The sequence below is a fragment of the Lissotriton helveticus genome, chromosome 6, assembly GCF_964261635.1.
Source record: "Lissotriton helveticus chromosome 6, aLisHel1.1, whole genome shotgun sequence".
Lineage (NCBI taxonomy): Eukaryota > Metazoa > Chordata > Amphibia > Caudata > Salamandridae > Lissotriton > Lissotriton helveticus.
Window position 1 is genome coordinate 57,947,738 of NC_136067.1, and position 72,089 is coordinate 58,019,826.

General features: G+C 47.4%; 1 long non-coding RNA gene across 1 annotated transcript; it reads right to left on the reverse strand.

The window, feature by feature from the left end:
* Nucleotides 1-21,343: 21,343 nt before the first annotated feature.
* Nucleotides 21,344-32,152, reverse strand: LOC144761207 (uncharacterized). The gene is made up of 3 exons (XR_013595627.1): nucleotides 31,956-32,152; nucleotides 22,186-22,320; nucleotides 21,344-22,105 (listed from the first exon to the last, which is right to left on the reverse strand). It is a non-coding gene; the product is annotated as an uncharacterized LOC144761207 (long non-coding RNA).
* Nucleotides 32,153-72,089: the final 39,937 nt, after the last annotated feature.

Below are 72,089 nucleotides of genomic sequence, written 5' to 3' on the forward strand. Positions count from 1 at the left end.
CAAGATTTAATGACGGCAACCAAGCCTCGTTCGCAATTCAGACCCAGCTCTCCGGGGTGGGCGGGTGCGTCCCAAGCCTCGACCTGGCGGGACACGCCCACCCGGAAGAACGACGCACACGCGACTCATTCCTTTAAGAACCATGCTACCGGCCCCGGTTTTCCATCTTCGGGGTCCGGCATTGAGGCCATAACCAGGTTTACGGCGGGTCGAGAGCACTGAGGGCGTGAGTAGATCCTGCAATCGAGGTCGCTGAAATTCCTGCAAATGAAGCTAAGTGTCCACTCGTGCACATGCAACTGCAATTGTACCTCTTTTTCTTGTAGGATGTGCCAGGTTCGCTCCGATCCCCTCCCGAGACCCATGGTGCTAGTAGCGCCCTATTTTAAAGTGAGAGTTCTACCTTGAAATACCAGCTTGAGGGGCACAGACCTTTTAGGTCCATTGATCCCTTCATAAGGAGTACACGCATTTGTCTTTTAAAAAAAAAAAACCTTTTTAGAACGTTTCTTGTAAATAGACACCTTTAGCACGTCACTTCCCAGAGTTATCCGCTATCATCCTCTAGGGGCTATCTGGATGGTGTTTAAAATCAGTGTTTACTTTGGGTACACAATTCAAGCCACATATTATGGAGCACTATGATTATTCAGAAAGGCTCATATTAATAATATATATGTTTGTCTTCTGTTTGTCTATGTCTTTCACTTTACAGGTGCTGTAACACTCCAAAATTTATGGAGTATTTTTGGAATGAGTAATTCACTCTTCCCCCCCTTTTTAAAGCACTTTTTTCACCTTTATAATTTTCACTTTCACGTCCCCAGGTCAGGGTGGGTGATTAGAGAGCCCATACCGCCGGGGTTTAGTCCTGACGAATGCCTTGGTAAATAAAACCACCCATATGGCAGAAACATGTTGACTAAGATTAATTTGAGTATATTCTGAATTTAACCAACCCTAAACCTTGGCAACTAAATCCAGACACATAATACTCTTTGTTCTGTGCCTTAGGGATCACTCATTAAAATTTATTTTTGATACCTTTTTAAGGCACTATTAAACTTCACTATAATTTAGAGCACGCCCTCCCCACACAACCAGCTCCGCAGTCTTTCTGGCGTCGTAGCACACCGAAGAGGCACTCGGCCTCTTTGGTGGGGCCCGATGATGAAGCATGACACTGACTAGGTCGGTGTGTGAGGGCTTTCTTTACCACCCAAATCGGGTGTGGTAATCTTGTTTTGACTCCATTATTTGTGGTCTTTAGAGATTTCTCAGAGATTAATCTGACCTCTCTTTTCTTGTTTATGAGCATTTGACTGGGGACTGAGAGAGTGTCTCCTTTTTCCCTATCTCTCCCTTTGTTGTCGAGCCTCTCCATCCCAGCCAGGTGTGGGGCACTAACCCTTGGCGACCCTCAATCCCAGCCAGGTGTGGGGTGCTAACCTTCAGCACTCCTCCATCCCAGCCAGGTATGGGGCGCTAACCTTCAGAGCCCCTCCATCCCAGTCAGGTGTGGGGCCCTAACCTTCAGCACCCCTCCATCCCAGCCAGGTGTGAGCCGCTAACCTTCGGCGACCCTCCATCCCAGCCAGGTGTGGGGCTCTAATCCTTGGCTCCCTGCCATCCCAGCCAGGTGTGGGATGCTAACCCTCAGCGCCCCTCCATCCCAGCCGGGTGTGGGGTTCTAACCCTCGGCACCCCTCCATCCCAGCCAGGTGTGGGGCTCTAACCCTGGGCGCCCCTCCATCCCTGCCAGGTGTGGGACTCTAACCCTTGGTGCCCCTCCATCTCAGCCAGGTGTGGGGTGCTAACCCTCAGTGCCCCTCCATCCCAGCCAGGTGTGGGGCTCTAATCCTTGGCTCCCTGTCATCCCAGCCAGGTGTGGGGTGCTAACCCTCAGCGCCCCTCCTTCCCGGCCAGGTGTGGGGCTCTAACCCTCGGCACCCCTCCATTCCAGCCAGGTGTGGGGCTCTAACCCTGGATGCCCCTCCATCCCTGCCAGGTGTGGGACTCTAACCCTTGGTGCCCCTTCATCCTAGCCTGGTGTGGGGCGCTAACCCTCAGCACCTCTCCATCCCAGCCTGGTGTGGGGCGCTAACCTTCAGCACCTCTCCAGTCCAACTAGGTGTGGGGCTCTAACCCTTGGCGCCCCTGCATCCCAGCCAGGTGTGGGGTGCTAACCCTCAGCGCCCCTCCATCCCAGTCAGGTGTGGGGCTCTAACCCTCAGCGCCCCTCCATCCCAGCCAGGTGTGGGGAGCTAACCCTCGGCGCCCCTCCATCCCAGCCAGATGTGGGTGCTAACCTTTGGTGCCCCTCCATCCCAGCCAGATGTGGGTGCTAACCTTTGGCAGCCCTCCATTCCAGACAGGTGTGGGGCCCTAACCTTCAGCACCCCTCCATCCCAGCCAGGTGTGAGCCGCTAACCTTCGGCGGCCCTCCATCCCAGCCAGGTGTGGGGCTCTAATCCTTGGCTCCCTGCCATCCCAGCCAGGTGTGGGGTGCTAACCCTCAGAGCCCCTCCATCCCGGCCAGGTGTGGGGCTCTAACCCTCGGCACCCCTCCATCCCAGCCAGGTGTGGGGCTCTAACCCTGGACGCCCCTCCATCCCTGCCAGGTGTGGGACTCTAACCCTTGGTGCCCCTTCATCCTAGCCTGGTGTGGGGCGCTAACCCTCATCACCTCTCCATCCCAGCCTGGTGTGGGGCGCTAACCTTCAGCACCTCTCCAGTCCAACTAGGTGTGGGGCTCTAACCCTTGGCGCCCCTGCATCCCAGCCAGGTGTGGGGTGCTAACCCTCAGCGCCCCTCCATCCCAGTCAGGTGTGGGGCTCTAACCCTCAGCGCCCCTCCATCCCAGCCAGGTGTGGGGAGCTAACCCTCGGCGCCCCTCCATCCCAGCCAGATGTGGGTGCTAACCTTTGGTGCCCCTCCATCCCAGCCAGATGTGGGTGCTAACCTTTGGCAGCCCTCCATCCCAGACAGGTGTGGGGCGCTAACCTATGACGCCTCTCCATCCCAGCCAGGTGCAGGGCACTAACCCTTGGCGACCCTCAATCCCAGCCAGGTGTGGGGTGCTAACCTTCAGCACTCCTCCATCCCAGCCAGGTATGGGGTGCTAACCTTCAGAGCCCCTCCATCCCAGTCAAGTGTGGGGCCCAAACCTTCAGCACCCCTCCATCCCAGCCAGGTGTGAGCCGCTAACCTTCGGCGCCTCTCCATCCCAGCCAGGTGTGGGGCTCTAATCTTTGGCTCCCTGCCATCCCAGCCAGGTGTGGGGTGCTAACCCTCAGCGCCCCTCCATCCCGGCCAGGTGTGGGGCTCTAACCCTCGGCACCCCTCCATCCCAGCCAGGTGTGGGGCTCTAACCCTGGGCGCCCCTCCATCCCTGCCAGGTGTGGGACTCTAACCCTTGGTGCCCCTTCATCCTAGCCTGGTGTGGGGCGCTACCCCTCAGCACCTCTCCATCCCAGCCTGGTGTGGGGCGCTAACCCTCAACACCACTCCATTCCAACTAGGTGTGGGGCTCTAACCCTTGGCGCCCCTGCATCCCAGCCAGGTATGGGGTGCTAACCCTCAGCGCCCCTCCATCCCAGTCAGGTGTGGGGCTCTAACCCTTAGCGCCCCTCCATCCCAGCCAGGTGTGGGGAGCTAACCCTCGGCGCCCCTCCATCCCAGCCAGATGTGGGTGCTAACCTTTGGTGCCCCTCCATCCCAGCCAGATGTGGTTGCTAACCTTTGGCGGCCCTCCATCCCAGACAGGTGTGGGGCGCTAACCTATGGCGCCTCTCCATCCCAGCCAGGTGTGGGGCACTAACCCTTGGCCACCCTCAATCCCAGCCAGGTGTGGGGTGCTAACCTTCAGCACTCCTCCATCCCAGCCAGGTATGGGGCGCTAACCATCGGAGCCCCTCCATCCCAGTCAGGTGTGGGGCCCTAACCTTCAGCACCCCTCCATCCCAGCCAGGTGTGAGCCGCTAACCTTCGGCGCCCCTCCATCCCAGCCAGGTGTGGGCCTCTAACCTTCAGCGCCTCTCCATCACAGCCAGGTGAGGGGTGCTAGCCCTCGGCACCCCGCAATCCCAGTCAGGTGTGGGGCGCTAACCTTCAGCGCCCCTCCATCCCAGCCAGGTGTGGGGCGCTAACCTTCAGCGCCCCTCCATCCCAGCTAGGTGTGGAATGCAAACCCTCAGCACCCCGCCATCCCAGCTGGTGTGCGCCATCCAAGAGCCGCTAGAATTCATATATACATACGTCTATCCATACAAAAATATATGCAAACATACATACACACTTCCATGGTAAATGAAGAACTGTAACACTTACTAGAAGTACATCTCTTGCTGTGAATGGTAACGCAACCGAAGTATGACATGCAACGTTAGTGCAGCATGACACCCAAAGCGAGTACTACCAGATATGCACCTATCGTACCCATGTTGCAAGTTACACCCAAACTGAACACCACATTCATTCGGACAATAGCTGCACAAAACTCCAAGAACACACCGAAGGCATACACCATCACACATGCTGACCACAATCATACATTAGATATGAGACATGCTTATTGCTAACCCAACTATAAACATCCTGTGAGTGCCACATTACACCAGTCAAAAATACCAACATCACATGCTGACCATCTCAACACATCGTGCAAGTACCACTTATACCCAGAGCTAATAGCATCGATCATGCTCACCCCATGCATACACATCTTGCAAGTGCAACATGGCACCCAAACTGAATACCATTGGACACGCAGACCAACAGTACATATCCTGAGAGTACTTCTTTACACTCAAACCGAATACCATCAGAAATGCTGGCCCAACCATACAGAGCACTGAGCAGAGGGTGACATAGCCAACAAGCGTGAGTAGAAATAGCCACAGCGGAGGAGGCAGATATACCATCAGGATCAAAAACAGCAGCAGAAACTGATGCAACAGCATCAAATTCAGAAGGAACTTTGTGGTTGTGGAACAAATTCAGTCAATGGACATACAGATGTGGGATGCAACCATAATGATCTGTATGGGTTAATCCACCTGAGAAAACATGACTTTTTTACTTGGAGTCACAGACAAGCAACATAACTACTAAATCCACCCAGATGACCAGGGCACCAGGCATGATAGCAGGAGAACAGCCAACATACCAGCATTGGGGATGTCTGGTGAGCCTGATGTATGTGATCGGTGCCCTGTGACTTGAACTCGTCACACCGAGCTGGCTCATCAGACCCCCTGACCTACTGAGATGTGTCTTGCTTGTAACAGCACTAGAGTCTCGGTGCTTTTTCTTTGCAAGGCAGTGCTTGACTGATGGTTTTGCAGATTGCTGCTGGTATGCATACTGATAATGCTGGCTACATTGGCGAACACCATCAGGGACCATATCTGGATCCGCGTTACCAAGTCTTGTTGACAGAGTAGCAAGCTGTTCATAGAAGAAAGAACCAGTAATCAGCCCCTGCTAATAGAGCCCCTCAGGAGAGGATGAAGAAGAAGATGGCGAGGATGATGAAGCACCGGCACCAAGTCAGAAGGTGTCACTGACTGTATGATCAGCAGGACCTGTGATGCTGCTGTGTCTAAACAGACTGCAACAACAACAAGATGATGGGTGAAATGATTGAATTACTCACAGCCACTGGCAAGCGCTCTGGCCGCATTCCAGTCTATATTTTTCGACAACCATACCACTCTAGACAAAGGCCAGCCTTATGAAAATCAATACCGAGCCGCTCCTCCTGGGAGCAGCCTGTCCAAACTGCCAGGCGAGGCCCCCTCCAGAAGGTACTACAAGCATCCCCACAGTGGTTTCAATCTACTTAGGTCTCATCAGTGAGTTACTGCTTGAGTCTTATGGCACAGTGACCATGCCGGACCCAGTGTGGGCATACCCGCCGCACGTATTTATTTATTTATTTTGAGAGTTTTCTATAGCGCGAACCAGACCCAAGGTAGGGTAACAGAGCACTTTACATAGTGAGCAAGGTATGAGTAGCACATTTAGTAAAACATAGCACACTTAGTAAAACATAGCATATAAGAACAACGCATAGAAAGTAATAACATAGCAGAACAGAGTTCGGGGGATAACCATAGAGTAGAGAACTGTTCTGAGCCCAAAGAGTCAATTCGAGATTGTGCACGTCTTAGTTTCGAAAAGTCAATGTACGGAGAGTTTAGACAAGTTTGAGGTTGTAAGCTGGTTTGTGTGGAATTTAAGGGAGAAATGTATTCATCAAGAATGATTTTGTTTCCTTTTTGAAGAGGGGTGTAGAGGCAATTTTTCTGATGGATGGCGGAAGTGAGTTCCAAATTCTTGGCGCTGCTCCAGAAAAAGCTCTGTTGGAGGTTTTAGTCTTGTTGAACCGTGAGGGCTTCAGGAGTAGATTATCTGCGCTCCTAGAATGTCTGTTTCCTCCAGATAGTGTATGTTTTTGGGCTAGGTACTGGGGGTGTTGTGATGTAGCACCTTGTGAGTGATGCACGCCATCTTTAGGTGAATACGAGCTTCATAGGGTAGCCAGTTGAGTGCCTTCAGGTTAGGCGATATGTGGTCAAATTTCCTAGATCCAGTTATGAGTCTTGCTGCGGCGTCAAGACAGGCTTTTAGAGGGGCGGTAGAGATTTTGGGAAGCCCTGAGAGGGTAGAACATCCGTACTCCAGCTTTGATGTGACTAAGGACTGAACTGCAGTTTTGAGGTCTGGGTTCTCGATGATTGGCTTCATTTTTCTGAGATAGCTTAGGTGAAAAAGGGCATTTTTAGCCATCAAGTTAATGTGAGCTTGCATGTTAAGATTCTCATCCAGTGTGATTCCAAGTGATATTGTGGAGTACACCAACGTTGGTGTGCAGGTCAGAGCAGTGATCAGTTTGGTCCATTCCTTTATTTCCTGGGAGTTGTTGGGGGGGGTGATTGAGAGAAATTCAGTTCTTTGTGAGTTTAGATTGAGGAAGTTGGTTGTTAACCAGTGGACGTTTTTTTCGAGGGCTAGATTCATTGTCTGTATCTCCTCAATGGAGGTGATCTTAATGTACAGTTGGGTGTCGTCTGCATACATGTGGTATGAGATGTTTGCCTGCTGTATTAGATCGGTAAGTGGTTCGACATATAAGTTGAATAGTGTGGGGGATAGGGTGGAGCCTTGTGATACTCCTAGTAGGTTAGGTGAGGAGAGAGAAAGGATCTTGTAGGTCATGAACGCTTGCGTTCTGTTTTCCAGAAAGGATTTGAACCAAAGAAGGATTGTGCCAGATAAGCCCTTCCTGTTTTCTAGTCTTCTTAGAAGTTTGTCGTGATTGACCGTATCGAAGGCTGATGAGAGGTCGAGCAGGACTAGTAGGCAGGTTTCTTTGCATGCAAGAGCTAAGAGGGTGTTGTCTACTATCTGTAGGATGGCTGTTTCTGTGCTATGGCCAGGTCTGAAACCCGATTGGAGGATGTTAAATAAATTGAAGTTTCTGATGTGTTGATTCAGTTGTTGCTGAACACATTTTTCCAAAACCTTTGCTTGCATGGGAATGTTGGTTATTGGTCGGAAGTTGTTGGGGTTGGAGGAGTTAGCTGTCGGTTTTTTTAGGATAGGGGTGACTTGGCCAGTTTTTAGGCAGTCCGGAATGTGACCTTGTGTTAGCGAGGCATTAATGATTTTGGTCTAGAGAGGGGAGATGGTATGATAGATATGGGGTAGGCAATTTGCTGGGACGGGGTTATTGAAGTGGTTGTTGAGTTTGGTAGTCGCTAGAATTTTGGCGATGTCATTGAGATTGTAGAGTTTAAAAGTAGACTAGTGAGAGTTATTTTTGGGCAGAGTTAGCTTATGTTGAACCAGGTTGGTGGCTTGAGTGATCTTTGAGGTGGCTAATTTTTTTGCTGCCGTTCTAAGTTCAAGTTGGAGGGAATTTGTTTTTGCTGTGAAGAATGAGGAACATTCTTCACTATTTAGCTGTGAGGTCGAAGTTAAGAGTGAGGATATGGACAATTTGTTTCATTGTTGTTTCAGAATTTCGAAGAGTTATTTTGGTCTATTTTTGGCATTCTCAAGTTCTGATTTGAAGAAGTCTTTTTTTGATTGAAGAATACTTTTATTAAATGATTTTCTGGCTTTCCGGAGTAATTTGAGATGGAGGGGAGGAGGGATGTTGCCTCCATTTCCGTTCCGTTGATCTGAGTTTGCGTCTCTCATCATTCAGGGCTCCGATGAACCATGGGTTTTTTAAATTGTCAGGAATTCTTCTGAGTTTTGGAGGAGCGACTTGGTCGAAAACTTTGGTCATCGTAGAGTTATAGTGAGCAGTGAGGGCATTGACGTCTGCCATGTTATTGGAGGGGGTAAGAGCCTTCTCACATTGGGAGGCAAGGTTGTTCCAGTTGATGTTCTTTGTTTCTTTTATCCATTGTTTCAGCTTGATTTGTTGCGAGAAAGTTTTCTTCTTAGCGGATGGGATTTGGAAGGTGATAATGTGATGGTCTGACCAGTCACAGGGGGTAGTCAAAATTGATTGAATTGTATTTTGTTTAGAAATGAGCCAGTCGAGAGTAGCACCCTTTGTGTGAGCAGGCTTTGAGATGGCTTGGATCAGGGAATGGTCTGCAAGGAAGGTTTTGAGGGTGTTAACCTGTTTGTCCAGTGGGTTCTCCCAGTGGAGATTGAAATCGCCAAGGAATATATCATTGGAATGCGGGGAAGAGTTAGCAGTGATGATTTCCAGAAGTTGTTCTGTGAAAATTGTGTTTTGGGCTGGAGGATGGTAGAGTATATGTAGTTTGTAGGAGTGGTTACTTGATGATTTTACAGAAATCCCAGGGTATTCGCAGGAGTCCAGGGGTTCCGAGTGAAATTTTGCAATGGAGATGTCAGATCGATGTATGCAGGCTAAGCCTCCGCCTATTTTGTGTGTTCTGTGTAATCTGATGATGTTGTAGTCTGGAGGGACAAGAAGGTCTAGGCATGGTGAGGATGATTCCTTGAGCCAAGTTTCTGTGAGGATGATTATATCAATTTCCATGCTAAGGATGAGGTCGGCAATGTCAGAGGTGTGTTTAGGGGCAGAACGGCAGTTTAGTAGAAGGCAAGAGATCTGGTTTGAGGAATTCATTGAAGTAGGCTCCTGGTTGTCGTGGTTCAGGGTTAAAGAGTGAAGATTATTCAGGTTTATTCCTCTATGAATTGGATGGGATGTTCTGCAGGGGTTAAGGGTTAAGGTGTACACTGCAGCAATGATAAGGTAATGGATGGACAGCCTGCATTTTTTTCATCTGTTATAAATTGTCATCTTCAGTGCACTTTTTTTCTAATTCAGATTATTTCTATGGAAGGCATATATAGAGCAGTTTGAATTATAGCCTAGAGTTTAAAGTCAATTTTAATGATGTTCTTATTTTGAATTTATTATCAGGAACTACCTACATGCAACTTTTGTTTCAGCTCCATAAGTCTTACACACTTCTTTGGATGTATATATGACTATCTATTTTGAGAAAATAATTTGCAGCCTCTTGCTTAGCGTGCTAATACCGCTGGTGATAAAAATCAAGTGCGTTTCATTTTATTGAGATCCTTATTTGTTATATTTACTAAGTTCATATATAGTCAACCCTCCTGGGCTACACTCCTGGCCCAGATGGAACAACTACGATGGACAGCAACACTTGCACTCTCATGACTCCATGCTTTCATCCTCGAACTCCTAGACAAAGGAGGGTCAATGCTGCTCACAAGCAAACAAGGAGAATTATTGCACGAACGTTTAGTTAACTTAAAGGCAGAGTCTGATATCTGCACAAAAATGGGGGGGGGGAGTGAGACAGTATGATCGAGCAATGTGCTGCAAGATAATAGCCACCTGTGTTATGCTGCACAGCCTGCCCGTACGTAAAATACTACTAGTTAACCCAGAAAGTCACTCTGATGACGTAGAGAATCCCCCTCCCTTGCCACCCCCAGGACCTAATGCAGCAAGAGCTGCAGAGGCTCGTGCACACAGGGATGATGTCATAAAAACCATCATTTAAAAGTACATATCATATTTCCAAATAACTACCAAATTGAGTATGAAAACACGTGTTTCTGGAGATTCACAGATTAATTTGAAAAAAATAGAAGAACAATTCAATTTTCAACAAATTACTCATGAATAGAGATTATATTTAAGGTTGAACAAACAACTAAACAGTATTTTCTTTAACTTCTTGAAAATAGTGCCATGGTATATTTTACTATTCTTGCCTTTGATGTCCAGTAGTTGGTCCTTCTGTTGAACACTTTGGAGCCATTTCTTCTCCACTCCGGCTTCCATGGCTGCTTGATGAAGCTGGTTCACCCATGGAAAGACTGCTCAGACTTGAACTCTCCTCAGTTTCCCCAATCGACCTTGCTGCCCTTATTCCTGCATTAGCAGCTTACATTTACTCTAAGGTGTTTGTTTGTGGGCTAGGCTCCTGGCTGCATCACCACTGTGATGCAGTAACTCCACCTGCATGTTCGCACATCTACCACACACAGTTGGGTTGGCTGTTGCTAATCTTTCAATAGAATGCTTGAATGTTTGAAGGCGATTGTTCCTGTGTTACTAGTGATGCCTGTGCTCCGCTGAGTCCCTTCCATGGCACACTGCTCGTGTGCTGATGACGAGCTGAGCTCGTCATGACCACACCCATTTCTATTGACCTTCAGCACAGCAGGCAAATATCTCAAGCAGTCAAGGTCTTAAAAACTATTTATTGAATTTTAATCGTCTAACACACCCAGATTTTGTACAAAGAAAGCAGTAAAATAAAACCAAACCTCCACAATTCACTGTTCAGCTCCACTGTGAAAGCCCCACGGGTTCCCACCTTTGGAGGCTAAGCAGGGGCAACAAGTTAGTAAACATTTTCTCACAAAGTCAATCGAGGCCGCTCCAAGTATTGTGCCTCCCTCTCCAAGGACCATGGGCGGGATGGGCATGGCTCCTGGTGTATCCCTCTGTGCCTGGCCCAGTCTTGCTAGACTTTCTGATGTTTCTGTGGGCAACCCCTGTGCAGGTATACTGGGCATTCCAGGCCCATGCAGAGGTCCATCCCTGTGGCCCAGGGGCCATGGAATCTTTCCATGCAGTTGCAATGTCATGCTTGGCTATCAACAGACCCAACCAGAGCAGGGCCCTTTTGCATCTGCCCCCCCCTACCTCTTCTGTAATGTATAGAAGGACCAGTTTGCAGTCTCTAGGGATTGTCCAACCCAATACAGTCTCCCTTCTGTAGAGTCTTGAGCCATGCGTAAGGCCATATCTTTAATAGCCATAGTGAACTCTACAAAGCCTTATCTGATGGCTGCATCACCATCAGTTCAGATTCAGCGCTGTGCCGCTTTCTTTGAATGTTCAACATTGATCGCTCCTTTGCATGGGATTGTACTGGAGAAGAGGTGCTTTGCCTGACTTCTCAAATTCTGGACCTTACAATGTGCCTCGAAGCCATTCTTTCTCTTTATAACACCAGAAGGGACAGTGTTGCATCGCTGCAGCAGAGGAAACATTAGTTGGCTCTCCCAATGCAGAGGTGGTGTGCTGGCCGCTTGGTGGACTTTCAGTCTCTGTAAGAATGGTGATCATAGTTCCAGCAGGTTTAGCTTCTGTGTGAACATCCTCTGTTTGTGGTGGGGTTATCTGAGTAGGTTGAGCTGTTGTAGGTCAAAACAGTGAAAATATGTCATATAAATTATGAGCATGTTTTTTAAATTACTTATAGGAAAACAATATCAACGTTTCATTAACTCCTTGGCCGCGGCGGTAATTCCGCCGTGGCCCACTCCGTCACGAGCCGCGGTGGCGCTGTGCTTGTGACGGAATGGTTCCGTCACGGCCCCGCCCGCTCAATGGAACGCTCAGCGCAGGCGCAGAATCAGCGCCGCGCAGGCGCGGCGGCCGGGCCGTGACGGAACCATTCCGTCACCAGCACAGCCCCACCGTGGCTCATGACGGAATGGTTCCGTCACGAGCATGCAAGGGTTTAATGAGATTTTTTATGTAGGCTATGAAAGTAGAAATGCAAAGATAGAAGCGTTGTTTGTAAGTCTTGGTTTTATGCATATGGTCTACATTACCCACAATGCTTTATTCTAAACACTATGGAAACCTGAAATTTAACAATTTCTCAATTTCAAGCACATATTTTTTTTCTTTTTAAAACTTTTTTGCGCTGCTTTGAGTCATTTCTAAATAGATAATATTTTATCAGCACATCTGGTGTTATGTTTTTCCAAGTTTTACAACTAGTGTTCAATGTAGGTTGTACTATTTTAGGCACATTCTAAATAATCAACCAAGAGCATCATCTACAGAGGGTGATGTGTCTTTATTTGATACTCCAGAGATAGCTTTAGGCTGGAAGGTTGTCTCAATGAATTCTTCTTAGGGGTGGGTGCTGGCTCTGTGCTTGGTTCCTCACCCCTATCTGCAGCCCCCTTTCTTTTTGTTTCTACCTTCTCCTTGGTCCGAGAACGCTTTTCATCCAAGCACCTTTTGATTTCTTTCAACGACCTCCTTGTGACACCCACAGCATTAAACCTTTGCTGGCTCTTTGTCCAAATGTCTTTTTGGTTGTCCCTAGACCAGACATGGCTGTTTTGCAGAGAGCTTGTCATGTCCCCTCCTCCACCATTATTTCCAGCTCTATCAGCCTGATTCATGAAGCGAAAGAGCGCCCGCAATCGCAGCGAAAATGCAATTGCGGGTGCAATTTACGTAATTGGCATTCAAGAACAAAATAGCGAATTCGCTAACACATAATAGCGAATACGCTAACACATAATAGCGATTACGCTATAATAGTCGCAGATTCCCGGTAGTTGAGCATTAGCGATACGGAAAAAGCGACCAACCACGGAATCTGCGAAATAAATAGCGAAACGCAATATATTCTCAATCGGCATTCATGAAAAATCTACAATTGCGAAAACCCCCAAAATCGCAGTTTGCGCGGCGCAAATTAAGGACAACTCAAAGCAGGTGGTAACCATAAAAGCCATGAATAAGTAAAATTTGAAAAACCGTTGGCCAATCACCAACAGGTTCAGGCCTGACCAATCACACATAAGGACATTCAGCAGCAGCATTAGGCGTTCCACAATGCCAGGAATGTACATGGTGGTGAGGCGGCGAAGGCTACAGCGAGCAGCACGGAGGAGACGCATGAGGCAGGAAAGGATTTACCGCCAGCGGGTCACCTTGCTGGGCCAAACCAGAGAACAGATATTTGCTAAATACAGGCTGAATGGGGAAATGATCATCTGGCTGATACATGAACTTGACCCCCTCATGCAGCACCCAACAAGGCGAAACAATTCGGTGCCTACACATGTGCAGGTATTGTGTAGCCTGCACCTCCTGGCCTCCGGGAGTTTCCAGGGCATAGTAGCGGCTGCTGGGGGGATATCCCAGCCCACCATGTCACGCTGCCTCCACACTTTCGTTGACGCCATGCTCACCCAGCTCCACCGTCACATCACATTTCCCACGAGCCAACAGGAATTGGACTTGACAAAACTACAATTTTACAATGTAGCCCATTTTCCCCATGTCCTCGGCTGCATAGACTGTACCCACGTCGCCATCTGCCCACCAGCTGCCACGGAGTATATGTTCCGCAACAGAAAGTCCTAACACTCCCTCAACATACAGATGGTCTGCAATGCCAAGACCATCATCACTGACATTGTCGCCCAGTACCCAGGGAGTACCCATGACTCCTTTATCTTCAGGCACAGCGGACTCCACACACGACTGCTCAGGGGAGAGTTTGGAGAAGGACACCTACTTGGTAAGTACACTTTGTCGACAATGTCACATTGCTATGAAGTAACTGCGCTGCACAGGCAATCAACATCTGCTCCTCTCATTCAGGTGACAGTGGCTACGCCCTACGGGAATACCTCCTGACCCCTTACCTCAACCCTGCCACACCTCAGCAACGGCGCTACAATGTTGCGCACATCCGGACAAGGAACTGTATAGAAAGGACATTTGGCCTGCTCAAGAGCAGGTTCCGTATACTGCACAAGACAGGTGGGGCCATGTATTACAGTCCTGCTGTGTGCTGCCGCATTGTGGCTGTCTGTGCAATGCTTCATAACATTGCAACCAAGCGCCGGATACCTGTTGACATCTCAGGCAGTGAATCAGAAAGGGACGACCGGCCACCAGCACATGCGCACCATGCACGCGGGGAGAACCCAGCTGAAGGCCACAGACGTCGCAACCACATCACAGAGAACAATTTCTAGCCCACCCTCTTCCCTCACCCCACAAATCACAATTGCATGCAAAATGTAATGATTACACAACGCTAATGTGTGCTGCAAAATAAATATATTTGTTTCATTCACAAAAAATGTAATCAGTACAACCATTTACTACTAACAGTATTCCTTCATACTGCAGTGTCAAATGACAGGGCAGGCTTATAGTCAGCCTGTGCCAGTGATTGTCTGAAAGAGTCAATTGCGCCTCCTGCGCGTTATGCCCAAGCGCCTCTGAGGCTCTTCCTCTTCCGGGGCACCTGTACCTGGCGTTGCCCTGGTGCTGCGCCTAAGTGGCGGGACTAGTGTGGCAGATTGGCTGCTGATGCTGGATGCCCCCTCACTGCCATCGTCACCCCCTACAGTGGCAAGTAGAGCAGGAGGGTGTAGTGCCGTAACCGCCGTGGTGAGGTGCTCCAGGACCCTGGTGATGTCCTCACAGCACTGTACAAGTTGGTGCTGCTGTGTTAGTGACCGCCGCGACAACTGTGAAGTGGCATTTGCAGCCACATAATTGGACCTGCTGTAGGAGGCCAGCCGGCTCATGAGCTGGTGGTGGCGCCGGCTTGCTGCACTGCGCTGCTTAATCATCGCAGCAGTGTTGGCCTCCATGGCTGCAGTCATGCGGCCCATGGCCGCCGTCATGTGGTCCATGCGGTCTCCCACTCCGGCCACATTGCGCCCAATCTTGTGTAGCTGGAGCTGAATGGCACCTTGCTGCTGTGACTGGCGCTGATGAATCCTCAACATGCGTCTTTCGACGCTCAAACAGGCATGTCTCTGTCCATTGCCCCTCCTGCTGATTGCAGCAGTGGTGTGATGGCGAGACCTCCCACGCCTGCTCTGCTGGCCTGTCACTGTGGCTGGCCGCTGTGTTGGCGCTGTCGCAGGCCCAGATGTTGTAGCACCAGCTGCAGGTGATGTCACAGCAGGCGTTGCTGGTGCGGCAGGGACTGGAGGCACATTAGTGGCGTGCCTGGCTTTGGCTGTGGGCGGTCCGCCAGATGCAGGGGGCACAACGGTGGGGGTCCTGGCTTTGGCTGTGGGTGGTCCGCCAGATGCAGGGGGCACAACGGTGGGGGTCCTGGCTTTGGCTGTGGGTGGTCCGCCAGATGCAGTGGGCACAACGGTGGGGGTCCTGGCTTTGGCTGTGGGTGGTACGCCAGATGCAGGGGGCACAACGGTGGGGGGCCTGGCTGCTGGTGTTGTTGCAGCGGCAGGGGCTGGTGCCTGGGTTTGCGGTGGATAATCCTCCTCCTGGGCCTCCTCATATATTTGCAGCCTTTCACTGTCGCTGCTTTCTGCGCCACCTGTGAGGGTAAGTGGATACTCATTAGTTGCATGTGACTGTCAGACGTGCTGATGTTTCATGCATGCTGGGTGACATTCCCTGGATGGCTGTGGATTTGCGTACTTTGGAACCTGTCTGGCTGCATTGTGGTACTACTACATTGTGGACAAACTACATCTCCCACAATGCTTCAGGGCATTTCCTGATGCGCAACAAAGGCATGACTAAGGGACATTATGTGAGCCTATTTGGTCAGGGACGGTCATAGGGGACAGGGTCGCAGTCGCATGCCACTTACCTTGGGTGTCTTGGGTGGGGCGGGAGGAGTCCAGAAGTGTGACGCCAACGCACGCCTCCCTCTCCAGGGTGTTCTCCACCTGGTCCTCCAAGGGTGTGTTCGGAGGGACTGTAGGTCCGCCACCTCCAGTGCCCGATGACTCTCCAAGGCGCTCCGCCACCCTCTCCTTGGCACGACCTCGGAGGTCATACCATCGTTTCTTGAGCTCCTCCAGTGACCTATCGGCCACACCCACGGAGTTCACACTGGAGGCTATTCCCAGCCAGATCCTCATTTTGTCTTGCTCCGGGACCTTCCGGGAGTCTTTCCCAAAGAGTTTGTCGTGGTTGGCCACCACCCCTTCTATCAAATTTTCGAGCTCCTGCTCAGAAAACTTTAGCTTCCTCTTCCGCCCTGTGCTGTTGCTGGGGCCAGGAACAGGTTCCTCTGACATGGCAGCAGAGTAGTAGGAATTTCGCAATCACCAGAATAGCTGCTGCTTTCCAACTTGCTCCCTCGAGGTCTGCCTCACTGTGGTGAATGGGGGTGGGAACTGCCTGCTTCCTGGTTGTTATGTCATCACTGAGCTCGAAAAGCGACTTCCCGTTTTCCCGATCGCGCGAGATTGCGATTCGCATTCCCGATCGCACGAGATTGCGATTCGCATTCCCGATCGCACGAGATTGCGATTCGCATTCCCGACGCAGGTAGCCGGAAATAGCGATTATTCTGCGATTATCGTTAGTCGCTAACGGATTTTGCGCCCGCGTGCGAGTCGCTTTTTTTTTCCGGTAATCTTCATGAATTCTGATTTGCGAGTTCTCAATAGCGGTTCGCATTTTATCGCTATTTGAGACTCGCAAATCCCGTTTTTCATGAATCAGGCTGTTGGTCGCTGAATTTGCGCTTTCTCTTCCTGCCCACCCCCTCCTGTGGCTCCTGGCTGGACATGGAAGTCCCCTACTGGGAGAGAAGCCCTGTTTCTGCTCTGAAGCTGAAAGTAAGAGACGTTCCTGAAATAGGTGTGGCCATCACTCAGTGCTAGTGTATTCTACGACTCTTACCCATTCGCAGTTTATGATCTGATATTTATATCGAATGCTTGCGAATTGCTATATGCATTTAGGAAAGGTACCTGAATTATGTTTAGCGATTCCTAATTTGTAATTGGGAATTTTGTCGCACGGAAATGCTAAATACACTTCTCGTATATCAGGCCCACAGTATAGTAATTTGAAATGTGTGTAATCTTATGTGGCTGATTCTTTCTAAAAGAAAAAAAACGGAATGACTCTCAAGCATGGGGAATGTTATCCATACACGAGAGGGCAACTCTGACTTTTATTGCTGGGACGTCCGCCTCAGAATAATTCCCCATGACCCAGTTGTTTGCAATATCTTGAAACGTAATTGTAAAGATGGTGTCAAGTGTTTTGGAGGAAGATCTAACAGGGAACTGGTAAATGGAATTCATGTGAACATTCCTTTTCATTGAGCACTGATGTAGGCTATGCAGTAAATGCAGTTTTATGTAGGCTAATGCAAGGGATATACTGAAAAAAGTGAGAGATTTTTGTCACTGTTGCCTGTGTCTAGTTATGCCCTATTGCCTTGTTGCTCTGAGACACCCACTGCACCATGGCAATATTTATATCACTCATGATGCATTTTTTTCTCCGTTGCAGACTGCTACAGTGTCCATAATATTTCCCTGCAAGGCCTGAAACTGTTGCCTCAATGGCTCTTGCAAGAGACCATCATCTCTTTGTTTTGGATGGATAAGGTGCTGATGATCCTGATCCTCGCCTGCACATCTCGTGTGACTGCCTGCCACTCCTCATTGGATGTCACATGTATGCAATCATCTGTACAGGAAGGTGTGGATCCTAAACATCGAACAGGGAGCATTGTCAGACCCTAATACCATAGCTAAAACATCCAGGACAAAAGTATGGACAGGTAAGTGTGTATAGGTTTTGTATATCTCACTTTACATATATGTACCTTGATGGTGTATATATATCTTCAAGGTACTTAGTTGTAGAGCCAAGATTTGTAAATCTATAGTTACCTTAATAATCTTGCCTATGGATTTTAGTCCTTCATATTGTGGGTACGATATGAAGGTGTCACAATATTCCTATGCTCCATATTCAAGACTACAACCTGTATGAGCAAGCACGTTGTTGGATGTGTGTGTGGGAGTGCATGTACTTGGGTGCATACGAGTGCGAAGTGTTTAATTTGAGCCAGTACCTTCTGGTGCTCGGCTCCCACACTTAATTGTCAACATCTGCACTTTTGACGGACTGCCAAATGGTGGCGCTGCTTGTCTATTTTAAAGATGAGTGAAACAACAATTTTATTAGCAATTCAAAATACATTAATATGGCGAATACCTTCAAGCCAAACCATTCTTGTAGGAGTGTGATGGTTAGTAGTTGTATTGGTGCTGTCATTGTCAGCACTGACAGGGGCAATGGGTGGTGGAATCTGCTGTGGCCTCCTGACAAGGGCCCTAGCACTTATTTAAAAAAAAAAAATATTTATAAGATCTTTTTATTGGCATTTCCATAAAAACATGTACAAAACCAAAACTGCACTGCAAAAGTCATTGATATTGTGATCATTTCAGCATCAAATGTATTTTATTTTTTTACAAATTAAGCGCTGTGAATGTGTGAGTCTGCTGATATTCCTTTTTTATTAGAAAACACATAGGCTTCGTTAAGATGTTCCTGATTTAGAAAGCAGTGGTATCTTATTGAAGTTTGCAACACATTTAGTGGAAAAGCGTCAGAGTAGGTGGCGTGCTCCATGAGCTGCAAATTTGAAAAAGTTATAGATAGAATTAAGAACACTGAAGGAATATATGTGTCAGTGAAAGCTGAGACAGAGGGGACTCATAATTAGCTGTATTCAATATACTTAAATAAAATCAGGTCCAAGAAGGTTTATTATGAGGCCACGTGGTGTGGTATTGTCTTCTAATATTACCAATGTATTCTTAGATTAAGGGCCTGATAATGAATTTGGTGGTCCGACCACCATATTATGACTTTGGCTTCTGGGACCACCATAGAATCGCTGCTACCGCCAGGGATCCATGATCCTTTGTGGTCTTGAGGCAACAGTATGCTTGCGGTGCAGCCCCTGCACAGCCTAGCACATTAATAGTTTCCTCACTGCCCTCCTTTTCAGGGCAGTGAGCCCAGCATTAAAAGGGTGGTGGTGAGGAAACTAAGGGGCCCTACAGGGCTCCCTGGTGCCTCAGTGAATGGGGGTGCATGCACCGGGGCACATGGTGTGCTCCCCTGTCTTTCTGCACCCCCAGTTCATGCACCATATGGACTTTACAGTCCATGCCGTGCTGGAACCCGCTGCATTTCTAAGGCTCTTCTATGAGCCTTTGAAAGGCAGCGCCGTGGGCCAGCCGCCGCAGGACCTCCCGTCTGGATTACAACTTTTAATCTGCTGGGCGGTGGACTTTGGCGGTGTGAGAGCAATGCGGTAGCGTGCCGCCCCGTTCCCACAACGCCAAAATCATAATCAGGCCCTAAGGCTCTAGTCTGATGCAAGAACCACAACTACGTAGATCAGACAGCTGCACAAGAGAAGATAGAAATTATAGCAACGTTTTTGCAGGAATGAGGCTGAATATACAGTCAGAATTTGTTCAGGGAAGAAAGCACATTAGAAACAGGGAATATAGTTTCTTCCCTTTTCTCCACAATACATTTTCTAACATATATGCTACTGTTCAAAAACAACTTTATCTATCTCAGTAGACTAAGGTTTGAGGTATGGTAATTTAGTGTCACGCTCCTTTTTTTTTTTAATGTCCCTGTCCCTTTACATAAGGAACTTCACAATCATCTTAAACTGTGATGAACGAAGACATCTCAGTTGCGGGATGAATAAAAACCTACAACAGAGAGCTAGAGAGAGAGAGTAGTTGCAAAGGTCTTTTTGAGGTAAAGGTAGAATGTTCTAATTCCTAACCATCCTCAAACAGTGGCCTTTATCGTGGCCGGTTGTATGTGATGACACCTCATATAGGAAAGGCCACATGTGATTGTCAATGTACAATCTAGTGTGAGGGGTTTCACCAAGAGTTCTGGTCAGACCCTGCAATTAGTGTTTTTAACAGAACTTGCTCCTGGAAGTTTACTATAATTTGTTGTGAAAAAAACAAAACAGAAACCGAGGATAGGGCTTTAGTCATTGGAAGAGCAGAAACTTGCAGATCCAGCAGTTCTTTGGACAGAAGTAGAGTTCTTCTCTTTGGGGAAGCTACTGATCTTGGATCAAAGAGAAGAGTTTAACGTGACAGAGAAAATCCCCCTTGTCTTGTTAACTGAATTAAAGCAACCTGTCTAGGGGTTGAGAAGCATAACAAGAACTAGGGGTTGAGAAGCATAACAAGAACCCTCAGAAATATTGGAGTCAATTATTGTAAGATGGGGCAGGTAGGCTCACCCTTAGGTTTTAGTTCCCCACAGTCCCATAATCATTATAATCTTCATGGATCATTTTGGAGTGGCTCAGACTCCACATGTATTGGAATTTAATGTACATACGTCATAAGAACACTTGTACATTATACTGCAACCACACAGCAGATGCATTGGCAATGAAGGTGCAGAATCTACAAACATGCCTGGTTAAGAAAGGATGAGGACAACATGAAAAAGGTAGCCTCCAATTGGGTCTGGGCGGGAAACAATCTTTACTGCGCGGTTTTGACACCGCAATACAATCACAACGCAGTTGTTGCATCGACTGCGTTGTTACCATTGCATTGTTACCACTCAGTGTCTTTACGACGCACGTCATTACAACAATAGATGGCGCTCTAGACTAAGGAATAGTATGATTTACTATTCCAACACCTTCCCTAGTGTTTCACACATTGGAGTTGGAATAGTAAATCATACTATTCCTAAATCCAGCGCACCATCTAGCGCAAGTCGTTGTAACGACTTGCGTTGTAAAGGCACTGCGTGGTAACAACCGCATTGTGATGGTATATATTCGATATGGGTCAGTGGTGGGCAAGGTCCAGGAGAGGGGACAGAGGACCTGGCATGGTCCAAAAGGACATGATCGGTGGGCAAGGCATGATTCAAGATGGGAATGATCAGCAAATGCAACATAAATATGTTGCATTTGTTGATCATATGTTGCATTTGCTGGGGGTGCAGACAAGGCAAAAGCTTTCCAAGTCACCTGCCACTCTTATGGTCGGATGTCATTTGATGGATTATATAGGTTTCAGCTGCCAACATCCATTCAGGATAAACAACCGCATCAACTATATGGGAAATTTCCCCTTCCATATGTTTTTTCACGAAGATTGAGCACAATGGAACTTCTAAACCTCTTGAAATTGCTCCATAATCACATCAATATGTACAATGTGAAGAAAAAGTTATCATCCAACCAGTTGATTGTTTATTGTGCCATATACTTGTCTTAACATTATCCAAAAGTTATCAATAAAAGAGCAATATAATCCAAACAGTGGTTCTCGAGCAATATAATCAAAAAAGGGGGGAAACGAACCCACCCAAAAAGTGAAAAAAGAAAGAGAAGCCTGTGAGTGTCACAATGTCACAAAAAACATTACATAAGTCAGTGCATAACATTTTTTTAATATGATCAAATGTAAACAGGGATGCTCAAAACAATTACACGCACAATTACTACACAAAAAAAATAAAGACATATGAAATCAAAAAACAGCGGCAGAAAATAATAAACAAATCACAATATACACAATAAACAATAGACAAATAATGTGGTCTCTGATTTGTGCCATGTAAAGTGCGTCAACGGCGTTTCAACCCAAGATTTCTTTGAAGGTCATCATCAGGACAAAAATATTTTCAGGAGTGGAAGCGACCACTTGTCAGACTTTCTAAAAAATAACAATATACATATAAATATAATTTGTGACATTTTCAATGACACAGCAGTTAACATGAGTAGGCTTCACACCGATTAAGTGCAAGAAAAGATATAGGAAGCAGTATGGCAAAAAAGATCCTGAAGAATTGAAAAAGGGACAAGAAAGCAGACCCCAATGTGAAAGAAATAAAGAAAACTGGGTAAACCAGATGGAAAAATAAGAAGAAAAGTTTAAAAAAGGAAGAAAAGTTAAAAAAACCTTGGCAGTCTTTCTACACGCATAAGAAATCTTCTCTTGTTGTACCAATAATATTCCAACAGGGAACCTATAAATCAATAAAGTCAATTTTACTAAAAAGGTAGGTTAAAAATACTGTTAGGTTAAATACCAAGGGATTCTCCATACCTGGCAGAATACAAGGTTGCCTTAAATTTGGCAAAACCTTCCAAATAAGTATTTTCAAAACGGTGTCCAACCCGGTCATCCAATGATTGCGTGGACAAACCCCAAAGAGCAAAGAATTTTAAAGAATTTCCAGAACTGAAAGAGAAATTAATAAACCAACTGAGAGGAGAGATTGTCATCTCCTAGCTCGAGGCATCTCTGTAAATTACTGACAATGCAACCCATGTGGCTAAAGATCTACATAGACCATCATTTTTTTTCACAACCGTGTTTATTAGGAGTTTAAGCAGATTATATGTACAGTCCTCCAACATCAGGAGAACATGTCAGTGGTCAACATACAATAGAGTATATGCATAGCTTAAACGTTTAACTGGCCCCACCCACCCTTCCGTCCCCCCCAACAACCTTAATAGTCCCCACTACCCACCCCTTATCCCGCCCTAACCCGATGCACGTGATCACAATCAGCTGCATTATATACATTGAAGCAAAAACAGGAGTCATGGAGCCACCTAGGCCCCGAGGTCTCTATCAGTAGACAGTCCATCATCCATGTCAATGGGAGGTTCCAAGGGCAGGTCTCTGTAGTCTGCCCACCGCTTCCAGATCTTATAATGTTTCCGAGGGCAGCCCCTGGCCTCAAACACTGGCAATTCCAACCCCATGAGGAAGTCTAAGCCCGCCCTCCATGCGCCAAGCGGGGGAGCACGATCACTCTTCCAGGCTCTCGCCAGATCCCTTTTGGCCACGACGAGGCCCAGCAGAAGGAGATGACGCTTATAGATGTTACCACCCACTTGATCCAGGATATGAAGAAGACCCAATCTGGGTGTACGGGGAAGATCCCACCCCAGCACCTCCGATAAGCAGTCCCACAATCCATTCCAGAACCGAACCAGGCCCACACACGACCATACAGTATGCACCAATGTGCCTCTCTCAGTCCCGCAGCGCAGGCAGTCTGGGGAAGCAATAAGGCCCGCCTTCCACAGTCTCTCTCTGGTGTAATAGGCCCGATGCAGATACTTATATTGTATGAACCGTAATCTCATTGCAATTGCCGCACCTCAGGGGGACTCTAGTGCCTCCCGCCAGTCATCCTCATCTAACGGACCGACATCCACCTCCCAGGAGGCCTTCAACGACATAAGGGAAGAGGAGCAGTGAGTGACCAGCGTCTGGTAAATTTTGGAGACTTTTTTATCCCCCAGGTCTCCCATGAAAAGCTTAGCTTCCACGGGGCTAAACTCCGGGAGCCGGTCCAGCCCTACCAGACTCGGCGCTAGAGCATGTCGAAACTGTAGATATTTGAAAAATTGGGTCTTAGGCATGTCAAATTCAGTGTTGAGTGTCTGGAAGGATTTGAGGGTGGTTCCGGTAAGGACATGGCCAAGGGACGAGATCCCTATGGAGTCCCAGCCACCAAACCCTTGCAGCGAGGCCAGCGCAGGGAGCTGTCCGTTATTCCAAAGTGGAGTTTCGGCCGTCAGCCGTCCCCACCAGCCCATGCGACGCAGTGCTTGTCTCCAAATCAGGAAGACTACTTGAGTAGCCCGCGGTAGTTTCTTCCGCTGCCCGGCCGAATACAAGAGGGTATGAAGCGTGGCATCCCCCATCAGAAAATGTTCCAGGGCGTACGCCGGATCGCTATGTCCACCGTACCACCACTCATTTAAAACCAACAAATGGGAGGCTTGGTAGTAGGACAAGATGTCAGACGTTGCGAGACCCCCACAGTATGTGGACAAAAAACAAGTCCGCAGTGCCACTCTGGAAGCACCCCCAGCCCATAAAAAACGGCCCAGCAATGAATTCACACGACGGAACCACTGCGGGTCCACCCTGTGTGGATGGTTTTGCAGTTGGTATAGTAGTCTAGGAAGGGCCACCATCTTGAAAATTGCAGACCTGCCATAGATATTAAGGGGCATGCGCGACCATGTTTTGACGTCTGATTGGACCTTGTCCCATACCGGCTGTATGTTACGCTCCCATGCAATGGCAGCTGACTCCGACAGGAAGACTCCCAGATATTTCAGTCCACCAATCGCTACTTGCAGATCCGACGCCCAAGAAGACGCCTCGGACCGTCCCCCTAGCACCCAGAGAGTCGACTTTCGCGGGTTGAGGTAGAGTCCCGAGACGTCACCAAAAATGCGCAGTATCTCCAAAATTCGAGGGCCCGAACGATCAAGGTCTGTTAAAAAGAAAAGGACGTCATCCGCATAGAGCGCGATCCTATCTGAGAATCCCGCCCCCCATACAAAGCCACGAAGCTGCGCATCGATGTGCACCCATGCAGCTAGTGGCTCCATGACCAGTGCAAAGAGATACGGGGACAGGGGGCACCCCTGCCGGGTCCCCCTAGCAACCGGAAACCTCTCCGATATGGCTCCTGAAACACGTACCGAGGCGGTGATGTCCGTGTATAGCAGTTTGACGTATGAAACAAAAACCGGACCCAGATTGAGGCGCGGCAATAAAGCAAAAAGGTAAGTCCAGCTGACAGAGTCAAACGCTCTGTCGATGTCCGCGAGCAGGAGCGCCGCCTGCTCTTCTGTCGCCCCCATCGCATCCACCGCCACCTGCGCACGTCTGATATTGTGCCTTGTCGCTCTGCCTGGCATAAAGCCCGCCTGATCTGGGTGGACCAAATCCACTATATACGGGAGGAGACGATTCGCTAACGCTTTAGCCAACAATTTGGCTTCAAAATTGATTAGAGATATTGGGCGATACGACTCGTGCCTATCGGGAGACCTGCCCGGTTTCTGGAATACCACAATCTCAGCCTGACGCCAGTCCACCGGCAAGCTACCACATTCCCGCGCAGCTTCCAACGCCCGTCGATAGTGCGGTCCTAGCTGCAAGTGAAATTTCTTGTAGAATTCACTGGGAAAGCCACTCGGTCCGGGCGCCTTACCAGCGTTGAGTTGTCCCAGTGCATCGCCCAATTCCTCCGCAGTCAGGGGAAGGTCCAGAGCCGTCCTGGCCTCATCCGATATCGCCCGGGGGGGAAGGTCAGCTATGAATTTGTCAATTGCCTCCGGCAGGAGACTGTCCCGTGGGGCGTATTGTACCGCATAGTTGGCAGCAAAACTCGCCGCAAGGGCAGCAGGATCTGTCATGGCAATCCCCTCCCCGTCCGTGAGACCCGGTAGAGTGATCGGTTGCAGAGTTTGTTGACACAACCGGTGGAGCATGGTGCAGGACTTGTCGCCCCACTGGTAGACCCTGCTCCTTGTGGCTAGCCAGGCTTGTCGAGCCTCGTCTAATAGGACCGAGGCATAGGATTGCTGTGCCTGCAAGAGCAGTCTTAACGCGACATCGCCATTGTCTTCCCTACACCGGTCTTCCAATGCTCTCACCTTAGCTGCAGCTGCCACTGTGACTTCCCGGTGCTTTCGACGGGCGGCAGCACACCAGGCGATGTCCACGCCTCTCAGCACTGGTTTCATGGCCTCCCAGACCGTCACACTATCTACACCCTCAGTCAAATTCTCCTGCCAGTATCGGGCTATCACACCGTGGAGGCACGTCGTATACTCTGGCTGTTGGAGATGCCACGAAGACATCCGCCACCGAAACGGCCGGCGTGACTTGCGCAGCTCGATCCGCACCATGACCGGGGAGTGGTCCGACAGCCCTCGAGGTTGTATCGCGGCCTGCTTCACCCTATCGAGGAAGGCCCCTGGCACAAACACACAGTCTAGCCGGGAGAAGGAGCCATGTACTGCTGACACATACGTGTATTCACGCGTCCTGACATGCAAATGTCTCCAAGCGTCCACCCAGCCCAATCCATCCACCATTGCCCTCAGACGTGTAGGGGAGGTTGCCACTGCGGCCCCCTGTATTCTCTGCCTGTCCAGACCCACATCCAGCACATCATTCCAGTCGCCACCTATCACAGCCAAGCAGTCCGGAATCTCAGCCCACAATTCAAACAGGCGCTCCGCCAGGGCCCATTGCAGAGGTGGGGGAGCATATACACTACCAAACACCACAGGTTCCATACAAAGCATGCCCTTAACAAACACATAACGACCCTGGGGGTCGATCCAATGGCGTTCGTGAGTATAAGACAGTCGTCTATGAATAAGGATGGCTACTCCCCTCGACCCCCTGGCAAAACCTGCATGGAATACCTGGGTATATCCAAACCGTTGTAAGCTTAGAACCTTCGTTCCCAACATATGCGTCTCCTGCAACATCATGACATCAGCTGAATCCCTCTTACCCCAGCGCAGCACTGCCCCTCTCTTGATTTTGTCCAGCATTCCCCTGACATTCCAACTAAGGATTCGCATGGAGCCACTAGTAGGCGCCGTCCCCGGGGAATCACCCATAGTCTCGATAGAAAAGTCTCTGAAGGTCCCAGGACCCAGTCCAAGCTCCCCGTACCACTGACATCTTGGCAGCAAAAATCACGTGCATCCCCATCCCATCACCACATCCCCCCCTCCCCTGCCCACCAACACAACCCCCCCCAACTACCCAACCTCCGCCCTTCCCCCCACCCCCACCCCTATACCTCACGGAACTTTGAAGTATCTGTCGCGGCATGGGGAGCTCCAGGCCCAAAACAGAGCGCCTAAAGCCACCCATACCAATGGATCCCACTACTCTCCCCAACTAACAGTACCTCCCCTTAGGGCCCCCCCTCGAACGTGAGAGGACTAGGCCGCCCATGGGTCAGTACCCCGAGCCCTATTGAACCACATGTGACCTACCACTGAAACGGCGTGGGATAGCTCAACAACACTCATAACGCCAAGCCATGTCCCAGATCTCACCACCCCAGGCGCCAGGTAATTGATCAGTGAGGCAACCACTCAGGGCCACTAGCATAGACCAGTGACGAAGTGTCGCTTGGGAAGCAAGAAAGGGGCTTCCCGGCCCTCAGGTCCCAGGCTCGGATTGCGTAGTGTCAGACTGTGCACCATCCAACGGGCCGCCCCCGGATTGGGAGCGTCGCCGTGAACGAGACTTCCTGTGTCTTTTGCCCTTGTTGGAAGATTCGCCCCTCTCCTGCGACGACCCACGCGATGCTCCAGGGTTCAAGCCCGGCTGGGCATTCGGTCGGATCCTGACCGTCTCATCAGTCCAGCTAAACACTGCCTCCGGGGTGTCAAAATAATGGGTCTTGGATTGGAAGACAACTCGAAGACGAGCCGGGTACAACAGCGAATATTGGATTTTCAGACCCCGCAATTTGGCCTTCGCATCTTGGAAGGATCGACGCTGCTGCTGCACCAGCCTAGTATAGTCCGGGAAAATCATAATCCTGTGGCCCTCGAACAACAGATCTTCCTTGGCCCTCGCTTCACGAAGTATGGTGTCTCTGTCGTGGAAGTTGAGGATTTTAGCGATGACCGGACGTGGCCGCTCTCCCACCGGCGGTTTCTGCATCAGGGCCCTATGGGCGCGCTCCACTACAAAGCAACGCGACAGGACGTCCGGGGGAAGCCAACTCTCCAGCCAGTGCGTCAGGAACGCATCCATGGACCCCTTCTCACAATCCTCTGGAAAGCCCACGAATCGCAGATTATTTCGGCGCGCACGCCCTTCCGCATCCTCGACGCGTAGTGCCAGCCCCTTCTGGATCTTGGCCATGTCTTCCACCTTCTTTTTTAGGGCCACTACATCATCTTCCACCCCTGTGATCCGAGTTTCCGTTTCTGTGATGCGAGCAACAGCGTTGCGGAGGTCTTGGCGCAGCAGCATGACATCAGCTCCAACCGCACCTATTTTGGCATCAAGCATGTCCCTGGATTGAGTTATGGCGGCCATCAAGGCCGCATTATCAGGACCCGTGCCCTGGCTGCCCCCAGAGGCCCCGGATCCCCCACTGGGTCCAGTGAATTTATCAATCGTTCCTTGTTTGGAGGAACCAGTGCCGCCCCCACCTCTCGTCACGGTGAGCGATAATTGAAAGGTCCGCCCTGCACCTGCGGTGTGGCCTTCCCGAACAGCTATCCAACAGCAGAGTCCACACGGGGGACCAAGAAGATACTGTCGAAGCCTGGACGCCGTCTCCAGCGAGCACCCCCAGATAACGTGTGCCGCAGCCAAGTTCCGGGCGGTAAGGCCCAGTGGAAAACAATCGTCCCCACCAGACGTGCTGAATAAGGCAGTCTCCTTACTTGTTCAGGGCCTCCAAGTGCTAGGTCCGGACCTCCACCAGGGCCTATGAGCCAGGGCACGTACAGTGTAGTCTCAGTTCACCAGGACGCCCAGTCGCGTCGGACCTCCTGGCTCCCCCACACCCCACTCGGGTCTCAGATCAGCAGATGTAGGAAAGGCACCGGGGCCCCCAAACCGAATAGTATAGATCACCCCCGGGCCACAATCCTCCGCACTGCGCCACAGAAGCAGGCTCTCCAGGGAGGGTGAGGGGGTGGGCACTCACAGTTTGTCGCGGGCTATCTGCGGACCACTCCCGGTCCCCACCAGGGCAGCAGGCGCGTACCTCCAGGCGCGTATGTAGGTTCCACTGGACGGCACTACACAGCGTCACTCCACCGCTCCATCCAGCACTGCGAAATCAGTCCCAGCCCTCCAAATCGGACGTGGCGCTCGACCCTCCAGCGCCCCGGCTGCACAGTGCTTGTACCCTCGTCCAGGAGCCAGTGAGGATACTGTCCGGCGGGGGGTCGCCAAAGTCCAGGCCCCGGCATCCCCAGGGCCAGGCAGGCCGCAGTCGTACTCTGATGCCCCAAGTGCCCGAAACAGGATCCAGCAGGGACTCCCTCCGACGCGCCGCCGGTTCCAAGCAGCCCCGGGCCAGGCCAGGGGAAGCGCGCCTCAGGGCTTACTTCATAAGCAAAGTCCAGGCCACCGGGCAGCCGGGCCCCAGCTGCAATCTACCCCTTCGTGCTCCTCCTGTGTGTGCCCCGCGGTCTTCGGGCGCTGCAACCGCCCCACCAACACCAGGGGTGAGCCTCGGCAACCCACTGTCATCCGGGCCCGGGCCGGCCTGGGGTCTCGAAACTCGAGGCCCCGGCTGCTCGGGGTCCGTATAGGCCGCTGCACCTCCCCGCCGTCTCAGAGTCGCCTCAAGGAATGAGGCCGCTCCACAGGGCCCCACAGTGGCGTCCACAAGCTCCGGCGTTGCTGTCTCCGAGTGGGGAATCGCCTGACCGGCCCGACCACCGGCCGTCGGCGTCCGACCCCGAAAATCGAGGTCCCGGCTCCGCCCGTGAATTCCAGGCCGCACCTCGCTGCTGGCAATCTCGGGTCACTGGGACTGCAGAGGGAGTGGGTCGGCACACCGGAGAGATCCGGACACCACCAGGAACACTCTCCACACCGGTAAGGCAGTTAGCGGGCTCGGGGGCCAGGATAAAAGGACAGATTATGACTGGGCCGGCGGGAGCTCCTCTAAGCTGCGACCGCCATCTTCGCCCTCCAAGCCACGCCCCTACATAGACCATCATTTAATCAAGAGAAAGCATAACGGGCTGGTGTCATAATCAATGCATTCCCCTCAGTACTAAAGGACTATCGGGTCAAGGGGTGAGATGTAATCCATAGTATGTACCAATCCCTTGAGCGATCCAAATAAACAGGACAGGGCGTCCAACATGCATTACTTTAAAAGTTAGAAAACAGGGAGGGAGCACACTCCTGACCTCTCAGCCGGGTCGCCCCTTCGCATTCTGGTAAATGCAGTTCATAAGATTCAGGACAAAGTTCGTAAGTATTACACCAAGGTTGGTGCAAGCAGGTGCTTAGTAGAAGGTGTCTCTAGACACGAGACATGGCTCGTGTTTCTGGATAGTATCCGTCATCAGTTGAGATCAGATTGGGGTGGCTAAGAGGCTGCCAAACAATCCAGGCTTCGTTGCCTCTCGGGCGCGGAGGTGCTTCGCCTATAGCTCGTCAGCTAACGAAGGCTCACGGGAGCCCTAAACAGGAAACAGGGAGGGAGCACACTCCTGACCTCAGCCGGGTCGCCCCTTTGCATTCTGGTAAATGCAGTTCATAAGAGTCAGGACAGAGATGGCCAGCACAACTGTGTAATTACTCGAGACTTTTCGAAAAGCACACACGCTTGTGAACTACATTGACCATGATGCTCAGGGGCGAACCCGCTGGGAGGTGAAGCAGTGTGCTCCCACATTGATTTCCTGTTTATAATGGCTCCCTCAAGCCGGTCGAGCTGACGAGCTCGTGGAGATGCACCTGCGCGCCTTGAAAGGTACTGAGACCCGAGAACACTTTGGCAGCCTGCTCAGCAACCCCGAATACTTGATGCCTAATCTCTGCTGATGACGGATAAAGATCCAGAAACACGTGTCCAGAGATGGCCAGCACAACTGTGTAATTACTCGAGACTTTCCGAAAAGCACACACGCTTGTGAACTACATTGACCATGATGCTCAGGGGCGAACCCGCTGGGAGGTGAAGCAGTGTGCTCCCATATTGGCTTCCTGTTTATAAAGGCTCCCTCGAGCCGGTCGAGCTGACGATCTCATGGAGATGCACCTGCCCGCCTTGAGAGGTACCGAGACCCGAGAACACTTTGGCAGCCTGCTCAGCAACCCCGAATACTTGATGCCTAATCTCGGCTGATGACGGATAAAGATCCAGAAACACGTGTCCAGAGATGGCCAGCACAACTGTGTAATTACTCGAGACTTTCCGAAAAGCACACACGCTTGTGAACTACATTGACCATGATGCTCAGGGGCGAACCCGCTGGGAGGTGAAGCAGTGTGCTCCCACATTGGTTTCCTGTTTATAAAGGCTCCCTCGAGCCGGTCGAGCTGACGAGCTCGTGGAGATGCACCTGCGCGCCTTGAGAGGTACCGAGACCCGAGAACACTTTGGCAGCCTGCTCAGCAACCCCGAATACTTGATGCCTAATCTCTGCTGATTACGGATAAAGATCCAGAAACAAGTGTCCAGAGATGGCCAGCACAACTGCATAATTACTCGAGACTTTCCGAAAAGCACACACGCTTTTGAACTACATTGACCATGATGCTCAGGGGCAAACCCGCTGGGAGGTGAAGCAGTGTGCTCCCACATTGGTTTCCTGTTTATAAAGGCTCCCTCGAGCCGGTCGAGCTGACGAGCTCGTGGAGATGCACCTGCGCGCCTTGAGAGGTACCGAGACCAGAGAACACTTTGGCAGCCTGCTCAGCAACCCCGAATACTTCATGCCTAATCTCTGCTGATGACGGATAAAGATCCAGAAACACGTGTCCAGAGATGGCCAGCACAACTGTGTAATTACTCGAGACTTTCCGAAAAGCACACACGCTTGAGAACTACATTGACCATGATGCTCAGGGGCGAACCCGCTGGGAGGTGAAGCAGTGTGCTCCCACATTGGTTTCCTATTACTTTAAAAGTTGCCCAGCAACTGACTTGGCAAATGCGGTAAATCAGATTACGAAACTGCAAAGTCTTAAAGTGTCGGCCACAGGATCCACAATAATCCAAAACTAGCTCCGGTGCCCGATACCACCGTGGGTCTTAAAACGCGGGTCTCATTATTTCTAAAAAACAAGTCACCTTAATAAAATTAGTGAGACCACCAAACGTCACTAAACCATGGTCCCTGAGGGAGTCGTTACAAGGGAGAGTTTGAGGATAATATGCAGCTGCCATTATTTCAAAATCGGTCTACCTGCTCGTTTTACCCAATGACGTGCATACACTTATTTTACACGTTTCCAAGGAAAATGTGGGGCTACCCTTAGTTAAAAATCGGTCTCCCGGGTAGTTTAATCCAAAACCCCCCCCATGCACTTACTTTCCAAGTCCAACGATCGGGTGTTGCACCGAAGACGCCAGCAGTAACCAACCGATCAGGCACATGACTTATAAGCACCCCGGGGGCATGTTCATAGAAAGAGGACAGGCCCGCCCTTACACTCGTGAGGGACTTTATTACCGAGGTTACTTCTAAAAAATTGACGGGCTGAACTAAAGGTGACGGAATAAGAATTGAGGGAAAAAATGAAAAACATTTAACCCTAAAAAAAAAAAACGAAGACATTTCAAAAGGGCCTTATTACAGCGGCCATTTTGGAACAGTCAAAGTTAGTCAAAGAGAGAAAAAGGGAATAGAAAAGAAAGAAAGACTCCCGTCACCATTTCGCCTTGTTTCCATTGGAGATCACATTTAGAGATTTGTAAATAACAAATGCATATGTTTCAAATAGAATTGAATCCCCATAATTAAAAACATTATATCGACTTACTAGCAAGCTAAGCTATCATCATTAATACATCAGAGCATGTAGAGAATCATTTTTTAACAAAAAAAATGTGTTTGTATCAAAAAAACATTGGCATCAATAAATTCCTAACATTGGCATAGGTTAATATGACCTATATTCCAAAATGTACGTATTTTTTAGAGGGTGGCTTCACCAGATTTGCAAACCACCGGCTATATTATCATTATCCTCCAATATCAGCTGTAACACTCAGTATCAATGCACTCGATGGTATAGGCATTATCTTCAGTGCTTATTTAGTGCATCAGTCAATAAGATGTTATATTAACAAAACTGAGCCTGAAAACATACTCGTCAGGTAAATCAAGAAGAAATACACATGAAAAAATACAGATGTGCAATCCTCATAACAAGATAACCCATGAGAAAACACAGAAGTGCAATCCTCATAATAAGATAACAGAATCGTGGAACAGTGTACAACGGAAAAGCTCTAATGGAAAAGCACAGCTGTGCATTCCTCAAGGCTATTCAATCCCCGGTTGATACTGTCACATCTAAAGATCCATCTACATTCGGCTTGGTCAAGTATTCGTGTGAGATCTCCACCCCTACTGGGACACTTAATCAGTTCAATGACCTGCCACCGCAGGTCAGAAGGAGTATGATTATGTTCAATAAAGTGAGAAACCAACGGGGCATGTTCATTCCTGCATCGGATGCGACTCTTGTGTTGGGAAAGTCTGTTTTTTACCCGCTGAGTGGTTTGGCCGATGTAAATTAAGCCACATGGGCACCAAATAGCAGATACCACATTTTGGGAATTGCAGTTTGTGTGATCTTTCAAATCAATTTTCACGTTCCCATGCACAAACTGTCTTGTGTTAGTGGTAGAATCGCACATCATACAATTTCCGCATCGATAGTGACCCACAATTCTGTTGAGGCCCCAAAGCGTGGTAAAAAAAAAGGTTGCTGTTTCACGGGCAAGGCAGCACGGACTAAATGGTCCCGCATATTTTTGCCCCGTTTGAAAGCAAAGAGTGGTTGTTCATTAGAGATACCAACTGCTTGTACCAAGGGCCAGTAACGTCTAATGATCTTAACAATATGATTGCTTTTTGTGGCAAATGTAGTAACACATGGAATGCGCTCTGTTTTCTTAGGGGCACAGGGAGTCAGAAGAAATTCGCGATGATTATACCATGCTCTTTTAAGAGATCGTTTAACTAGGCGTCTAGGATAACCACGATGTTCCAATTTTTTGCCAAAATTTCTGCCTCCCGGAAACGGCAGTTCCTACGGATCCGCAGAAACCGCCCAAAGGGGAGTCCGTCCTTCAACCCTGCTGGCTAGAATGCTCCAACAGAGTATTACGAGCCGTCAGCTTAGTAAAAAGTTTAGTGGCCAGTTTTCCTTCATGCGGAATAATCTTTAGGTCCAAAAAAATCAGCCCTCTCAGAACTAGCTTGAGAGGTCAAAGTTAAGTCAGGAGAACAAGTGTTCAACCATTTTAAGAAATCATCAAGGGTTAGTGCATTGCCGGTCCAAATAAAGAAAATATCGTCAATATAACGGCGCCAATGGCGCACATTATCAAAAAATGGATTCTCTTGCTGATTGTAAATATATTTTTGTTCAAAATTATCAACAAATAAAATAGCAAAATTGGGGGCATAAGAAGCCCCGATAGAAGTTCCCTTTATCTGCAGATAAAACAACCCATTAAACTCAACATAGTTCTTAGTAAGTGAGATGGTCAGGAGTTCAATAAAGAAGTTGGTGGGCACCGTAACTGGACCAGGCCGAGTCTCTAACAACTCGCGAATTACTGAAATTCCCTCCATCTGAGGTATATTGGTGTATAAGTTTCGATATCCAAACACACCAATAGCTCAGTAAGGGGGTCAAAACTCATCAATTCAAGTTGGCAAATAATATCACCGCTGTCACGAACATAGCTCCGAGTTAAAGGAGCTAGCTCCTTGATGAAAACATCAATATATTTGCACAAGTGTTCCAGGACCGACCCACACCTGGAGACTATTGGTCGGCCTGCAGGATTGATCACACTCTTGTGCACTTTAGGTAAAGTGTATAGCACTGGTGTTCGTGGTGCTTTAGCATTCAAGAAGTCAAATTCTTTGGAACTAATAAAACCTGCAGATTTCGCAGCGGATGTGGTTTGCAAGATAAGTTTCTGCAATTCGGAGAGGGGATTTTTTCGCAAAATGGTATAATGTTCAGTGTTCAGGAGCTGTCGCTGAATTTCAGATTTATACATCACTGTTGGTTGTATCACGATCCCTCCCCTTTATCAGCGGCTTTGATAATAAGGTCCTGATTCATTTTCAAAGTTCGTAGAGCATGTCTTTCAGAGAAAGAAATGTTGTAAGGAATGAATTCAAAACCAGTGTTTAAGGCAGTTACATCCCGAAGAACCATTGATTCAAAAGCTAGCAATTCAGCCGGCATTTGTGCAGTAGGAGGATTAAACTTCGAAGGGGGTCTCAAGTTGGATGTATTAAAAAATATTGTACTAGAATTATCCATAAAAAAATATTTGAGATGTACTTTACGGAAGAACTGCAATAATTGAATCTAATTATCTAACATACTGTTTTTTTCTGTAAAGACAAAACTCAAACCCTTACTTAAAAGAGAAACCTCATCAGAAGACAGTATATGGTAAGACAGATTAAAAATAGGAATAGTATTGGATGGAACTGCAATACTCACAGTATAGTCTATTGTGGAGGGCCCCACTGGTAGAACTTCCGGCGGGTTTGACGTTCTACCGCTTGGAAGTTCCAATGCAGGGGTGGTGGACGAGATCTCCCCCGTCCACTGCCTGAGCCCTTGACTTGTCCGCGTTGACCTAAAAAAGAATTGTAGGTTGAAGTTGACGGACCGTGTGCCTGATTAGCATTATTTTCAACTTCCTCACCGGAATTTGAGGAAGACTCAGAAAAATTGACCGCAACATTATGCCGAAAGCGGCCCCAGTTTTCATTAGGGTTGTAATGTGACTGTCTGGATTGAGAAAAATAGTTAGGTAGAAGATATGGATGTGATCTAGTCTGATCAAAGGAAGCAATGTCCTTCTGGATCTTGTTAGTTTTCTTTAGGCGTTCGATGTTCTCAAATTCAGCAATGGTCTTATTTACTTTGTCAAAAGCCAATTTGGCATCCGCTACAATGTTTCCCTCATTGAGCCTCCTCTCCAAATCAGCAATGATTTCCAATTCACGTTTGCTATGTTCAATCGCCGTGTCAATCCCGTGGACTAACCAATGGCGAGAGCAAGTGACTCCAATGTGACTGAAGCCTTTCATAAATTTGGGATTATTAGTAAAAATGACCGGGACATTGCAAACCTGTAGGCCCATGGGAATAACATATTTTTTCAGATATTCGGTCATCATCAATACATGTAAATTAATCCTTACGTGTTTTTTGCGACATTGTTCTAACTCATCAAGTAGGGCTTGCGCTTCAGTTATAACTGAAGTAGATACGGAAGGTCCCAATAATGATGGACCGCTAATAATTTTAGAGATATATTCTTCAGAATATGTTTATAATACAACATTGTTCATCTTTGCTTAGAAGCAATGTTAAGGCAACTAGGCCTTTACAGCTAAAAAGCTGTACTGTACAAAGTAACAAACCACAAGGGCGACCCTAGAACAAGAACCAGTGGAAACAACCAATATAATCCAAACAGTGGTTCTTGAGCAATATAATCAAAAAAGGGGAAAACAAACCCACCCAAAAAGTGAAAAAAGAAAGAGAAGCCTTTGAGTGTCACAATGTCACAAAAAACATTACATAAGTCAGTGCATAAATATTTTTTAATATGATCAAATGTAAACCGGGCCGCTCAAAACAATTACACTCACAATTACTACACAAAAAAACAAAGACATATGAAATCAAAAAACAGTGGCAGAGAATAATAAACAAATCACAATATACAATAGACAAATAATCACAATATACACAATATACAATAGACAAATAATGTGGTCTCAGCTCCTTCTCGGGCCAGAAGGAGCTGAGCCTGGTGGAGTTCCTAGCCCAAATAACTTGGGCGGTGTCACGCCACACACTGGGTGGGGTGGTTTCCTGAAAGCCGATATCCTTGTGTCTGTTTTGGTACCCATCTCTCTCTCTCTCTCTCTCTCTCTCTCTCTCTCTCTCTCTCTCTCTCTGTATTTTTCTCTCTCTCTCTCTCTTCAGGCAGCTTTCTCCTCATACTTCAATTGAAAACATCCTGCAGAGGCCTTGCAGTGTTGGCTGAGGTAGCAGGCCTTCGCACAATACAATGAGATTAAAAGGTATCCTGTTCAGTTTGGTTACCCCATTTCGCGTCTCTACCATCTGGCCAGAGCCTCCTATGGAGTCCTTGATGTGTTAATGAACATTGTAATCTGAGTAGGTACGGCTGGTGCACTGGGAGGATTTTGGGAAATAAAATGTATTAGAGTGAGCTGCTTTGATTTTTTTCCCCTCACATTTCTTTATCAATTTTTAAGGAGTATATAACACCATGGTCATTGGACTGTGTTTGACCTGGCCCTTTTTGCAGGGTTATTCCCACATCTTTTGCCATCCTCCTATTTTTTCCGACCTATTTTTGTTAGTTTTAGGAGTCTGAGCACTTTGCCACTACTAACCAGTGCTAAAGGGCTTATGCTTTTTGTGTGAATTGTATTGGTGATTGGTTTATCCATGATTGATATATTTTAGTCACTTGCACGTCCCTAGTACACCAGGTGTGCCCAGGGTCTGTAAATCAAATGCTACTAGAGGGACTGCAGCACTGATTGTGCCACCCACATGAGTAGCCCTGCAAACATGTCTCAGACCTGCCATTTCGTCCCGGCAAGTGTACCTATTTACCAGATCCAAACCTCCCCTTTTACTGCATGTAAGGCACCCCTAAGTTAGGCCCAAGGAAGCCCTATGGGCAGGATGCAGTGTATTTTAAAGGTAGAACATGTACTGGTGTGTTGTACATGTCCTAATAGTGAAATAATGCTAAATTCATTTTTCACTATTGCAAGGACTATCTCTCCCATAGGGTAACATGGGGATTGCTGTGAAATATCTTGTAAGTGTAATCTCCGATGGGGAGCTGATAGAGATTTGCAGTTTGGGGTCTCTGACTCACAATTTAAAAGTACATCTTTTGATGAAGTTGGTTTTTAAGTTGCAGGTTTGAAAATGCCACTTTTAGAAAGTGGGTATTTTGTTGCTTAACCATTCTGTGACTCTGCCTGTCTGTAAAATCCATGTCTGGGTTAGGTTGACAGTTGGACTCTTGTGCATTCACTCTAGACAGTCACAGAAAGGTGTGCCTTGCATATCCTGATGGGCCATCTCCAGGCTGATGGGCCTTCGTGAGGTAGAGTGGTGGGAGGAGTTGTTACTGATGCCTGAATAGGGCCTGTCCTCACACAAAGCTGTCTCCACCTCTCTGTAGTATGTCTGCAGCCAGATCAGGGAAAGGCAGGGCCTTGTGCACTACAAAGACTTTCCCCTGAAGTTTGCTTATTTTAAAGGCAGAATGGGGTATACGTATTGGACCTCTGACACCCCAAGATCAGAACACTTCTGGATAAAGGACATTCTGCCAGGAAGAAGAGCTGGATGCTATGGGAGGAACTGACACTCTGCCTGTTGCTTTGTTGTGCTGGCCTGCTATTTGCTGCTTCTGTCCTGGGAGTGAAAGGACAGGACTTTACTTTCTACATCCTACTTCAAAGGTTCTCCAATGGCTTGTGTGTGCTTGCCTCCTTTTAAGAAGTCACAGGCCCATCAAAGATTTCACCTTCTAGTGCTTGGGCTCTTCTTCTGAGAGTCCTAGTTTGCCAAGTGGTGCCAAATCCTGTTCCTGGGCCCTTGAAAATAGAATCTGGTGATCTCTAGAAGAAAATCCACGTATCAACTCTTAGCACCCATTTTCTTGAGGCTTAAGAACTGACACAGCGCTTGCACTGCAGCTGAAAAATCACAGCAGCCTGAGTCTTGAGCACTGTGTTATCCACATCTGTGGCATCCACTCTGACTCCAGCGCTGTCCATGCTTTGTGGCTGTAGAATTGACGCATCACCTGCTTCGCAGCTGTGAAATCGACACAGCACCTGCTTCGCCGCCGCTGTTTCGACAGCTCGTCTGGATTTTCGAAACATACTTTGAGGCGGTCTCTTCATCTACATTGCCCAGCAGTAAAGAACTGAGGCAGTGTGTCCAGAGATCCATTAACCACCTCCTCTTCCAGAAAAGAATCAATGCATCACCTTCCCTGACAGTAAGGAACTGACGCATCACCTCCCCTACGCAGCAGTAAGGATCCTATGCATCAATAACTCTGGGAGGAAGGAACCAACGCATCGCCTCTCCTGGGAGGAATGGACCGACTCATTGCTTTCTTTTTCTGGCGCTTGTGTATGTTGGATGTTTGTCATTATGGTCTTATTTTATTCAGGTTATTATTGGCTAGTTTTCTAAACTAATTTTGTGGTTGTTGTCACTGTGTTACTCTGTGTGTATAAACAAATGCTCTACACATTGCCTCCGAGGTAAGCCTGACTGTTCGTATCAAGCTACCAAGGGGATGAGCAAGGGTTATCTTGGCTGTGTGATCCCCTCACTAGGCTAGAGTGAGAGTCCCTACATGGATAGGGTGCAGCATACCGACTGCCAACTAAAGACCCCATTTCTAACAGATTGCATAAATGCAGCACCTTTATGGAGGAGTAACACAATCATTTCATATCTGACTGAGTGAGGTAACTGAACTCATCCCCATGGTTGCAGAGTGTCTGGCATCTTCCTCCATCTGGTTCAGTCTAGTGTTAGGCATCACTGACATCAACAAAAACACAAAATATAGAGAGGAGAGGAAATGGGCTTTAGGGTCTTGACCCGACTTGAGAGTGAAAACTCAAGGTTAATTCAGTTTCAAATATATGGAAATATAAGGACATAATGTTTTTTCTTTGATGGGCAGGTTTGGTTGCGCATGACTTCTAATTATACGGCAGTGTAGCTGCGGCACTCTCAGGCCTCCTACTTTTCAATAACTGACTTTTATGACTCCCCTAATGCTTCAACAGACATGATGATCTGTCTTTCCTTGGGTCTCTTCTCTACAGTGCTCTGGCCTCTATGCCTGCATCTCCACCAAGCTCCTCAGAAGACTCCAGACCATGAAGAACACTGCAGCTAGACATATCCTGGACCACTCAAAATGATCCCACATCACCCCCCACCTGAGAGACCTCCACTAGCTCCCCATCCAGAAGGGAAACCAGTTCCAGGTCCTCACACACTCCTAAAAAAGCCATGTATGACCTAGGACCTGCTTACATCAACCATCGACTGAGCTTTCACCAGCCATCTAGACACCTGCACTCCTCTTCATTCGCCCTCACACATACCCCCCACATCCACCTCCCCTTCAGCGGTGGCCGCTCTTGCTAAAACATCACAGCCAAGACCTGGAAGGATCTTTCCCTCCAGCTCCATACAACCCCCTCACTGGCAGAAGTCAGAAGGAGACTCAAGACCTGGCTCTTTGATATGGAGACACAGCACCCACAGATGCCCCTAGACGTGAAAGTGTTGCGCTCTACAAATACTGTTTGATTGGTTGAAGGATGCTATATGTGGTGGTCTGTTGTCTATATTGGTCACACCTGAGTTATTTTGAGGGTATGAGGAAAACATGTAGAACCCTTCAAGTATGTTAGGGTTCCCAGAATGTCAGTGTTAGGGCATGAGGATGCAGTAGGGAAACATTAAGACGTTAGAGTATGAGAAGTGACTAACTCACTGCCTCACTAGCTCCATGGCATTTAACACCAGCCTCCTGCTTTCAAACACCTGGTGTGTGTTTCTTTCTCTGTATCCCTCGTGCAACATTGCAGCATTTGACAGCTCACTGGCATGAGACAGGGCATAGTTGCAAAATGCTAGTCGTTATCTAGTGTATATACCTTACATTCTACTGTCCTATTTTTTATCTGATAACACAAAGGGGATACAGTCTTTTTCCCTGGACATTGTGTACCGTGTTCATGAGATATCATACCTGAAAATCCGGGGATGCCTCTGCCCCATCATCTATTGCCATCTCTGTTTATCCTTTTCAACAAAGAACCGCTGACCATATGTGGAACAATTGTAATCCTGTCAGCAGTTAGCAACATTTTATTGTTGAGTGTCTAAATGACCGTGTGGTGATTAGAGTGAAAAGCAATCATTTGCTATATTATTATAACATAAAATTGCATAATTACACCATTATCTCACCCTGCGGTAGTTACATTGCATAAATGTATCGGAAATGCAGCCATGTATATTAAAAGGGCTAGGCACATTAATTCTGGAACTGTTCTAGAAACATAATCAGATGTTTTATTTTAGCAGCATGAAACCATAGAGGGGAGGAAACTCGTTATTATTGCCAATCAATTAAGCAACAAATCCTTTGAGCACCTAGTAACCACAAATGACTACCTAAGGTTGGTTAATTTATTACAAAGCCAGAAATAATTGGACATAAAGACACCTCAAGACGAGAGCGTAAAAGTACTTCTGAATTAGCATGAAGCTGAATCTGCATATCCAATTGAGACGATGTAACATAAACAAAACAATTAGTTCATCAAACAGGATGCAGAAGATCAGAAAGCATAAGTCTAAGTTTCCCTGCATCGAAGGTTGGGGAATGAAAAGCATTCATCTATCCCTACACTAACACTAAGATGACATCCCTACTTCAGCATCCCCAGGAATAGAATAAAAGGTGTCAGTATGTGGAGTCTTCCTTAGAAGTCTCGAGTCATGCAGCATAAAGCTACCAAGACAGAGCTTGCTCTAAGATGCTCTCTCTCTCGAAGGCAAAGAAGAAGTGGGGCACTTTCCCTATTCCCAACATCACAATATTGCAGATGTCTTTCCCAAGATTCATTAAAAGTAACTCCATCCTCTCTGGGTAAGGCCCTAAAGGTAATTTTCCATGGGACAACAGTGTTCTTCACTCTCAACAATTTCTCCTGTGTGAAGCACAACGTCCTTCCCTTATCGAATCAAGCCACATGATTGTAACTTCTTCTCTCCTTGCCTGACTAGTAAAACAAAGACATTATTCTAGCTAACGAAAGTGCTTCTTTCATCTGCAACACAAAACGTGAGAAAGAACAAACTCCACAGCGCACATGAAACTCAGCTGTTAATTCTACAGCGAGAGGTTCCTGGGAATTTCATTTCAGGCATACAAAATTTAGCTAACATAAGAAAGCATCACATAAGCTTTACAAATTTGCATGAAAATAAGGCACTTTCAATCAATGCATTTATCTACATTTAAAATGACACAACCAAGTAAACTTTTCCAGTACATGAATAATTGTCAGTTCGCAACAAGAGTTCTTCACGTTAATGTTTTCTGCTAGCTACATTCACTTTCTACGTTAATTCTCCATGTTACTTTTAAATGGCCTAAACACATCACGTTTCAAGTTAATACATTTCAATTCTAACATTTCATGTTAACACAACAAAGGATTATACGCGGGTGAGCCCTACTCATGTGATTATAATGCACCCAGAGTCACCAAAACATGCCTTCCTCTTCCCCTCACACCATGCACAGCCCCTTAAGTTTTCAGGTCACATGCTCTTAGAATAAGGTTTTTATTGGTTGTTGCACGTGCATTCTGATCGGCTCCAAGTGCTATTGTGTCTATTGGACCTAGGTCTTAGGGTTTGGGTTCCGATTGGTTTGATAGGGGTAGGGTTCTGATTTGCTCTCAGGGCTAGGGCTTTAATTGGACCTAGGGCTTAGGGTTTGGGATATGATTAGTGAATAGGGCTCTGATTGATTCTTAGGAAGAGGGCTCCCATTGACTCTAGGGTTGAGGCCTAGGGTTATACATTGCATTTTGCGATGCAGCACACGCAACAAAATTCGTTTTATTTATTTAAATGTTTACATACCTACGTTCATCCATATTCTAGTGTTTACTACCCTGCCCCGCCTCACCGCCCCACGGAACTCCCTCCACGGGCCGCTACTGGAGGCTAAATAACTTGCTGTTGCTTGACTAAACTCTTTTTGCAGCTGCAGTCTTTCTTCTTTTTTCATCTTTCTCTTATTAGACTTGAATGCAATCACTTCCCCTCTGGAAAAGGCCTTCAAGGCCTCCCACACTGTAAAATTATGATGCTGTATTAATGTTTCACTCTAAAAACTCCTCTAGCACCTTCCGCTATTTAACCACCCACTGCGCATCAACTAATAAGAATTTATCAAACATCTATTAACTCTCAGCCTCTCCTTGAGTAGAGATTCTAAGATTGACAATAATCTGAGAATCGGTTTTCTATTATTTCTGATTCAGTCCTTACAAGTGACTGAGAAATAATAAAGAAGTCAATCGGAGAGGAAGAGTGAAAGCGCCAAGGGTGATAAGTATATTTCCTACCCTTGGATATTCGAATCGCCATCAATCAATCAAAGCAAAATCTTGCATAAAATTTTGCAAAAGATTTTTTGACTTACGCTTTGTCTGTGGCTTGTTTGCCCACGAGGAGTCTAGAGTTGGGTGGATCGGGATATTAATATCACCACCTTTCAGTAGCAGACCAGATTGTATTTTTGCAAAATCATAAAGAAATTGAAAGTTTCGGGTGATTCCTCAATGGGACTATAATAACTCACCACATTAGTCAACTGCCCAAATATCTTCATCTGTATCCATAACCATCTAGTACCATGGTCTTTGTGGAGCATTGTTGTTTCACATTACAGATCTTTAACTACAAACACAGCTGTACCCCTAATGGCTACATTAAATGAGGTATAGAACTTGTGTTGGATAAATCCCGGAATTCTTCCAAGAGAAGCTCCTTCTTTATAATGTGTAACCTCTACTAAGATTATATTGGCTTGCAATGATTTAAACCAGGTCAGAATAGGCCAATGCTTTATTCTGTTATTTTACCCATTTACATTGCATGAAATAATTTTTAAACATTTTTGGGACATACAGCAAATTAAATATATAGAGTGGTGCTTTAAAAAAAAAGCGCACATTCTGCATTCTACCTTTGCTGACATCTTTTTTTAGATTTGCTCCTACCCACCTTACCTTCTCCCTAAAATAACAACTCCCTCCCTAACACTTCCCCTGTGGCAGACAATCCTAGAGTGCCCTCTGCACCTTGGGTCCTTGCCCAGGCATGCCTGCCCCTCACCCCACCCACACTCCCTTTTATGGAGTGCCTTGGTATGGCAACCAGAAGCTATCCTCCAGGGAAGCCGCTGCACAAAAATAGAAGAAAAGAAGGAGAACACAAGCTAAGAGAACATAAGATGAGAACAAACAGAGAGTGCACAGAAAAAAGATGAATAAAAAGAGAGAATAATAAAGCATTTCAATCAAGAGCAATTCACCAATACAGAGTTTCAGTTCATTCTATCAGCACTCTACAACCGGTTGTCTCTCTTTTCCCTCCCCCTCATTCCCCTCCTTTGGAGAGATCCTCTCTTTGCTCCTACTGTTGCCGTTGTCATTGGAGAATTTAATTTGCCTGATCAATTGAGCCCAGTACATGAAAACAACCAACCACCAGAATTTTTAGTTTTGATTGTTATAGCAAGGCAGCTTGAATTCCTTGTCTTTTGAAGGGTACAATCATAGCTTTAAACTCGCTTTGATGCAGAGCTGCTTTCGCGGACATATCTGAGAAAATATTAATGTAGATTTTATCTTCCATCTGGAATCCTTTAGATCTTATAGTTGCTGAGAGAATCATTTCTTTTACCCGAATGTCCCCAAAATTAACTAAGAATGGGTATGGAAATTTGGCATTTTAGGGTTGGGTAAAGAGAACACGGTCAGCTCGCATGATAGTAAAATCTTCAGAATTATTCTGACTGTTCGGAAGGCCATATTGCTGAATTAGGTTGGATGCATACTTGATTGGGTCTTGGCCAATTGTGGTTCTTCCGCCTAGGTGGAGGAGCGTCGCCCCACTGCTCCGCAGCAGGAAACATAAAACTGATAATAACTTATGTTATTATCATTTTATGTTTCCTTCTGCTGCGGCAGCTTTCTGCCGCGGCAGCTTTCTGGGCAGGGCTGCTCCGAGGACAGAGGAGCAGGGGAAGAGTGGTTTGCGCACACCTAAGTGCACATGAATGTTTGGTCAGCCTTCTCGGGCCACCCAAAACAGTCATGCGCACTTCCCATATTCTCCATGCAGGCTGCAATGGGGAACATGCCCAGGCCCCCATTCCCTGGGTGAGCATTGATCCACGGTGCTCAGACCAATCACAACGCTGCATTGCTGTGTTCTGAGTGGCTATCGGGAGCCTGGGAGCTGGGTGCTTCCGTTTTTTTCCTGTATCCTGCTGCAGGACTGGACAGGAAGAAGAGGACGGAGGAGAGGTGATGTACGGCTGGCTGGCACTGGTAAGAGTTTTTTTTTTTTATCAGTTTTGTGTGCCCCACCCAACCTTCTGCCCCCATCCCACCACACCACCTTAGTCCGGTAGCAGCCACTACTGGTCTTGGCCAGTCTCACAATTTTCAGGAATCCCTATAAAGAGCGGATTCAAGTGTCTGGATCTATTCTTTAATTCGTCCAATTTCAAATTGATCTCGGTTAATTCTTGTTTAGTTTTGCTAACCTGGGGCACAATGGTGTTCTGAAAGTCCTCCAGGTCTAATATACATTGCTCAGCTTGCGTCAATCTGAAGCTGACTTGAAATAAGTTCTGATTAATACTATTAAGCTGTGACTGAACTTCATAGTGAGCCTTACCCTGAACATTTCTTGTCTCTTTCAGCTTAGCCAGAATTTGCTGAATTATGAACCCCAGCTGAACGTTCGCTTCTAGTGCAATAATGTCTGATTACTAAGGCATACGGTGGATAGTACGTCTGTCCATCTAGAGCAGCGGGTGTACAGTTCACTGTGAAAAACAGGAAGGGATATTTCGTCCGTTCAAGTTGTGCATTTGTCCCCACGCATGTTGCTTGGAAATTTCAGAGGTCTGAATGCCAGTTCTCTGGGCTGCAATGGTCTCTGTGGATGTTGTTACAGCTCAGGACATAGTTCCCTGCCACTATCACAGCAGGCGGTGTGCTACTCTCCAACAGCAAGAGCTGTTGTGTTCTTGGATCTGCTAGAAAATACTTTGCATTCCACTTTGAGAAAGAAGTTCAGAAGGACCGTGGTCAGTTCTGCCTTCTTACCTGTCCTCTTTTTGGTGGTGTTGCGGTTCCTTCTTCTTTTTTTTTTTTTTGCAGAGTTTTATATAGCGCAAACTTGACCCGAACCGAAACGGGTATCAGAGCGCTTTACATAGCACCAGTTACGTTACATGAGGACACACATTCATTTTTGTTAGGCACAGGGAGATTAAGTGATTTGCCCAGAATCACAGGATGTTTGGCTTCGTTACCGAGATTCGAACCCGGGTACTTCGGCTTCACTCAGCTCCAGGCCCCACTCATACTCCACATTTTAGCCTAAACTTCCCTCCCTCTGCAGCCAAGAGGCTTCCACTCCGTTCCTCGGCAACCGGCAGCCACAGAGCTAAAGACACAAAAGACAAACTAAATTGTTAGAGTAGCAATGCAAATATGACGGACATTTTCAAATGTGCACTCATCTCATTTATTATGACATGGGATATCCAACTGAACAGCAAGCCTCTTTTTCTTTTGTAATGCTAAATATGAGTACAGTGCCCATGAAGTTTCTGGGCCTGCACCACGCCTCTAGTGGCTGCACTTGAAGCAGAGTCCCCGCCGGTCAAGCCTTCTCGTGACAGTGTGCACTACCTATACCCAGGCGCAGCCACGCCTAGCTTCTGTTTGCTGTCCTGTTTCCTGATTGTGTCCCGCCCACAACCAGGCAACTGCTGCCTGACCAACAAGCATTTGCAATGCAATAGTACTCGCATTCACGGGAGTCCTATTGCATTTTAAAAGGGAGTACAGGTGGGCAAAAAGGCACAAACGGGAGTGTGGGTGGGAATGGTGGTGTCCCCAGAATTCATAGACTGCGGGAGGGGATGGGGGGAGGCACGGAAACCAAATAGTGTTTACAGTAAAGGGGCAGATAGCCATGAAAGGAGACAAATGACGAGCCTAAAACCAATGGGAAGGCTGCATTTAGGACCAAAGCCAATACAAAAGATGGACGAAGAGTGGGCAGAGAGTGGGCGGAGCTTACACAGAGCTTCCACGCTATAGTATATACTGCATACCTCACAAAGCGAACGGCGTATGCGCTGCAATGCTAGGCGAGACCTAAAAATGATTACTGAGGAGTGCTGCTGAGTGGTGTCAGCCCCGGTCGGCACGCCACTACCTGCCCCACCCTGCAGCACCAGATCACACCAGCAGGCTACAGCTGTCACAGGGCTACTACAAACAGGAGGCTCTTAAGTGACATGGCTACTGGCTGTGCTGTAAGTTGGACCTGCACCATTACCGCTGATCCACATTACCATAACCAGGTATCAAGTTGATGCTAGGGGCTGAACTCATTCGGCTCAGCAGGCGCAAACAGAGGCTATGGGGAGGCAGCACCCACTGGTGACTGATCCCTAGGGCTCAGCTTCCAGCTTGTTTATGGTTAGGCTCCATTCACCTGTGGCAGCCTCGTGTGCAGGGGGTGTACCCTGGCAGTCCTATGCCAAAGGGATGCATGGAAGCGGGGAGGCCGGGCGGAGAAGGGGTAAGTGTAGGGGTTTCTCTGATATTTTTGGAGGGTGTGGGGGTAAGATTCCGGGTGTCGGCCTGTGTGTCAGGCAGGGTCCCTTACTTCCTGTGGAACTGGAGATCACTGCTGTGTATCTGCTGTGAAGTGCCAGTGGTGGGGCAACAATGCCATTTGCTGCATTAGGTCCTTACAGATCCCTCCACCCCGTGTGGCGCCCATTACCTCCTGAGTGTGTGCAAGATGGCATGTGTATATTCCTTAACTTGTTCTTCTGGCCTGCTCTGTGGGAATACAAGACCAAACCGACCCTGGGAAGCTACTCTGGGCCGACGTGGCGCAAGATTAAGGTTCAAGGTGGGGGGGGGTTCCCTTACCTGGTGCCGGTGTAGGCTCATTCTTTCTCTCTTGTTGCTGCTGTCTTCGGGACTCTGCTGCAGTCGCACTTCTCCAGGAGTTGACTGGGCAACTCCTCGCTGGCTGCGCCACAGCATGCATTCTGAGATGCGGCTGCCGGGCTGCAGCTCAGTGCTGCCTGGGAGACACCACCAATCCGGCTGCAGTCCGGACTGGAACATGACCCGCCGCGGGTTAACAGACTGTCACAATATTCAGACTGACTGACAAACGTGAGTCTGCTGTGTAGCCCACTCGCACCACGCCAGCATGCCAATATGTGAAAAGAGTGAGTCTCTCTGTAGTAGCCATTGGCCATATTTTTTACAGTGACAGTGACTGTGCCATCACATAACGATTGTCACAGTGAGTCACACAGTGAACCTGAATGCATTTCAGGGGTCAGGGAAAGGGAATAAACGTTATTACATTGTAGCCTCTGCTCTCAGCCTGCCTAAGCCAGCACAATCATGAGCTGCGCCAGCAGGGCAGATCACGCGCTGCAACCTGGCTTTCTAACAGTGCACTAATAGCTCTCTGGCTTGATAACTGAGGCGCTATAAATGCATGACTTTCTATTTCAATGCAGTGATATGGACAACCACACTGAAATGCGTTAGTCCAATGCCTGATGTGCGGTACTTGACAGAACTGCCCATTATCAGTGGGTCGGGAGCCTTTGAACGGAACAAAGGGTATGGGTGTTTTTCAGCCATATCTGCAGAATGTGATGTCTCACTAGGCGTTGTGGAACTATAAGAGCATATCCTACCATGGACAGGAGTTAGGGCCTTTCTTTGAGAGGCAGAAGCCATACATGAAGCAGCAATTAGTGCTTCTGATTGTTTTTCATCATTAGAGCTGGTCCTGGGCTGGGCAGTGCCTTTGGGACATTGACTGTCGTAATGGAGTTTTCATGTTGCGCGCCAACTCAGTGGCCTTCTCACTGATTTCCTTCTGGAAAATGTGCCGCTCTTTCATACACATATCCGTTTTGGGTTTTAACGGAGTACGTCCACGCCCTCATGTTTCATAGAATGTAGTACACTTCATTGGCCGGAACAAACCTAGGAGCAATATGTGTTAGTAGCTCAGTCAGCTAAGTTGTTTTCAAAGAGTGAAATGAGGCCTTGCATGAAGTAGTCCCAACAGGCTGATTTAATGTGGCTTTAAGGGGGTGACGTACACTCCTACTGCTCGCTATAGTTGTGGCTTGTGAGAGGCAGGGTATATCCTGGCAGCTGCGGTAGCACCGGGGCCCACAAACTGCACCTACACCCACGTAGGCCGTCTCCGTAGGACACACACACTGCGCTCCACCCCGAGAGAGTCTAACATGACCCTCCGGGTTTACCACCAATGAATCGCTACATGCTAAGTGCTCACCTGCCTCTGTGCCAAATGCAGTGGAAGGATCCTTCCCTTTGTCCGAGCAGCACTCTGACTGCGTTTCCGAGCTCCAGTGCCTGATCAGCACCTCGTCTTTTCCTCCACAGGCCCACTCCTCACTGCAACATGCCGATGCTCCAGCCAATCTCCTTGAAGGCAGGGATTCACCTAAGCACTTGATGGGTTATAAGCATGGGGTGTGAAGTGCACAGCAGGGAGGAAGGCATGGCCAGTGCAGGTGACGCTTTTCTTTTGTATGGGAATTTCTGCTGGCGTCTTAGCCCAGGGTGTGCTGTCTGTGCACTTGTAAGGATGTGTATTCCATACAAGTGCACAGACAGCAAACCCTGGGCTAAGACACCAGCAGAAATTAATTTTCAAAGGAAAAGCATCACCTGCACTGCCATCCCTTTCACCCTGCTGTCTGTGCACTTGGATGGAATTCACATCCACCGCACTGCTCACCAGATAAATGGTGAACAGGGCCATGGATCTTTCTATTTTCGCATCCAAGGGCAGCAGCGAAGAAGCAGAGGGGACCCAGGCAAGGAAAATCCAGGAGACCTATCTACTCTGAGACCTTCGAGGGGCTGGATGCCAGGACGCAGTGCTGCTGATCAGCCCGACTCCACAGTATAGTATCAGAGGAGCAGTCAGAAGTTTTTTATGTAAGTTCCAGTAACTTTAATGCATTTTTCAGCACATCATTACCTTTTGGGGGTGCTAGTGGGTAACTTTAGAGTTCAGAGTGGGTGTGGGTTTTAGGGAGCCAGTGAGTAATTTTATGGTTCATGGTGGGTTACAAATTGGGGTGCCAGGGTTTAATTTTAGGGTTCTGAGCGGGTATGGGTTTTGGGGTTCCAGGGGGCAATTTTAGGGTTTAGGGTGGGTATGGGTTTTGGGGTGCCAGGGGTCATTTTAGGGTTCAGCGTGGGTATGTGTTTTGGTGTGCCAGGGGTAATTTTAGGGTTCAGGGAAGGTGTGGGTTTTGGGGTGTCAGCGGGCAATTTTAGGGTTCAGGGTGGGTATGGGTTATGGGGTGCCGGGGGAATTTATGGTTCAGCATGAGTATGGGTTTTTGGGTGCCAGAGGGTAATTTTAGGGTGTGGGGTGGGTATGGGTTTTAGGGTGTGAGGGGGTTAATGTTAGGGTTCAGCGTGGGTATGTGTTTTGGTGTGTCAGGGGTAATTTTAAGATTCAGGGTGAGTATGGGTTTTGGGGGGCAAGGGTGTAATTTTAGGGATCACTGCGGGTATGGGTTTTGGGGTGCCAGAGGTCATTTTAGGGTTCAGGGTGGGTATGGGTTTTGGGGTGCCAGGGGGGTGATTTTAGGGTTCAGGATGGTAATGGGTTTTGGGGTGCCAGGGGGTAATTTTAGGGTGTGGGGTGGGTATGGGTCTTGGGGTGCCGGGTGGATAATTTTAGGGATCGGTATGGGTTTTGGGGTGCCAGGGGTAATTTTAGGGTTCAGGGCGGGTATGGGTTTTAGGGTGTGAGGGGTTAATGTTAGGGTTCAGCGTGGGTATGTGTTTTGGTGTGTCAGGGGTAATTTTAAGATTCAGGGTGAGTATGGGTTTTGGGGGGCAATGGTGTAATTTTAGGGATCACTGCGGGTATGGGTTTTGGGGTGCCAGGGGTCATTTTAGGGTTCAGGGTGGGTATGGGTTTTGGGGTGCCAGGGGTAATTTAAGGGTTCAGGGCGGGTATGGGCTTTGGGGCTCCAGGGGGGTGATTTTAGGGTTCAGGGTGGTAATGGGTTTTGGGGTGCCAGGGGGTAATTTTAGGGTGTGGGGTGAGTATGGGTTTTGGGGTGCCAGGGGGGGATAATTTTAGGGATCAGGATGGGTATGGGTTTTGGGGTGCCGGGGGTAATTTTAGAGTTCAGGGCGGGTATGGGTTTTAAGGTGTGAGGGGGCATTAACCGATCCTGATTATCTGCCATTTTAGCTCCGCCCCATTGATTAACATTAGCCACGCCCCTTCTTTTGCCATGTTAGCCCCCCCCAAAATGAAGACCTAGTTGCGCCCCTGCACCCACTTGACCATGCGGTGGCTTCCTGGATGCAACCTCTTAGATGCGAGGCATGATGGGAGCTACTCACATCCTACTAAAATGTCTACTCCTCAATGCAAGATCAATGAAGAACAATTGCAATAACATCTTTGATCTACTCTCAGAAACAACACAGACCTCACCTTCAAACGTACCTCAGCAAAGATTCTGTAACCCCATGTTGTGAAGCCATCGCTGCTGATATTCACATCATTAAAAAAAATTGTATTGGCAACATTGGAGGAGGCCTAGCTGTCACCCATAGAAAACACACTACAAATAAAAATCATTGAAAATCTCTCAATGGACAGCTGTGAATTTCTGATGACCAGATGTCACCCCACACCAACTATTATCTATTCCTTGCACTTATTATATAGACCAACACATAGCACTAACAACTTTAAAGATGTCCTACTTGATATAGTAACCAGTACCCATCTGGACCACCCAGTAATACAGCTGTCACAGCCAACCATGAAGCCTTCAACCTCCAACAAATGATTTTATTTGATTTTGAGTTTTATAAAGCGCTCTTGGTGCTGATCTGAAGCAAGAAGATAAGCAGAACAGTGGCGTTCAATAGCTGACCTTGGAAGTATTATTTGCCGTAAAGCCTAATTTTTAATTTATTTCTAAAAATGAAAAGAGTAGGTGCTATTTTTAAATCTAGAGGAAGTTAATTCCAAAGGAGTGTGGCGTTTACCCCCCCAGGTGGTCAGTCTATGTCGAGATACAACAACTTTTTTCTCGAAGCTAGATCGAAGGGATCTGTTGGGAGTGTACCAACGAAACTTATTTTTAAAACACTCGGGACCAGTTCCAGCCAAGACTTTTATAAGTAATGCAGAGTGATTTGAAAGTAGCTCACTTTCTCACTGAGAGCCAGTGAAGTTTGTTCAATGCTAAGGCAGCTGATTGAAATTTGGGCAGATTATGAAGCATTCCAGTTGCAGAATTTTGTACAGTTTGCAACTTCTGCATGAAATTGACTTGTAGGTTAAGATAAAGGCCATTGCAATAGTCAATAAGTGCGTGTATTAATGCAGTGACTACTGTTTTCAGATGGTTGTAAGGCATAGGATGTATGATTTTCATCAATGTTTTTTAAAATGAAAAAGGAGGAAGTGGTTACTGCATTAACCTGGAATTTATATGTTAGTCTATTGTCCAGCAGAACTCCTAAGTTCTTGACTTTATTCTTGATGGTGGGGAGAACCCCCTTATCTTGAAGCCAACATGAAGGGGTCCAAAAGGATGTATAATGACAGAACAACATCACCTCTGTTTTAGCCGAATTTAGCTTGAGGCAGTTTTTGCCCATCCAGTTACTCACTGCTGACATACAATTACGAAAGGGTTAGTCGATATTATGATTAGAATTAGAGAGGGACACCACTATCTGAGTGCTGCTTACGATACCAACCAAAACCCGAAAGATCTAATGAGTGCTGCCAACGGAGTGACATGAACATTAAACAAGAATGGACTCTAGAAGTTAGAAATGATTTAAGTAGAGCAATCGACTGACCCTTCAACCCCAGTGCTCCCAGTCGGTCGACCACATGAAATTGGTCGGCCATATCAAAAGTGGCAGAGAGGTCAAGTAAAACCAGGGCACTCTTCTACCACTGTCCAAAGTGGTGTGAATCTCCTTGGTGGCAACTATAAGAGCAGTCTTTGAGTCATGTCCACTATGAAACCCGAATTGAGATACATCTAAAAGGTTGTTTTTTTCAATAAAAGATGTTAGCTGTTCACTCATAACTTTTTCCACCAATTTGTCTGGAAAAAGCAGCCTAGCTTTGTGTGGCCCAACTCACTGCTCAGGACATATGCCTGAAGTCATATTTGCACACTTTGGAGAAGCTACATTTACTCTGCTGTAAGCTGGAGCGAACACAACATCATCACCCTCAAAAACCACACACCTATCAATAACAACACTTCGAAGACAACTGAAACCAACAACAACAAACGCTTGTGGAAAACACCCAGCAACTCAACACCCACCTTGAAAAAACATCAACAAGCATGTGGCAATAAGGTAATCACCCCTTCTACAAAACTGCACTGGACAAACAGATACCAACAAAAACCACACCCAGAGTTGACCACCAAAAGAATACCATATGGGTTAATGATAAAATCAAAAGAATAAAAACACAACTCCACATACAAAAATACAGAGTTAGACCTTTCAGCCTTTGGGCGGTCTGCCCCCAAACCTTTTACTATACTATTCAATTTTTGCTGCTCTCATGTTTGTTGGCCTTGGGACTTTGTGCACTTAAACTGCTACCAGTGCTGAAGTATGTGTGCACTCACTCTAAACAAGGTAAAATTGGCTTACACCGAATTGGCACATTTGATTTACTTGAAAATGCTACTAATGAGCCTGCAGCACTTATTGTGCCACCCACTTAGCAACCATTTAAACATGGCAAAGGCCTGCCATTGCAGCCTGTGTGTGCAGTTTTAAACGAACATATTGACCTGGCAAAATAAACTTTTGCCTGCCCTAGACCTTCTTTTGTAATACATGTAAGGCACACCTAGGTTAGGCCCTACATGGCCCAAAGGGAAGGGTACCTAGTGGTGAAAAACTGATATATTTGTTTTTCATTACTGCAAGATTTACCACTCCCATAGGATAACATTGGGTTAACTTATTACCTTTCAATAGGGAGCAGGTTGAAATTTTGAGTTTGATGCCTAAGGAATTGTAATTGAAAACCATCTTTAATGGTAAAGTTGGATTTTAAGTCACAATCCTGAAAATGCCACTTTTAGAAAGTTGCCATTTTCTTGTATTAACCTTTTGGCACCTGCAGCCTGCATTCTGGGTCACATGACTAGTTGTAACTGGCAGATGGTCTTTGTATATTGCTCCCAGACATTGAGACTAAGGGGAAATATATGTTGGCAGGATGAGTCATCCATGAGTTGATGAGGGGAGGAGCTATCACATACCACACTTGCACATCCCAATGGCTCTGCCTGAGCACGCTCACAAAGGGTTTGACCCTAGTCTTTTGTATCCCCATACAAGTTGGGACCAAGGCAGTGAGGCAGGAAATTCCAAACACCTCTGGGGTGGAAACCTTCTGAACCCTTTTCTACTTCAAAGTTGGCACCACCTATAATTAATGGACCCTCAGACCCAACTCTTCAGACCACCTCTGGACCTGTGGAAGACTCTGGACTGATGTACTGCTCTGCAAGGAGGTATGCTACTCTGCTGCCCTGCTGCCATACTGCCTTACAGCTTCACTGAGAAGGACAGGACCTGCATCTTGAACCCAGGACCAGCAGAGTGACAAGGGCTGGTTGACTGGTGCCCTTATCAGAGCTTCAGGGGCAGAAATGGCTCCATCTTCCTTGAACCCAGCACCTGAACTCTACCTGCTGTGAGTCTTACCCCCCAAGAGGTGCCACCTTAGTGCTGGACCCTTGAAAGTGGGCCTTAAGGAGCTCTGCCAGCTCTGCTGTGTCTCTCGGGCAGAATCGACACAAGGCAACGCATCGCCTCGCAGACTCATGTTGGAACCACTTAAGCGAGACGCACCCCCAATGCAGGATCCTACTGCTCCTCGAAACCGCCGCTGTGCGATGCATCTTTGATATAGAACCTCGCATTGCAGCCTCGCAGCTCCTCGGAACTGCTGTTGCACAATGAATCCTCTATGCAGGACCTTGAATCTCAGTTCCGAGGCTCTTTGGAAGCACCACTGTTGACGGAACCATGACACATCCTCGACACAGGACCTCACAGCCGCCGGTGCGAAAGCTTCAATGTGGGATTTTGCAACGCTCCTCCACCCAGATTTAAAGTACTTTGTGCAGCAAGCCTAATATGGTCCCTGCATCCGGCACATCTTCCATCACAATCAGTCTGAACTCATGACTTTGTTCCTGTCTGGCACAACAAGATAACCACAGTTTTTTGCTTTGTGTTTCTAAGCACTGCTTTCACTGAAATCTTTCAAATTGCATATCTCTGATTTTACTGATTAGATTTTTGGTGCTTTGGTCTCAAATAATTTTCAAATTTTAAACTATTTTTCTAAATGTTTTCCTTGTGTTTAGTTTTCACTTTATTACTGTTTGAAGTGCTGCATAAATCCATCCTGTTTTTAATTCCCTTCCGCATTGCTGCACTATAATTGTGCCTCCACCGCTATTTTAGGCGGTCCCGATCCCCGCGCTTAGAAATTTGTGGGCGCCATCTTGGGTGGGTGCTAGGGAAGCGCTGCAACACTCCGCGCTCTAGCAGTCAGGTGGACTGGCTAGAGGCAGTTCCTGGCAGTCTCTACTTAACCGGCTGGAGGTAGGAGCATATCTCTTGGCTGTTATAACTACGCAGTGCGCTCGCACTTAGACGCATTGGACGCATTTTGCGCTTTTAATTTACCCGTTTTGTATTTTCTTGCTGGTGTTATTTTAGAGCACAGTTCTCCCCTGTTTTTAATTCCCTTCCGCATTGCTGCACTATAATTGTGCCTCCACCGCTATTTTAGGCGGTCCCGATCCCCGCGCTTAAAAATTTGTGGGCGCCATCTTGGGTGGGTGCTAGGGAAGCGCTGCAACACTCCGCGCTCTAGCAGTAAGGTGGACTGGCTAGAGCCCTATATTAACCGGACCTTATAGCGCGCAGCGTGTGCGCCGCAGTGACGCCGGAGTCACGCCAGAGTCCAGCCCGTCTGCGCCCGTCCGCGCTAAGGACGGGCAAGACGGGTGGACGGCTGGTCCTGATAAGGTTGGCCCCCTGCCTTGTAAGTACTCGTCACAGGAGATGCTAAGGCTTAAGCCTTTAGGATTGCCGTGTCATCATAAAAGCTCTCCTGATGACCTTTTTTCTTTTCCTCGTTGTGGCTGCTTCTTGGCAGGTTCCGGTGGCTCTAGCCTACCTCCCTCCCCTCATTTATTAGATTTTCCGGTCGATTCAGGAGGCAATGTATTGCAAGAAGAGTGCGTTCTTGTCAATGCTTGCTCACTTATTAAAAATAACATCATGTTTAAGGAGCTTGTACTCGACAGGAAGCCTTCATTGGTCTTTGTTACGGAGACATGGGCAAAGGACTCCTCTGGTCCTAACCTTATTGAAGCAGTCCCGGAGGGGTACTGCTTGGTTTGGCAGGACAGAACGGGCCGCGTAGGAGGAGGGCTAGCCATTCTTTACAAGGATTGCTTCCATTGCCTCATCACACCTGTCAAGGATCCTAAGGACACCTTTCAAGCACTTCATTTCTCTCTGACACGCCCCCATAAATTTACATTCAACGGGTTTTTGGTCTATCGCCCTCCAGGCCCCAAAGCCGACTTTGGGCAGCAGCTGCTCCACATCCTAGAACCCTATTTTGGTTGCGAAAACCTAACGGTTCTGGGAGATTTTAATTTCCATCTTGAGCTGCTGGAGACCCACGACACTCTTTCCCTGTTAGATGTTATGTCAGCTTGTGGACTTTTGCAACTGGTGAAGGGGCCCACCCATCGAGCAGGGCATACGCTTGATGGAATCTTTTCCAGTGATCGGAGGCTGACGGTAAAAGATTCCTTTTTTCTCTCATAGTCAGATCATTTGGCCGTACCATTCAATGTGTCCTGTCCGACCTTGGATGGATTTAGAAATATTCCGAGTAAGAGGGAACTACGTAGGAACTTGAACAATATTACGGAAAGTTCCTTTATACCCTGGATATCTGACATATCTACCTCCCTGGGGGACAATGTCCAGTCGGCTGTCCTACAATACGAAAAGACCGTTACAGAGGCTCTGGAAGCACTGGCTCCCACACGGCTGTGCTATTCTGCTAGGAAAAGACCTTCAGCCCCGTGGTTTTCGGAGCATTTAAGATTACTTCGACAGGAAGCTAGGAGACAGGAGCGTCAATGGCATACTAGCTGGGATCAAAGGGATAAGGAAGCCCATAAGATCCTGATAAGAAAGTATAAACTGGAAGTTATTAGGATAAAACAAGAATACTTTACGGTTCTTACTTCCTCACTTTCTTCCCCTAAGGAGGTCTTTAGGATAGCGGATTCCCTTATTTCCCTTCAGAGTCCTGACGCGGTGATTGCGTCACAGGAGCTCTGTGATAACATAGCTTCCTTCTTCCAGACTAAGATCTTGGACATTTATACCATCTTGGAGTTACAGAGGTCTGTTACCATCAAGCCTGCTGTCCCTGTTGCCCTGGACCCTGTTCTTTCGGAGAAACCCCTGATGGGGTGCTTGGAATCCTTCCCTCCTCTTTCTCTACAGGATGCAGAGATGCTCCTTAATAAAACTAAATCTGGCTCTCCTCTAGATGTTTGTCCGCTTAAGATCCTAAAGCAGTGTAGAAATTCTCTTCTGCCCCCCCCTTGTAGACATCATGAATAGGGCCATGAGGGAGGGTATTTTTCCTCAGCAGTGGAAAAATGCAGTAGTAAACTCTTGACCCTGGGGTATTAAAGAATTTCCGTCCCATCTCACTGCTTCCAGCCCCTGCGAAGATGCTAGAAACTCATCTGAATAAGCATCTCGCTGCCTTTGTGGAAAACTCGGGCTGTTTGGATCCCTCCCAGCATGGATTCAGGAGGGAACATAGCACCGAGTCTGCCCTCACCATAGTACTGGATAATATCCGTATGTGTGTGGATGGGGGACAGACCTCCCTCCTGATCCTCCTAGATCTCACAGCCGCCTTCGATACCCTTTCTCCCTCAGTTCTAACATCTCGCCTGAGGGAGATCGGGGTTCAGGGGGAGGCATTAGCTCTACTTACCTCTTTCCTCGACCAACGAGAGCAAAGGGTGAAGCTGGGTAAATTTCTATCTCCATCCCTGTCTGTGCAATGTGGGGTCCCTCAGGGGTCGGCGTTAAGTCCGACCCTCTTCAACATCTATGTGACCCCCCTTGCCAGACTAATTAGATCTTTTGGGATGGAGGTAGTTTCCTATGCGGATGATAGCCAGATCCTCGTCTCTCTCTCCCAGTCAGTTATTTCTACTGCCTCCAATTTTAGATCCTGTATGGAGGCAGTCGGACAGTGGATGATTCACAATTCGCTGAAACTGAATGGGGAGAAGACTGAGGTGATGGTGTTCGGAGGTAAGGAGGAGGTATGGTCAGCCGATTGGTGGCCAGACTCACTGGGAGCATGCCCTGTGCCTGCTTCATCTGCCAAAAACCTCGGGGTAGTGATCGATCCTATCCTCAGTATGTGTCAACAGGTAAATAGGACCATCTCTACCTGTTGGGGCATCATTCGCATACTGAGGAAGATCAGGCACTATCTTTCACAGCATGCGAGGAAACAACTGGCAGTTGCCCTCGTTGGCTCCCGTCTGGACTACTGCAATGCGCTGTATGCGGGACTGAATAAAAGTCTGCTGCAGCGCTTGCAGGTAGTCCAGAATGCAGCAGCCAGGTTTGCTTTGGATCTACCTAGGCGCACATCGGCTAGCTTGGCCAGAAAACGCCTTCACTGGCTCCCTATGGAGGATCGTATCTTGTTCAAAACCATGTGCTTGATCTATAGGGCTTTAGCAAAAAGTAGCCCCACTGGAATTGGATCCATCTTGTCCCGTTACAGTCCCTGTAGGAACTTACGTTCCTCAAACAAATCTCTCCTATCAGTCCCTCGCATCCGAAAAACTAGATGGGGTGGCAAAGCCTTTTCCAATTTGGCACCCAAGTGGTGGAATGCTCTCCCTGTGGAATTAAGATCCCTCCCCACCCTGCATTTATTCAGAAAGGCCCTCAACACCCGCCTTTTTGTGCGCGCATACTTGTAGTTTGATTTGCCATTTTTGATCTACTTTTTGTTAGGCGCCTTGACACCTTAGGGTTTTAGTTGCGCAATATAAATTATTTTCAAATCAATCAAATCAAATCTTTACACATTGCCTCTAAGTTAAGCCTCACTGCTTTCTGTCAAGCTACCAGAGGGTTGAGCACAGGTTAATTTAGGGTTTGTTTGTGTTTCACTCTGACATGAGTTGCTGTTGCAGCTTGACTATAATTTTACCCCCTCAACCAGCAAACCAATTTCCAACACAAATGGAGAAAATCAGGAGATGAAACAGACAAAAGCACTCTATAGCACTAGAACAGAGCCTACAAAAGAGCCATCAGAATTACAAAAAGACACCACTACTCCATGTACATACCTGAAGCAGATAGCCCTTCCAAGGAACTCCCAAGAATTCTAACAGAATTCCACAATCCAAAGTGCCGAATTTAGAAACTCCATGGTCACAAAAGACAGAGACACCAATAACCATCCATTAATGCTTACCTTCAATACCCCCCATCACAAAGAATTGAAGCCAGGCCATCAGCATCATCATCAGACTTAGCACTGCCAAGAATCTTTAGATAAATCCTTTGCTACACCTGTGCAGGTGTGGTAGCCAAATGCCTGCTCAACAAGTCCCTGGAGTTAGGCTCATTCCCTCCCGAGCTCAAATCCTCCTTCATCAGACCTCTGCTCCGCAGTGGAAAAAGATAAACTTAAATGATAATAACACTATGTTAACTGTAATGTTTGAGTACAATGAGTGTAAAGAGTATTATTATGTGAGGAAAAGTATGAAGAATGTGGATGTCAAAGATAGCAACTATCGGTGGAAGGTATGCTCGGGGCTTCCTGAACTTTGTTGTCCATGGAAAGTGTAAGTCATTTGGGTAGCATGTGAAAAGATTGCATGATAAATACCTACAGTCTAAAAGACTGTGGAAATAAACCAACGAAATTACAGAATTGTAGGAAAACACTTTATTAGAATACTTAAATATATACCTAATACCTAAATATAAGTTTATAAAAAAAGGTCCAAGGCAAAGTCTACAAATAAAAATTCAAAGGAAACCAGCATTACCTTAAAACCTAAGAACTTGTTTAATTTAAAATGTAGTTCTGAATCTTGTGATAGCCATGGAACAGGTCAAGGTAGAGAAGTCAAAACATCTTTTAGAATTAGATTGTTTGGACTTTGGCCATCATGGGGGTAAGAGTGTGGGAGCAAATCCATACTGCAAATTTTGGACACCCCAAAATTGACCTCATTTGGTCTTCCCACAGTTTACTGGATGGGAGACAGTATTACACCTCAATATCTTGAGGCACTCTGTCCCAGTGTCAAGGCACCTCCCAGAACATTAAATTAGCAGAGTAAAACAGGTCAATAAGTAACGGGGATCATCTAGTAATTGAATTCTAGTTCAATGAAAAGTTTAAGGATTTTAATACAAAAATTTGAAGAAAGTGCCACAGAGTCAATGCCATGAAGGGTCTCAGATGCAAAGTTATACAGAGTAAGTAAAATCAGAAAATATTCCAAGTCCCATTTGACAGAAAAAACATTGACAATTTTGGGCAGCGTTCCTTGCAGAATAAGAAAGCTCAGGAAAATCTCTGATTCACCCCCAAATTTAAAGAAGTTCTTATACACAATTATTGCATATAAAATGTGTAATTTTGCAAAATCATCTTAGTGTGAGCAGAAGTATTATTTCATTAGTGAATCAGAACGCAAGACTAATACACATGATTACCTTAACACATAAGCACCATCCCAATCCTTTAAACAAAATATTCAACATCATCTATGCTAATGTCATCCAGAGATGTTCGAACACATTTGAAACAGTTGACAAAAAGACTTTCCCTCCGTATCTAACATCTGCACCATAGAAAGCTAATTGTGAGCAAAACAATACAGCAATCCAAAAAAAACGAAATGCCCTAGTTTAACTGCCACTGTGCGGAGAGGATGCCTGTGTGTAGGAGGGGGTGGGGGGGGGGGGGCAGGAGTGAGTGACAGAGATGGCAGCCATTTTCTCTGAATTGGCATTTATCAGGGAATTGTGGCATAACTAAAACATTAATAAAACACTTCTACTGAAGTAGGGATTTCATTTATATTCCAATCATGGTAATTCAGCCTGCATGCGTAAAATCATTCCTTAGGCATACTCAAAATATAAACCCGAAACAACTATCCACAAGAGGACGAACCGGAAGCTTCTTCAATGTGGAAGCTGTCTTGGTGCTGTGCCTGTCCTGGAGGCAGGACAAGTGCAGGGAGCTGGAGTTTCAATTTAGAAAGGTGTCTTCAGGCAGCGGTTGACCCTGAAAGAGAAGGAAGAACCCGAGCTGCATGTTTGGAAGATGTAATTATAGCTTAAATATTATTTATTGCAGAACGATTCATCAGGATACACTTTAGGCATTAGGTGGTGAAGGGAAACAGAGGAAGGCGTGGAGCACTATGAACATGGACCTGCAGGCACCAGGACAGCAACACAGGGGTATATTTACTAGGAAATGGTGCAGCGCGGCGCTGCAAGCAATTCTGCAGCGCTGCACGGTGTCATTTAAAAACCGGAGGGAAGAGCCATGTTTACAATGACACGGAACATCCCTTTGTTTCCTTTGTGATGGCGCTAAAAGAAAGCTGCCTAGCACCAGCACAGACGCCATTACACCATAGTGGAAGGGTGCCTGTGTTGCATAGATGACTGTTTATGTGCAGGCCTGCACATAAACAATCACTAATGGTGATTTGCTACTTCTATGTGTGCTGCAGAATCAAATTGCCGTTATTTATTATTTTTGTGCTGGAAGAGACACCTTCCTGCACGTAAACAATCCTTAATGGTGTTTTGCTCCTTCCATGTGTGCTACATTAAGCAGCACACATAGAAAGAGCAAACAATGGGGAGAAATAAAAGCATTTCTCCTTATTGCATGAATCTAACACCTGTTATTCAGTGGCATTAGTGTTTGGTGCTGCCTCAGATTCATAGGTCCTTGTAAATCTGGGTCAGCATTAAAAAGCAATGGGTGTTGCGGTGGAACGCCTATAGCAACACCCATTGCACGCCCCTTTCACGCAGAAAATTGCGTGAAAGGGTACCACATGTACAAAGTGGCGTTAACCCAAGCAAAGTGGCTTAACAGCACTTTGAAAATATAAGCAGGGCATTGCGGCACCGGAACGTCAAAAAAAGAGATGCTCCGGTGGCGCAATGCCAGGGGGGCGGATGTAGCCTTACGGCTACAGCGGTCAACCTCGAAGCAGAGGAACCAGGTTCGCGTCTCAGCAGACGCTCAACATCCTGTGATTCTGGGCAAATCACTTACAGCCTGATTCATCAAGCTGATTTGCGCTCGCAAAGGGCCAGATTCTGAGAATCTGGCCCTTTGCGAGTGCGATTTTTGCATTTGGTATTCATCATCCCAAATGCAAAAATCACTATTAGCGAAATCGCATATTTGCGAGGAATTGGATTTGAGGAATCTCTAATAGAGATTCCTTAAATGCAATTCATCAACCAAATAGAAATAGCGAAATCGCAATATTTGGTCTCAATTTACCACCAGGTCTGACTTGGTGGTAAATTGCGTAAATAGTGTAAAAAGCACTTTAGTGCATTTTTTTCTTTTGTATGTTACACACACACATGTCCTTTGGACATGTGTGTGCGCAACACCTGTTCAAATGTGCATTTTAGGGGTGCTACAGGGTGTCCTTTGGACACCCCTGGCACCCTTAAAATCGCTATCTGATTTGCGAGTAGCAAATTGCTACTCGCAAATAAGGGATACTCCCCATTCATTCCTATGGGCCTTTTGGCCCATAGGAATGAATGGGGAGTTATTCCTTTTTTTGCGAGTAGCAAATTGCTACTCGCAAATAGAGAACATGTAGGAATCGCTATTTATTTAGCAATTCCTACATGAATACCGTTTTGCGTGTCCTCAATAGCGAGTCGCTATGATTCGCTATTAGGGCCACGCAAAACGGCCCGTTGATGAATCAGGCTGTTTGTCTCCCTGTGTCTAACATAAAAAAATAAAAATAATGTGTCCATCTGTAATGAAACTGGTGCTCATGTAAAGCGCTCTGATACTGATATCCTCGGGTCTAGATTGTGCTAGATAAAACTCTAAAAAAAAAAAATGCCCTTGTAAATATGGGGCAGAGATTGCGCCACCGGAACGTCTGAAAAAGTGAAGTTCCAATGGCACAATCCCCTTGTAAATAAGCCACACAGTTTTGGAAAACACCTTTCCTTACTTTGCAATTTTATTCAACAAACCATCATTAAAAAAATAACGGACTGATAGAAAATGACGTTATATGTTTACACTGAGACACAACTGATTGTTAGAGCAGTGACTCTTTGACCAAACGACCTTTTTTTTGTTTTGCAAGAAAAAGACTGAAACAGGATCTTATCAGCGAAGGTTATTTTTAAGAGGTCAAATCACACCATTTGTCTCTTAAACTGCCAGCTTTTGACTTGGAAGCGAAATGAGCTGGGAGCTTGAAAGTGCAGAGCACGGGTGTTTGCTGCAGAGCTCGTGACAGGTGGGTGACTGTGACACTCCTCTTGTTCCAGCTGCCATCTTGATTTGCTGCATGCTGTGAGTTTGTGGGACTGGGCTGTCGAGTAGATAAGTGGTGCTCAGGGTGAACGAAAGTAGCTCCAAAATGAGTAGCTGTGATGGAGCCAGCTGTCTCTCCTGTGTGCTGGACTGCTACGCCCTTGCTGAGCATGAGTCTACAGGTTTGTTTTGTGTGTTTGCTGCAGGTGATGATTATTTGTTTATTGAGGGGTTTCTTCTGGTTGCTGGAGTGTGGCGCGTGGAGGTGGTTTGTCATGTGTTCGGGTATAAGAGATGGTGTGAAGTGGTATATCAGAGAAGCAAAAATGCATATTCTGAGTACTGAGTTACTCGGTGTAGTGCAAGATGCAGAGGTACTAGATGTCAGCTATTTACAAGCACTAACAAGCAGGTGATTCCGCGCATATGTTGACGCAAGGCCAGATGTGGGTCCCAGGCTCACTGTACCGCACTGACTTGGTCTAAGTAGGCCAAAACTGGTCTGGGGTTGCTTGTGTTTCCATGTATGTGTGAAAGACTGGGCAGTTTGGGTCAGCCTGTTCCTTTTGGAGCTGGACCAAGCAGGCCCGACTGGGTGTAACTGGCATCGGGTATTTGCCCGGGAGGCTGGAAGGGTGTGGGACGCGTTGTTACTTGTGGATGGTTTTGCAACAATGTCAGCCCCCAGTAACAAAAGCAGTAGTGGTAGGGGCCGGCTTCGTCCAGCAGTAGCGCTTCACGCTTGCACCCTGCTGAACCCTATCTTTTCTTGCCTGTGCTCCACCACAACAGATCACCACAGCACACACCAACTTCACAAGATGCCCATCATGTCAAAATCTCACACATTCAACAGCTAGAACACACATATTAGCATGATAAATCAGTTGCACAATTGAGCCAACCAATCTATTAACTAAATAAACTTTTTGAAAACCATTCATCCAAAATAAAAAAGGAAGACCTCATGGATCAGTGACAAAATAAAGAATATAAAAACACAACTATCCACCCTTTAGTCCCAGTGGTGCACATCAAGAAGTCCACCAGACAAGACATAACTCAACGACTTTATAGGCCTTACAAATCCACTCTTAAAAAAGCTAAAGAATACAATACTCAAACAGGACCTCCAAGTCAAAATACCCTAATAACGAAGTCCACAAAATACTATCATGCACCTCTATCAGGACTCCTAAATCACAAGATCTCTGTAGGACAGTGGCAGATCTCATTACAAAATCTAAAACCCAGGAGCCCTATCTTAACTACAACAACCTATTGCTCAATCTTACCCAAGGCAAGAAAATAACCCCCATAGAAAGGCTCAGATTTATAAAAGAAAATCATGCAGCGCTGTGTTGTGTGTAAGGGAGAGAGCAAGAAAGCACCATACCTACCAACATATGGTGCTATTTTATTCTCCAGCCAATACAACCTTACCAAGTGTCATGTGCATCTGTGTGTGTACAAGTTAATCTCAGTTTTTTTAATATATAAAAAAGAACCCTCCTTTGACCCTTTTCTAATTCCTCCTCTCTCTGGCTCTTACAAAACCTTTCTGACTACAGTGAAACCAGGGTGCTCCCTACGTCCCTCTGCATCCAGCATTTTTGGGTCCTTAGGCATAATGTTCAATTCTTGTTTGTTGTGATGCCCTGGAGGAATTGTCTCTCCACATACTGCAGCATCTTTAGTTTGGGTGAGCCATGCTTGCGGGAAGGAGAGCCAATCTGCGCTTTAGGCTGCCCTGAGCCAGCTGCACACCCTTGCGCAATAGAGCAAGGGTGTGTGCATTCTGGAGGAATCGTTTTTTTAGGGCTCGGCCTACATCCTACGAAGTGGGTGTGGCTTAAGAGTCCTTTTCTGAGGAGTTCGACAATCTAACCTACGAATTCCAGAGAAGCGCGTGATTTTTGCTCATAATTTATGGCAGCTGCATGGCAATTGGCCTTTGCATGGCTGTGTTTTTACAAGCCAGCACGCAATAGGCCATAGACTGTAGAGTTGCTCCACTTCCTGCATATTCCGTGCGGAGACTCGCAGCAGTAGGCTATATTTCATCAATTACCAGCTGTCAGGAGCCGCGGTAATTGAAGCCAGATGCTGGGCGCGCGTGCACCATTCTTTGCTGTCTGCTCTATGAAGCTCTTCCACTTCATGTGGCTCGCGCACTGAGACCGTGTTAATCATGTCACCACAACACTCGAAGCCATACCGCAAACTTTTGCACTTTAATATTTACGTTTTAAAGCGTTTACATTTATGATGTGAACACCTCTGTGATTCTGACGGTTGCAGTGCCCTGCAGCAGGACAATAATGCTTTGAAAGTGGCCATAGTCACTGGTAACCTGTTAGCATATTACCTGTGTTATTGTGATTTCTGGAGCAATACAGGGCATTTGGCGTGTACTTGATCTGTATCACTTTTTCCCCCTAATTGTGATGCAGCAGTTTCATTTGCAGAATAGCTCCCAGAGTTGCTGTGCTGTGTGGAAGAGGCACAGTTGTGCGTTTCCACCCCTTTTTTCCCACGTTTGAAATTTAGATTGTAAACCACATGGACGTAATGTACAAACATCCCCTGTCCCATTACCAGAGGTGCTGTGCTGTCCATGTGTTGTGCGTTCCCAACCTAGCACAAACTAAGAAGTAGGCTTTCAGTAACGAAGACACAAAGTATACAAGTAGACCGCACAATGGCACACAGCTTTAGGCCCTACACGGTAGCTGTGTTGGAAAGTCCAACCTTGTAATAGAAGGAGTGGTCGTGGTTCTTTATTTAAGGCTCTTGCTGGTACCTGGAGCAAATCAACCGTGGTTTGCTCATGGACTAATTAATCATGCTGGTACTCGGAGCAATTCATCCGTGTTTTGCTCATAGTTTAAATAATAAAGGAGCAAATTCTTACCTCATGGTGAGTATGCAGGGTGAGCAGAGTGTGAGTATGCAGGGTGATCAGTATGAGTATGCAGGGTGATCAGTATGAGTATGCAGGGTGATCAGTATGTGTATGCAGGGTGAGCAGAGTGTGAGTATGTAGGGTGAGCAGAGAGTGAGTATGCAGGGTGAGCAGAGTGTAAGTATGCAGGGTGAGCAGAGTGTGAGTATGCAGGGTAAGCAGTATGAGTATGCAGGGTGAGCAGTGTGTGAGTATGCAGGGTGATTTGTATGTGGGTGTCCAGGGCCAGCAGGATGAGCAGAGTATGAGTATGCAGGGTGATCAGTATGAGTATGCAGGGTGAGCAGACTGTGAGTATGCAGGGTGATCAGTATGAGTATGCAGGGTGATCAGTATGAGTATGCAGGGTGAGCAGAGTGTGAGTATGCCGGGTGAGCAGAGTGAGAGTATGCAGGGTGAGCAGAGTGTGAGTATGCAGGGTGATCAGTAAGAGTACAAATGGGGGTGGGGTCGCACACTACTCACACACCGGCGCTGTCGCCCCTAAGGACTCTGGTCAATGTAGTAAAGTGTTCGCGATGCATCATCTTTCGATCTTCTGCTATCTTCGCTGTCTTCGCCATCCCTGGACACGTGTTTCGGGGTATTACCCCTCATCAGCAGGGATAGGCCGTGTACTGGGGTTGCCGATGGCTGCCAATATCTGCCAGGTATAGTACCACTCAGGCGCGTAGGTGCGGGATCCCAGGCTCGTCAGCCCGCTGCTCAAGGGAGCTTTAAAGTTACAAATGGGGGTGGGGTCGCACACTACTCACACACCGGCGGTGTCGCCCCTAAGGACTCTGGTCAATGTAGTAAAGTGTTTGCGATGCATCATCTTTCGATCTTCTGCTATCTTCGCTGTCTTCACCATCCCTGGACACGTGTTTCGGGGTATTACCCCTCATCAGCAGGGATAGGCCGTGTACTGGGGTTGCCGATGGCTGCCAATATCTGCCAGGTATAGTACCACTCAGGCGCGTAGGTGCGGGATCCCAGGCTCGTCAGCCCGCTGCTTAAGGGAGCTTTAAAGTTACAAATGGGGATTAGTATGAGTATGCAGGGTGAGCAGACTGTGAGTATGCAGGGTGAACAGTATGAGTATGCAGGGTGATCAGTATGAGTATGCAGGGTGATCAGTATGAGTATGCAGGGTGATCAGTATGAGTATGCAGGGTGATCAGTATGAGTATGCAGGGTGATCAGTATGAGTATGCAGGGTGAGCAGTGTGTGAGTGTGCAGGGTGATAGGTATGTGAGTATGCAGGGTGATTTGTATGTGGGTGTTCAGGGCCAGCAGTGTTTGAGTATGCAGGGTGATTTGTATGTGGGTGTTCAGGGCCAGCAGAGTGTGAATATGCAGGGTGAGCAGAGTGTGAGTATGCAGGGTGAGCAGAGTGTGAGTATGCAGGGTGATCAGTGTGAGTATGCAGGGTGAGCATAGTGTGAGTATGCAGGATGAGCAGTGTGTGAGTATGCAGGGTGATCAGTATGAGTATGCAGGCTGATCAGTATGAGTATGCAGGGTGATCAGTATGAGTATGCAGGGTGATCAGTATGAGTATGCAGGGTGATCAGTATGAGTATGCAGGGTGAGCAGAGTGTGAGTATGCAGGGTGAGCAGTGTGCAAACATTACCACACATCAGTGCATGCTTTCACCATGCACACAATACCACACATCAGTGCACGCTTTCACCATGCACACAATACCACACATCAGTGCACTCTTTCACCATGCACACAATACCACACATCAGTGCACGCTTTCACCATGCACACAATACCACACATCAGTGCACGCTTTCACCATGCACACAATACCACACATCAGTGCACGCTTTCACCAAGCACACAATACCACACATCAGTGCACGCTTTACCATGCACACAATACCAGAGTGCTGTTGAGGGCAGAGTGCTGTTGAGGGCAGAGTGCTGTTGAGGGCAGAGTGCTGTTGAGGGCAGATTGCTGTTGAGTGCAGAGGGCTGTTGAGGGCAGAGTGCTGTTGAGGGCAGAGTGCTGTTGAGAGCAGAGTGCTGTTGAGTGCAGAGTGATGTTGAGTGCTGTTGAGTGCAGAGTGCTGTGTGCTGTTGAGTGCAGAGTGCGGTTGAGTGCAGAGTGCTGTGTGCTGTTGAGTGCAGAGTGCTGTGAGCTGTTGAGTGCAGAGTGCTGTGTGCTGTTGAGTGCAGAGTGCTGTGTGCCATTGAGTGCTGTGTGCTGTTGAGTGCAGAGTGTGGTTGACGGCAGAGTGTTGTTGAGGGCAGAGTGTTGTTGAGGGTAGAGTGCTGGTGAGGGCAGAGTGCTGTTGAGGGCAGAGTGCTGTTGAGGGCAGAGTGCAGTTGAGGGCTGTTGAGTGCTGTTGAGTGCTGTGTGCTGTTGAGTGATGTGTGCTTTGTGCTGTTGAGTGCTGTGTGCTGTTGAGTGTTGTGTGATGTTGAGTGCTGTGTGCTGTGTGCTGTTCAGGGCAGAGTGCTGTTGAGGGCAGAGTGCTGTGTGCTGTTGAGGGCAGAGTGTTGTTGAGGGCAGAGTGTTGTTGAGGGCAGAGTGCTGTTGAGGGCAGAGTGCTGGTGAGGGCAGAGTGCTGTTGAGGGCAGAGTGCAGTTGAGGGCTGTTGAGTGCTGTGTGCTGTTGAGTGCTGTGTGCTGTGTGCTGTTGAGTGCTGTGTGCTGTTGAGTGCTGTGTGCTGTTGAATGCTGTGTGCTGTTGAGTGCTGTGTGCTGTTGAGGGCAGAGTGCTGTTGAGGGCAGAGTGCTGTGTGCTATTGAGGGCAGAGTGCTGTTGAGGGCAGAGTTCTGTGTGCTGTTGAGGACAGAGTGCTGTTGAGGGCAGAGTGATGTGTGCTGTTGAGGGCAGAGTGCTGTTGAGGGCAGAGTGCTGTGTGCTGTTGAGTGCTGTTGTGTGCTGTGTGCTGTTTAGTGCTGTGTGTTTTTGAGTGCTGTGTGCTGTTGAGTGTTGTGTGCTGTTGAGGGCAGAGTGCTGTTGAGGGCAGAGTGCTGTTGAGGGCAGAATGCTGTTGAGGGCAGAGTGCTGTTGAGGGCAGAGTGCTGTTGAGGGCAGAGTGTTGTTGAGGGCAGAGTGCTGTTGAGGGCAGAGTGCAGTTGAGGGCTGTTGAGTGCTGTTGAGTGCTGTGTGCTGTTGAGTGCTGTGTGCTGTTGAGTGCTGTGTGCTGTTGAGGGCAGAGTGCTGTTGAGGGCAGAGTGCTGTTGAGGGCAGAGTGCTGTGTGCTGTTGAGGACAGAGTGCTGTTGAGGGCAGAGTGATGTGTGCTGTTGAGGGCAGAGTGCTGTTGAGGGCAGAGTGCTGTGTGCTGTTGAGTGCTGTGTGCTGTTGAGTGGTGTTGTGTGCTGTGTGCTGTTTAGTGCTGTGTGTTGTTGAGTGCTGTGTGCTGTTGAGTGCTATGTGTGTGCTGTTGAGGGCAGAGTGCTGTTGAGGGCAGAGTGCTGTTGAGGGCAGAATGCTGTTGAGGGCAGAGTGCTGTTGAGGGCAGAGTGCCGATGAGGGCAGAGTGCAGAGTGACTGTTCCAGATAGAGCAGGGTATGCTTGTGCGCTTACACAGTGCACTGACACACAGGAGCTAAAACAAAGAACAGCTGAACACATGTCTTGTTACACAAGGTTCCAAAACACAAAGGTAATTCCACAAAACTCACGCTATATACGGCTGAAAAATGGCACAAGGCGAGGATAATGAAATTCAACAGTACTGCGAAAGAATGGCTTACATTACAAACAAAGTCTTGCAGTTGCCCATTGTAAATGACAATGCCATTTATTTAACGATTAAGCTATTGGCAATGTAAATGACAATGCCATTTATTTATGATTTTAAGAAAAAAAAAGAAATGTCATGAGCAATGCCAATAGCTCTACCTTTAATGATGCCGAGACCATTGCATTGTAAATGCTTGTTTTACTGGAAAGGGAAAATTTCCAGTACAAAAACTAGCCTTTAACAGTGTGTCTCCTTTGTATGTGTGCTGTATAATGAAGCAGGCATGTGAAGTAGGAAAAATGAGAAGAAATGAAAACATTTCTCCTCGATACGCCTGTCTCCAGGAGGCTTAAGCTTTTGGGGCAATTGCCTGTTTACAAATGTAATGGCACAGTGGACGCCCCCTGGTCTCTGTGTTCTGACTGGTCCCTGTACACACTTGGGACCCCAAAGGCCTGGGTAAGAGTAGAACCCATGGTAGGATACAGAAGGAAACACAGAAATCCCCCCTCTAAAACTGATCGCCCCCTTCCTCTTCCTACTGTATTCTCCCTCTGCTACATTGCGGCCCATAAAAGGAATTGGGAGAAGGGCTGTATATGGACGTCATTGCCTGCCGTGGCGAAACCCTTGTGCATACTTACTTCCTGTTTTAGGTCTGACCTCCCCATCATTGGACTCTATGAGTAGAATGCTGTTGGTTTGTTGGTTGCCTCCTTGTGAGAACTGTGAGACTAGGAACCTCCATTGACTCACTGTTTATGTTGTTGTTTTCCATTTGCTTTGAGGACCTATTACGGAACAACAAACTATACTGATGTTATACTGTCGTGATGATCACCCTCGGTAATAGTGCATGTTCTGTTGTGTATTAAAATCAATAAAACAAATATAAAAAAGGGAAAGTAATGATCCTTTAAGAATCAGGCATACTGTACACTGGTCTACATACCAAACATACACATAATGTTATGTTCCTAGATTAGGCCCATGTAGCGAAGCTGCTCATTTCTTACATTGTCCTCTTTTCACAATAACATTTCTGCCGTGAACATTTGCACTTATTTGCATGCACAACAATGTTGGATTAGTTTCTCTGAAACTACTTTGTTTACACATCTAGCTTCGCACAACATTATCACGATGCCTTGAACATCAAGTAAAAGGCCTCTTTACGCATTACGTACAAATGTAATTCTATCTTCATCTACAGGGCAACAGAGCTATCTACATGCCCATAACATCACTAATCTACAACGTACATCGCAAGGCTTTCTATAATAAATAATGAGCATCCCGATAGATTAGCAGAAGAGGCACTTCAGCTGACACCGAGGGTCCCTACATGCTGAGATTTCACCACACAGCAGTCCATCTCTGTGAGGGGGTGTCCAGTTCGTGATCAGGAAGGGCTCCTACATTCTCTCCCGCCAGGTAATGGGGTTGGATTGTCCCTTTGGGGGATTCTTGGTTGTACACCTACACACATGCTAGGTACACTTAAGGGTATATTCACAAGAACGTGTGATTACTACTGCAAGAGTAGCGTAACGCAACTTTCAACATCGCAGCCCATCGTGGTCAAATAACCCCGTGACCATGTGGAATCCACAACACTGCCTGCGGTAGCATGCGATAGTTTGCCGACACCGCGGACAATGTCCGCAAAACAACCACCTCGACAGAGATAAAAACACAAACCCCAACGCGACAAAACCTGCGATGGGCAAAAGCGCAATAAGAAAACAGTGACAACCAGCGCGAGGGCAGCAATACTCACACGCAATGCGGGAAAATAGTACAAGACCAGCATACAAAAAATGCCACTGAACAAAAATCATCAACAGCGGAGTACCGCGGATGCACCCTGGCCAACTGCAGAGGACACCATGTACACCACAACATCCAAGCACCGTGGAAGAACAGAACCAACAGGCACACCACACGAAAGAGACCAGTGGCAGACAAGTCAGAGCCGTAGGAGTGACACACCCATCGTGCAGCATACGCACACAATCAGGAGTGCACCTCGGCAGTGGAAACCTCCCGGGTCAAACAGCACACCCACCACAT